The sequence below is a fragment of the Narcine bancroftii genome, chromosome 1 (genome assembly GCF_036971445.1).
Source record: "Narcine bancroftii isolate sNarBan1 chromosome 1, sNarBan1.hap1, whole genome shotgun sequence".
Taxonomy (NCBI): domain Eukaryota; kingdom Metazoa; phylum Chordata; class Chondrichthyes; order Torpediniformes; family Narcinidae; genus Narcine; species Narcine bancroftii.
The window spans coordinates 63,349,304-63,410,251 of record NC_091469.1 but is presented as its reverse complement, the minus strand read 5'-3'; the positions used below and the strand labels follow the sequence as shown (position 1 = coordinate 63,410,251).

The 60,948-nt window shown below is 42.3% G+C and overlaps 1 protein-coding gene and 2 long non-coding RNA genes across 10 annotated transcripts; 1 reads left to right on the top strand and 2 right to left on the bottom strand.

Annotated features, from left to right (window-relative positions):
- Positions 1-2,878: 2,878 nt before the first annotated feature.
- nfil3 (nuclear factor, interleukin 3 regulated) lies at positions 2,879-11,225 on the bottom strand. Of its 6 annotated transcripts, XM_069928295.1 has the most exons (4): positions 11,014-11,225; positions 10,120-10,875; positions 9,702-9,914; positions 2,879-4,900 (listed from the first exon to the last, which is right to left on the bottom strand). In XM_069928295.1, the coding sequence occupies exon 4, from the start codon at positions 4,675-4,677 to the stop codon at positions 3,169-3,171; it is 1,509 nt and encodes a 502-aa protein (XP_069784396.1). In that variant the 5' UTR covers positions 4,678-4,900; positions 9,702-9,914; positions 10,120-10,875; positions 11,014-11,225; the 3' UTR covers positions 2,879-3,168. The 6 variants fall into 6 exon arrangements, with proteins under 6 accessions (XP_069784396.1, XP_069784382.1, XP_069784406.1 ...); XM_069928281.1 differs by lacking the exon at positions 9,702-9,914; XM_069928305.1 differs by lacking the exon at positions 9,702-9,914 and having other exon boundaries at positions 10,669-10,875.
- LOC138758848 (uncharacterized) lies at positions 8,985-21,950 on the top strand. Of its 3 annotated transcripts, none has more exons than XR_011354505.1 (3): positions 9,006-10,851; positions 12,183-15,697; positions 20,163-21,950. It is a non-coding gene; the product is annotated as an uncharacterized lncRNA (long non-coding RNA). The 3 variants fall into 3 exon arrangements; XR_011354504.1 differs by having other exon boundaries at positions 9,638-12,419; positions 15,471-15,697; XR_011354503.1 differs by having other exon boundaries at positions 8,985-15,697.
- A 14,789-nt stretch (positions 21,951-36,739) lies between these two features.
- Positions 36,740-55,959, bottom strand: LOC138737146 (uncharacterized). Its single transcript, XR_011340792.1, has 6 exons — positions 55,892-55,959; positions 54,026-54,092; positions 43,732-43,831; positions 41,866-41,931; positions 41,039-41,274; positions 36,740-38,359 (listed from the first exon to the last, which is right to left on the bottom strand). It is a non-coding gene; the product is annotated as an uncharacterized lncRNA (long non-coding RNA).
- Positions 55,960-60,948: the final 4,989 nt, after the last annotated feature.

Sequence of the window (60,948 nt, the reverse complement as noted above, 5' to 3'; positions counted from 1 at the left end):
AGACTATATTCATTTAAGTAATATCTTCCATTCTATTTTTTTTCCCCCGAATATACTGTTTTGCTAAATATTTTGGCAAAAGTTAACCTGAGCAATGTGCATCCAATACATTCCTATAAGAACATTTAAAGTCATTTTTTTTTTTGGAAAGATTACTTTGATTTGGAATCCATTTGAAAATGTCCTTACAATTTAAAGCTGCAATGAGGCAATGGAGTATTCTTCATTTGTCAGCTGCTATTAATTTTTCTCCTGAGAGACAAACAATGGAAATATCAAGGCTTAATAGCAAGACGTACCTTTGTGTAGTTTTGAACAGGGTGAGTTGTCTACCATCCTGAGAAAGGACACTATTTAAATATTCTATTTAGATTCTGACCACGATTTAAGGTCCTCAACCATATTTTGTAGGCATTCTCTGCTATACGGTCTGGTATCTGCAGCAGCTGTTGTGTAATCTTGAAGTAACATATGAAAAATGGGACCAGGAACTTTAACTTTTCAAGCTGCTGTTCCCTCCCAAAATTCTCATGCCAACTCATTGCCCACCATCATCCCCACTTAGGCATGGGAACCCAGCAATTTCTTGTTATCCCTAAACCAGCAGATTGCAGTAAGTTCCTTGCAACTTAAACATAGTATGATGACATTCAGCACACTTCAGAAATATGAACTGTTGTTTCTTCATGCAGTAAAATCCCTGGTATCCAGAATTCAAGCAACTGGTAACCTCAAGCAACCAGAAAAAAAAGAAAATAAGTAAGAATAAAATGGTTTATATATCCTTGCAAGTGAAGTTTGTTCAGTGTAAGTACAGTATGGTATTTTGTCTTTTAAACTGTTTATTCTTAATGTAGGTGTATTAGTTCTTTGGCTTGGCTTCGCGGACGAAGATTTATGGAGGGGGTAAATGTCCACGTCAGCTGCAGGCTCGTTGGTGGCTGACAAGTCCGATGCGGGACAGGCAGACATGGTTGCAGCGGAAAATTGGTTGGTTGGGGTTGGGTGTTGGGTTTTTCCTCCTTTGCCTTTTGTCAGTGAGGTCGGCTCTGCGGTCTTCTTCAAAGGAGGTTGCTGCCCGCCAAACTGTGAGGCGCCAAGATGCACGGTTTGAAGCGATATCAGCCCACTGGCGGTGGTCAATGTGGCAGGCACCAAGAGATTTCTTTAGGCAGTCCTTGTACGTTTTCTTTGGTGCACCTCTGTCACGGTGGCCAGTGGAGAGCTTGGGTATTAGTTAGGTATTGTAAGAGTAAGTCTCAAACAACTGGAAAATACACTTATCTGGCATCTAACTGATCCCACAAGTGCTGGATATGAGGGATTTTACTGTACTGTGCTTTGGTACCACCTTAATATTATTTCTTTAAAATTCACTGCACAATTGACTAACCTAAATTTTCTTCAGCAAAATAAATGGGGTGTAATCAAAAAGCCAATTTCCATTTGTTAAAAGAGTAACAATATAGATATGTCCTTATCTGTTGGCTACATATCTCATCACCTATAGATCAGACACCCACTTTAGCAAATTTACTCACAAATATGAAATATGCTTTTATTACACCTTCATCTCATTAGCTTTGAATCCAGGCATTAATGGAAAAATATTTTTCCTTCCATAATTTAAGCAATGTGGAACCACAGATTCCTGGTGAAATTGGTGCGCAAGTAACTCCACTGATAGTCCAACAAAATTAGATAAAACACCGGAATAAAAAGCGTATGCAAAAGCAAATCCAATTATTATACATCAGTGCACATAGTGGCTAACACACTAGACTAGTAGTCTGAAATCAAGATTACGCAAGTGGAATACAAACCACCTGTTGGTCGATTTTACCCACAAATCCGAAATTAAACAGATTAACTCAATGTGGTAACAATACTGCACAATATTGTAAAACTGCTATTGAAAAGGGCCAGTTAACTTGAACATTTCTTTATGGTCTTGCTTTGCTCAGTTACAGTGGTAAAGAATCAGGATATCCCACATTTTTTAATAAAGCTTCACTACATAAGTATCAATAAAAGTGATTACTTGTGAATTTTTAAAGATGACATTTTTCTCCCAAGACTGGTTCCTGATTTAATGTAATAATAATCGTGGGAGCTTGTTTGACAAGTGTCCATAGGTCAAGTGTTCATTACTCAGGTAGGGCATGCACAAGTTTGAATCCCACATTGGCTAACTTAAGAATTTTAAATTCAAGGGATAAAGGTAGTAACAGTGTTGGCGACCACAGGAATCCCAAAATCTAATGTGACTGTTGCCCCGCTGTATTGTGGTTACCTTTTGAAATGGCCACTCGGTTCAGAGGCAACAGGAACAGACAATCCATACCAACACCCGCAGGAAAAAGGAATCTCAGGGTTGTATGTGATGTCATGTATGCACTCTGACAATAAATCTGAAATTTGAACCAACTGCAATGCCCACATCTTGAAAATAAATGGAGCTTTATTTGTCATCCGAACAGTATTCTATATTTAAAACTAGCCTGAGAATGCTCAATGCTGATACTAGGTGTCAAAAACTCTATTCCCAAATATTGAATTAAAGAGAAAGCAAGTTTAACATTTTTAAAAGACAAAAATGCTTTTAAATTCAATATAAAACCTTCTGAAATTTGTGCTTTCAAGTGAATAGCACTTTATGAATAAAGTGTTAGGTACTGTGAGTTTAATTCAACAATCTTCAATTTTAATTTCATATATATACTGACTAAAATATTCTTTATCCAGGGAATTATTTTAAACTTGGTGAACAACCAAGGGTTGGATGTAACACAATCTTCCTATTTTCAAACTGAAATACAATCTATAAACATATGTTTTTGACAGTTTTCCTTATTCAACAAAAATCAGGCAAGTCTCATTATTCATCAACTGTTTAATTGTCGTACCTGATATTTTGCTTTGTGATGTTTGATAAAACAAAAAAAGTAAACAATTCATCTACAGCATTGTATCAGGTATTTGAATATACAGAAGTGAATGCTTTTATCATATATTTATCACAAAATCCACAAAAGACAAATTTCATAATGTATAATTCAGAACATAAGCATTTACAAGAAATTACAAGTTAACTACAGTGAAATGACAACAGTTCCAGTGAAAATTTAGCATTTTATAAAATGTACTACTCGACTTCAATTGGGAATCTTAGTTGGCACATGTTTTCTCAGTAGTGTTTCTGCTAGAATCTGAAGCAGTAACCTGCTGCTTTTCTATGAGTTTTTTCAATGATGCCACTTCTGCACTCAAATCTGCAATTCCTTGTTTTAAGTACAAGTTCTGAGATTCTAAATGTACCCTTTGATGAATGCCATTGCAAGCAGTGTCCTTCCCCACATTAGCCAACTTGTTTGTTTGTGCAATTGGGCTACATGGCTGAACATTCTTATATGTCCCTTCCAATTTCTCTTCAATTTCTTTTTGACGCCAAAGTTCTCGTTTCTGAGACCAATCATTGATGTTTGCTACTTGAATGGACAAAGGAGCAAGAGAAGAGGTAACTGAATTTGATGAATTGCATTTGAACATTGTTGCCCTATCTAATGAATAAGATCCTTCACTGGAAATATTGCTAGCAGATAGTTGTTTTTCGGCCGACTCATAATATGCTTCCACATTCTCGACTTTAATCTGTATTGCTCTAGTCTTGATGCGAAGCTTGTGAGGCAGTGCAGAAGAATTTGATTCAGGGACTTTAACTGTGGCATTACTCGCAATTTTTGGTTCTACAGGAGAGGGAATTGGGCCTTTTGGTACTCGCTGTTCATCTTCTCCATCCTCTTCAGAGGTATTTTTACCTTGGATGCCTTCATCAACTTCTGATGTTCCTGGAGAATTACTTGATGATCTAGTAATCTGTAAAGAAGGTGGCAAATGGGAATAATTTCCATTGAAGGTGCTCCCAATATAGTTCCTGTACACAGATGCAACATATGAACCATTATCTTCACTGGGTTCTCTTAAGCAGGTCCTTGAATCTAGTTTGAATTCCAAGGGCTCTTGTTTTATAACCTTGAAAGTATTTGTTGGGCTTTTGCATGCAACTGGGAGAAGAGGACTTTCCCTGGCATTTAAAGATGCTTCAGAAGCATCCGACAATGAACTTGGTGGTGAGTGTTTAATGACAGAAATACATCCATTTGCAAGAAAATTGCGTTCATGGTCAGGTGGGAAAGAAGCTAAATTTATGTTGGAGGGTTTACAGTCTTGAAAACCTGGCCCTGAATTTCCAAGATTCTGAACTTCCTGGGCATAAAATGCTGCTGTGATTAATCCAAACTTTAATTTCAAAGCTAAAAGTTCTGACTTCAGTCTCACATTTTCCTCACCTAATGCCATCAATTTGTTCTCCAAAACCATGTCGTTCAAACGTCGCTTCTCACGCGACCTTTTGGCTGCTTCATTATTTTTTCTTCTCTTTTCCCAGTATAGGGCATCTTTCTTCTCATCAGGTATGAATTCTCGCTTTCTGCGACAGGCTGATGATTTTTGTTTGAGAGACCCGATGCTCAAATCATCACTCAGCAAACTATCATCTGCAGAAAAAGTCTCTGTTATGTTCTCTAATGCAGGAGTCAACACCACCATTTGTTCTCCAGAAATGCAAGATCCAACCAATGCTGTATTTTTCTGGAGTGCTGGTCTTTGTGCTTCCATTTTGTCAACTTTGTCCTTGCAATACGGAAGAGAAAGGTTCTTTAACGATCTTCTATTTTGCTTCCATTCGTAGGCTTCTATTTCTAAGCATTCACTATTTGTAATACAAAGAAGTCTGCCACCTTAATCTTACCCAGATCTTCATCACCAATTAGATTTCAAACAAACATTATTTTTGGACTTGGTATGAGTCTGTCAATTGCACTGTGATTTTATTGATAACCTGGAAGAAAGAAAATTAAACAAATTAGTAATTCTGAAACAAATGCAATGTTAAACCATTGTTTAGAATTTCCTTCTCTTTTGGCAGCCTTAAACTCTCAAAATTATATTAGTCTGCCTCCAGACTTCAATGGAATGAAGCCTTCATGAACTGGATGAATTACAGTTGTTTGATATCAATGGCCCCTAAGAATTGTCAGCATCATAAATGGTGGGATTCATGCCACAGAGATTGTTGGATCTTTGTAAGCAGCTTTCTTCAATGTTCAGCAAAAAGTGCTATTGCTTTGCCATTGTTCACGTTATCAAGAGAAATGTGAACCAAAATGTCCCAATACGTTTAAGTTCATATCACATGTGCATATTTTCTAAACAGCAGACTGAACAATCAAAATGGGTGTTTAGGGAATGCATGATTCATTACGAGTGGTTGTGTTCAGGTAACAATAGTTTGTTTTTAAATCTGCGGGTGCTTGTAAATTTCTTAAATACAGCGCTAAAATAAATTTTCTCAAACCAATGTACATTATTCAGCCAATTTTTTGTGCTATGTGGCACTCTCTATTTTAGTCAGCTATCAAACCAAACATTATTGTTGGTGCTTCTTTTTAGGGGTAATTATCCATCAATTCTAAAGACATCAAGGATTTGGGGAAAATCCATTTGCTATACCCAGAGATCGGAAGTACATAGCAAAAACAGGCAGGGTCAAAAGACAGATGAGATAAGAATACAAGGACATTAAAAGAGATTGGTGATTGCATAAAAAGGAGATAAAACCTGTTGTCGTATTACATCATGTATTGCAGTCAGTTTGGCTGATAAGACTAATTTGTATATTTTATTCGTTGGTTTCAAGAAAGATTTATATGCTGAAAATAATCACATTCTCAGTAAATATTATTTTTGTCAGTCACAACTTGGAAAATTACTCAGTGTGTAATTTACCACTGTTAAATCCCATGAGTAATTACTAGTGGAAATGATTACTAGAAATTCTTAGAATAACCAGTCTTCATGCAGCAAAAAAAACCTGACCAAGTTCAGTATCAGGTGAAAACTTCTGATATTTTACTACTGAACCATTTACTTATTAACAGAATATGTTTATAATTGATGACAGTGTAATAGAGGAAGTATTGTACAGCTTCACTGACCCAAAAGTAGGAAGTTCACTGCTTTTGTTTTAAAATATATTCTAACTAATCTTTCTCTATGAATGTAAAACAATAATACCTGCATCACTGATGAATGAAACAATAATTAACCTATGAGATACATTGCCTTTATTAATTATGATTGTACCCTGAAAATCAACTTCTGTGAAGCTTAACTTAAAAAGTTTTCTTTCTTTTCCCAAGTTAAAAAAAATTAAAGATTGAATGTTCTCTGAATCATTTATTCATTCTGTGAGTGTGCTACTGTCACTAATACAATCCTCATGAATCTGAGTTGAGAACAGGTGTGAAACAACATAAAATCACCTACCTCCATCTCCCATTAAACCTCATATAAATATGGTATTCTTATTTATCTGTATGCGTCTTTTCCAATTTCTGTCAGTTTTCCAAAATTGAAACATTTTACAATATCTAACCAATTATATGAACTGTAACCAATTCCACTACTGAAACATCCAACACAGGACTAAACTTTTCTATATACTGTAAACATGAAAATATGTACATGCTAGGATCTAGTGCAACATATAAAAGTGCTTGAGAAACTCAGCAGGTCACGCAGCATCCACAGAAAATAAAAGGCAGTCGACACATCGGACCTGAGCCCTTCTTCAGGAGAACTGAAAATCAGACAGAAGCCTGAATAAAAAAAGGTGGAGAAGTGGGAAGAACACAAGTAAGAAGTAATGAGTGAATATAGGTAGGAGAGTAGAAGGGAAAGAAGCTGAGAAGTGATGGGGTAGAAGGCAGAGGGCTAAGAAAGGTAGCAATGGAGACAGAGGGATGAGGAGAAAAATAGACGGGAAGGGGGAGTTTAACAAAAATTGGAAGTTGATATTGATGCTGTCTGGTTGGAGACTGACAAGACAGAATACAATATGTGGTTCCACCAATTTATAAATGTTGGATATTAATCTTCTTTCTAGCAGAACATTGTGAAGAAGGTTAGTTCCCGAAAAAACAAGTTAAATTTTTTTTTTAATGGCCATCATATTTCATTACACTCTTTGCAACTTTTCAGAATCTTTTTAAAGATTAATTTAATAGGACCCAAGGACTTCCAATAGTTTCAAATTTTATTCCATTTTCAAAATCTATCATTATTGGATTGATGATTGGATACTGACTAAGCATTAATTCCTGTTCTAATAATTTAACCTACTATTCAGATGTATGTAAAAGTACATTATCTCCAAGAATATCAATAATGGAGTGTCAACTGATACAATCCTATTTAATTATTTGTAATCGCTATATAGTGAATTATCTTACATATTAATTTGGGGATCAGATTAGCTTGGGGGAGGGTGAGTTACTAGGATTTTTTTGTAGTTATTTTAGTTTTTATAAATAGATTCTCAACATATACTTCTAATATTCTATTATGTAACTATGTTATAATGTTCTTATATTTTGACATTATATATGCTGAATTTAAAAAAAAATTTAAAAAGTAAAAAAAATAATGGATAGCTCCATAATCTTTCATTTTATTTTGGATATCAAATGGTCACAGCCCCACAATCACTTTTATTTTCATAGAATGACTGACACCACTTATATAGTATATTATATTGCTCTTATATAGTATATTATATTGCTCCAATTTTTCCAATGACTGGTTAATACCCAATAGCTGTAAATATTGGGTTTTATTAGCTTTTTTTGCTAAAGATACACAAGTATATTGAATATCCACTTACATTTAACACAATCCACTAAATTACACACAACATTCTAATAACTTACTGGATTAATGATTTGCGATCTGACTGTATGCCACAATACTGGTGAGAAATATCAGAGGTCTGCATTGTTAACAAATCTTAGTCAGGACATTAGTAGAAGTGCTATAACTGGTTTAAATTCCACATGATGATGGTAACAGCACAAGAGAAAGGAGCAGTAACACCCCACAAAGAAGCTCCTTGAACTTCCTCCACCATTCAAAAAAATTATGGTTGATCTTTTATATCCATCAACACCCTTTTAGCCCTATCCAACATCCCTTAATTCCTCCAGTGTACAGATTTCCATCAGTCTGAATCAGTGAGCCTTCACACCCCTCTGGGATAGAAAATTCCTATTGTCCACCACCCTTTGAGTGGGGAAAAAAAAAGTCTTATTTCAGTCTTAAATGGCTTATATCTTATTTGAGACAGTCATCCCCAATTCCAGATTCCTCTGCAATGAAACATTCTTGCTTTCACAGTAAAACTATCCCACTGAGCTCTCTGAATATATTTCACATTTCAGCAAGGTCATTCTTCTAAACTCTAAATGCAGCCATTCTCAGTGGGGGCCCAACAATCCATGGGGCCACAGCACCTTTACACAATAGCCTTGCTTTCTTTTCACTTCATGTAACAAAATGGGGGTGGAGGAAATTTTTTTAACGAAAACTAGAGAAGTCGATATTAATGCCATCCTGAATCTTCATTGTACTCCCTCCAATGTAAAATAATACAATATCGTTACTCAACATTCCATGTAATACCACAAGGAACCTTGGTTGCACAAGGCTCTCTACCGTTGTTAAAGCATCTTCACTCTTGTACTCAAATGGACATTCAGGTCGTTGGGCAGTGAGAAATTCTGTGTTAACCAGGCTCTAGGCTCAAGATAAAAACAGGGGGAAAGTAATCGAAGTCTAATAGCAGGATTTAGTGAGGATTGGTTCACTGACAAATGATGGAGTAAACAATAGAACTCTTCAACCTCACGTGGATTAAAACTGGTGTCCCGCAAGCTGAACATTTGGAATTGGGACATTTATGCAAGCTCCCCGCGTGCCCAGGGTTTCGATGACGGGTTGTACTTTTAACTTTTCTTCCCCATTTCTTCGCACTGATCATGTTGGAGCACCGCAAAAAGTTTCTATTTCACCCTCTCAATCTTAGCATCCTCAGAGCGCCCCCTCGAGGACAAACCCGCCGAAGACATCCTCCACTCCAGTGCCGTTGATGACCAGGCGACCCAACGAGGAAAAGAAAGCCATGACACCAATGACCTCGTTCGCCGGCCGCACACAATTGCCTCCTGCTGTCAGGTCAACAAGAAAAGCGACACACATTTCAAACGTTATAATGGACCTAATGTAACCAAGTCGCAGAACAAGTGCAAACAAAACAGCCTGACGAGGACGATCCATTTGCATGGGGAACATTCCATGTGATTGTTTTGAAAGATTGAAGGGAACAGATTCAACTGTTGGTGAAATTAATAGTTGATAAACATCTAGTGTGCATTGCTCAAAATAATCCGACCTTTCCAATTCTCCAGTTCAGCGATCCCTCTAAAGTCCTTAACAACTCTCTAGTTTTGGATGGACAAACACTGCCATTGGAAATCAGGGCAGCCCGACTGAATGAACCGAGCCCTGGAGATTATTCATTTATCGCAGTGGGAAACTTCTGCTAAAGTAAGAGTTGCACCACGAAACGAGAGGTTTTCATGTTATTTATGGCCAGTGTCCCAACGCTAAACACCCCCCGCCCCTCCCCCCGCTTTCTCTTTCGTTCTTTCAACGCCTCGATTACGATAAAGGTGTCTATTGCTGAACTGATGTTCGGGAACGATGTGTCAATCCAGAAGCGATTGCCTCACAATATAATAATGTACCTCTGTGTGTGTGTTTCTTTCCCTCTCATTGGATTGCGACTGTGAGAGAGTCAGAATACGTGACCAAAGCAGCATCCGAGTTGATCCTGCGGCTGATTCATCCTCATTCAGCTCTTCGACTTGCTCTTCACTCCAATCCACCCCGAACAAAGGAATGCAGCCGCTGCCCTTCACGTGTTCCCAACACCAACGCCTACAACATACTCCTTTGTACTGGGGTGTTGGGGGGGGCGAGGAGAGAAGAGAAAAAAGAAGACGCTGCGGCAGATGACTACCAACTTTTCTTTTCAAGAATAAACCAAGATTTCGCCCGTGCTTTCTGAGCAGAGAACGGAGAAAGCGACTTCGTTCCGTTTAAATTGTTATCTTGGAGCCATCAATCCCTGGACACCCTCAACAACCCCTTTCTCAGACATACCTGCTTTGTAACAGTTGCACGGTTTGCACCGTCTCTTTCGACTTTCAGTTTCCCGCACTCCCGATTAGATGGAACTACATTGTATTACAGGCTCGCTTCAAAAGGGCCAGAGGAGCCAGTCGTCACCATATACGTTCCAGATGAGCGATCGGTTCACCAATGCGAAGGTTATGGAAACATTCCGATTTTTATAATCAAACGGCAGCCCTGGCCGCCTCCACTGGAAAGGTTATACAGATCGGCCTAGTCGTTTTAAATAAAAAAGGTTCCTTTTTGTAACAAAAAGGAAGGACCAAACAGTACCGCACCTAATTTCCTAATAGCCGGGTTACAAAAGCGTCCATTCAGCTTCTTGATACTGCCAACGTTTTATAATGGCTATATTATGCAATCTTTCCAAGAACAAGCCCTACAAGTACAAGGCGCAGGATGTGCTCGACAGGCGAACAATCTATTAATAATCGAGTCATAGTGTCAGAGAATATCGACACAAGAAAGGGAAATTCATCAAATCAGGGTTAGTTGCTCCGCACATCGCCCAGCGCCAACCTGTTTGTTCGGAAATGCATCCATGTACGTAAGATCTCTGGCAAGGGCATCCTAACTCCGGGCTGGACGGATGATTTTAGAACAAGATCTTTTGTGTGTATTGGGACCCCTCTCTGTGCTTTCAAGTCGAACATCTCGACCCTCGTTACCAGGACGAGCAGCGCTCCTGTGGTTACATAATAGGTTGGTGGAGTCAGCGTCTCCTCTCTGGATAAATATTAATGAGAGAATTTATATATAGAAGCTGTTCGTCACTTCCCTGGAGCTCTGCGCCTTTAGGCGGAGATTGAATTCGTTTTAATACACGTTACCCCCTAAAAGGCAAGACACAAAACTCTTCCTTACCTCGGGAAGCACCATCAGATGCGATCAGTAAAAATTCCGAAGCAATGCTCGCTGAGATCAGTGAAAGTCCTCCCGGTTTACTCTTTTCTCCACTTCCCATTGAAACCTCGCCTTGCCCCGTTCACATCGAGCGGCGCGTCTGCAGCTGATGGGGGGCCCGAGATGTGTGTTAGTAGGTCAGCCGCCGAGCAACCAAGCCAGAGTTGGGGGGGGGGGGGTGGAAAGGAAGCGCTTGATTGGCAGGGTGCTCGACCGCACAGCGAAAGGGAACACCCGAGGGAACGGCCAATACGGCCGGAACCAAGACACAAAGAGGGCGGGTGCTGAGATTGTGCCGGGTTAAATTGAAAAACAGTATCACAGGCTGTTGCATAACTGGAGAGAAATCGAGCGACGGACGTAGACGCGGCGGCGGCGGCGGCGGGGGGGGGGGTGTTGATCTCAGTGAACTGCTATTGAAGCCACATCCAGTGGAGCGGCTGCCAGCTCGCCTTTAAGGTGGTCCGATTCACCGAGAGATGGCTGCAAGGAGCAAGTCAGGATTTGTAGTTGTTCGGGGAATTTTAGTTTAGAAATATTAAAAGCAGACTTTGAAATTAACCAGTGAAATCCCCCACCCAGAATGTTGAAAGAACCGCCACTGATTTACCAGTGTATTAAAAAACTGATATAAGTAGTGAGACGTTGAAGGAATATGTGAGAGATAATGGATTATAGGAAGTAAAGTTAGTATGAATAAAATAAAGAATAATAGACTAGACTAGAGGAAGTTAAGTAAGTGCTGAATAGGATAAGAGTGTGAGGAAGGGTTACGCAAGTACAATCGAATAAGGGTCTTATAGTGATAGAAAGAATTAGCAGGTTCTGGGGGTTCAGAGGTGTGAATAAGGGCAAAGGCAGATTCATGAATAAGGACAATGACATGATGGGACCCAGACAGGATACCCATGGTCTTTCAGGTTTGCTCGTAGGCAGACAGAATTACCAAATGCCAAACCAATCCAGGAGGCAGAAGAATGTTAGGGGAGGGAGGGTACCTCTACACTGAAATGAACTGTATAAAAGTTGGGTGAGCCCCAGTATGTGTGTGTATTCCCAGGGTAAGGGGAAGTACCCAACTTTGCATTGTTGTACAATAAATGTTCTTTGTTCTCAATTTTTGTCTCGAGCGAAATCTGTGAAAGGTACTTCTGTTTCTCACAAATGGGGGCTCGTCCGGGATCCCACTCCCTCCACTGACAGAGTGGTCGACGACGGGGGTAGGTGCACCCCGGCTGATTCAGCTGGACTCCCGGACGAAGGGTGACTGGTCAGTGGATGAAGCGAGTGATATCCGAGAGGAGGCATTGAGAACAAAAGACGGGAGTACATTAAGGAAGCACGCTAGGAATAGCTACTGGATCCCGGTAAGAGGAATTTATTTACCTGCTAGTATGGGAAGAGTAATTAGCAAGGGAAACAGTCCTGGAGAAGGGCGGGGGGGATCAGATACCTAAACATAGTCTGTTAGGATTAATGTTATCTGATTGGGGTGCGGGGAAAACCTGTGGGAAAGATAAACAGACCATGGTCAGGTATTGCTATCAGGAATGGGTTAAGAATCCGATAAAAGGGAGTTCGGTATATTGGCCAAAGTTCGGATCCGACGAGGACTGGATGTGTCAGGCATTGAACATCTGGCTCTACCAAAATCAAGGAGGTGATACCGAGAGCAGAGAATATGCAGCCTGTTGGCTCAGTGGATCGTTTAATCAAATGATTTTGAGCGAAAAGGATTGTAAGAACAAGAAGGATGAGGAACCTTCTGCCCCTGAAATACAAGGATGGGATGTGTTACATTCCCTTCCTCCACCTTATGCTCCCCCTGTGCCGGCTCCTATCTCCCCCCTCTCACCTACACTTTACCCTTCTTTACCTTCCCCTCCTCCTCCACAGTTAGAGAAAAAAAAGAAAGTAGGGGTGGTGTGATGACCCGCTAACAGAGTACAAGATTACCGCCTCACTTGACACGAGAGGGAGGAGACTTTGATTATGAGGGTCGTTCAGAACATCATAGAGGGGGGGATAAGCCAGAAATTAACTGGATGAGACCTTTATGAGAGGTTCCCTTGGGAGGGGACGTGGGGTGTCTCGGATTCGTAAATGTGCCTCTGACCAGTACGGAGGTGCGCAACTTTAAGAAGGATATGACCTCTGATAGAAGACCCTCAGGGATGTGCAGAACAATTAGATCAATTTTTGGGACCTAATATATATACTTGGGATGAATTAATGTCTATCTTTAAGACTCTGTTTACTTTGGATGAGCGTGGAATGATTCGCCAGTCAGGGATTAGAGTCTGGGATAGGGAACACCAAGGGGGACCAGAGGCGATACCTGTAGAAGCTAAATTTCCCCAGGCAAACCCAAATTGGGATAAGACAACTAATGATGGTCGCACGCGAATGGATGAGTACAGGGTTAATCTAATTAAAGGAATGAAGGAGTCGGTTCCAAAAGGATAGAACTTTAAGAAGGCATTTGAGGTTCCCCAAGGTCCCGAGGAAAACCCCTCCACATTTCTGAATAGATTACATGCAGCCATACAGCAATATGGGGGGTTGGATATAGTATCCCCAGCAGGTGAACAGTTGGTATTGATGGGCTTTGTTACTAATTCAGCCCCAGATATCAGGAAGAAATTACAAAAGACAGAGAATTGGTATGAATAGAGAATAACACAGCTTTTACAGATCGCACAAAGGGCATACGTCCGGAGGTCTGAAGGTAAACAGAAAGGAAAGGCTAAGATTTGGATGCAGGCAGTCAAGGAAGTTGTGGAGGGACAGCAGGGAAATGTTAGGAGCTGTGTCCCAGCTCCTGGACGTTGGGAGGAGCGCCAGGAGTGGGGAAGTAGAGACCAGAGCAAAGGCAGAGGTAGAGGAGAATTCCGGGGACGACGACCATCCTCGGGACCCCGTGGAGACCCTGGTAACCCTAACCCTAACCCTAAACCATGAACTAAAGACATTGATAATACACCCTCCACCTAGCGTGCAGTCTCGCGTCCTTCTGGTCTGAAAGTTACGCTATGCCGGGAAAAAGTGCTGTAATGTTATTTTTATTATTTGCTGTGTTGTTTTTCTGCTGGTTCCCAATTTTTGGGAAACCACCCAATTGTACACAATGTATTAAGTCCTCCTGGAATAGGGGCAGCAGAGATGATAATTACTTTGAAGAATGGACAGGTTTACCTTTAGAATGCAGACAGGGCACAGGTATAGAGTGTATTCATAGTGGGGTACTTTATTTAGTATGGTTTAATTTAGGATCCCAACATGGACCAGGGAAACAGACCTGCCCTAGGGGAGTGGATAGGATTGGCGTCCTGCCTCTACAGATATTAAACAGATGAGTGCTAAAAATATGGTACAAAGAAGATGGTGGGAAAATGTTAGACAGAACATTAGTCAGGCTATACCTGGAATAGGGATGAAGGGGGTATATATGCTAATGCTCGCAGACAAGCTGCTACTCACAGGTTAGGTAACAATAAATGCTCCCCCCCCCCCCCCCCCCCCCAACTTGGCATCTTGTAAATCATCCTTTGGGTCACGAATGCATTCAGAAGGCTAAAGGGAAGGCTAAAGGCAATCACTATAAGGGCGATTCGAGTTGTAAACAGTTCAGTCTGCTCCAGACTACCACAGCTGTTTGGCATTTAAACCGTTTAACCAGACTCCAGGCAGTTTTGAAGATTCTCACCAAACAGACAGCGATGGCCTTGGATTTATTGGCTGAAGAACAACGACAGATACGAGCTACAGCTTATCAAAACCGCCTGGCTCTCGATTACTTGTTAGCTGCTGAGGGCAGCGTTTGTGGAAGATCGATTGATGACAACGGTCACAATGGTCAGGCGGTTGAACTTTTTACTGGTGACTGGAGGTGGATACTCACAGCCCTTAGAGCAGTTGGACTTGTGAGAGATGAGTAAAACTAATATGAAAATATGAAAGATGAAGAAAACTAGTATGGATATATGTGTAATGAATAAAGCCAGTATGAATAGGATAAGGATAGATAATAGAATGTAGGAAGTAAAGTTAGTCTGAATAAGATAAGGAAGGGTCTTCTAGCCTTAGACAGAATTAGCAAGTTCTGCATATAAGAAGTTAGTAAGCCCTGAGAGTCAGGAAGGTGTGAATAAGGACAATGACATGATGGGACACCGACAGGATACCCCCTGGTCCTCCAAGTTCACAGAAACAGCACGTAGGCAGACAGGAATGCCTAATGCCAAACTCATCCAGGAGGCAGAAGAATGTTAGGGGAGGGAGGGTACCTCTACACTGAAATGAACTGTATAAAAGTTGGGTGAGCCCCAGTATGTGTGTGTATTCCCAGGGTAAGGGGAAAGCACCCAACTTTGCATTGTTGTATAATAAATGTTCTTTTTCTCAATTTTTGTCGCGAGCAAATTCTGTGAAGGTACTTCAAATTCTGTGAAGGTCCGGGATCCCACTCCCTCAACTGACAGAGTGCCTGACGATGAGGGTAGGTGCACCCCAGCTGATTCAGCTGGACTCACGGACGGCGGGTGACTGGTCAGTGGATGAAGCGAGTGATATCCGAGAAGAGGCACTGAGAACAAATGACGGGAGGACGTTAAGGAAGCGCGCTAGGAATAGCTACTGGATCCCGGTAAGAGGAATTTTACTTACCTGTTAGTATGGGAGGTGTGAGTAGCAAGGGAAATAGTCCTAAGGAAGGATGGGACAATCAGATAACTAAGCAAAGTCCGTTAGGATTAATACTATCTGATTGGGGTGCGGGGAAAACCCGAGGGAAAGACAAACAGATCATGGTCAGGTATTGCTGTATGGAATGGGTTAAAAAAAACCCGATAAAAGGGAATTCGGTATATTGGCCAAAGTTCGGATTCGATGAGGACTGGATGTGTCAGGCATTGAACATCTCGCTCTATCAAAATCAAAGAGATAATATTGAGAACAGAGAATATGCAGCCTTGCCTGCTGGCTCAGTGGATCGGTTGATCGACTGGTTTTGAATGAAAAGGAATGTAAGGACAAGAAGGATGAGGAACCTTTTGTCCCTGAAACACAAGGATGGGATGTGTTACATTCCCTTCCTCCACCTTATGCTCCTCCTATGCCGGCTCCTATCTTTCCCCTCTCTCCTATGCTCTACCCTTCTTCACCTTCCCCTCCTCCCCCACAGCTAAAGAAAGGAGAAGAAAGTAGGGGTGGTATGATGACCTGTTCACAAAGTACTAGATTACCACCTCAATTGACAAGAGAGGGAGGAGTCTTTGATTCAAAACAGTGTGAGACCCTCCAGGAGGGAAGGGCAGAACCCTTTGATTCATTTCCCGGAGAGCAGGAATCTAGACATTATAAAGGAGAGCATAAGCCAGAAATTAACTGGATGACACCTTTACGGTAAGTTCCCATGGGAGGGGGGTCTCAGTTTTGTAAATGTGCCCCTGACTAGTACAGAGGTGCGTAATTTTAAGAGAGAATGCCCAATAAACAGAAAGGAAAGGCTAAGATTTTGATGCAGGCAGACAAGGAAGTTGTGGAGGGACAGCAAGGAAAGAGTAGGGGCTGTGTGCCAGCTCCTGGACATTGGGAGGAGCGCCGGGTGTGGGAGAGTAGAGACCAGAACAGGGGCAAGGGTAGAGGGGAATTCTGAGAACGACGACCGTTCCCGGGACCTCGTGGTAATCCCGGTAGGAATTGGGAAACAGGAGCATTAGTTTGCTACCATTGTAAAAGGAGGGACATTTTAAGAGAGAATGCCCAATGCGAGCCAGGGAGACGCGATCTTACGCACTGATGTGTTGAAATTTAGGGGTTAATTAATCATAGAAAATATGTAGAATATATGCTTATGTACTATTCAGTTTGTATACATGAATCCAGTACTATGTAACAATTTAATATTTACCTCATGGTGAAGGGAAAGAGTAATGTAAGTAAGGGGCAGCCACAGTATGTAGCAAAGTTGGCTGATTACAGTAGGTTTAGAATTGTGTGCTCCCAAAATTACAAAAGATATGTATGAAACAATTTAATAGGAATGTTAAGGCAAAAGGAGGTGTTGATGAGCACAAACAAAAAGAATCTGACAGAGAGTCAGAAACAAAGAATGAATCAGTAAGAAGCAAGACAGGAGGTGTTGAGTAGAACAGAAGAATATGGCCAGATGAGAACAAAGAAATAATTAGAAATATCTGGGGTATGAATTGATTTCTGATCAAAACAACTGGATATTCTGACATTGAGGATTCAGATGGGAGCTCTACACCCCAGATAACTGCAGAGCAGGAAATTACTTGTGATAAATCTTATGCAAGGAATCTAGCAAAGAAAGCCAACTTTTGTTCTGTATGATAATGAAATCTAGCAAAGGAAGCCAACTTTTGTTCTGTATGATAAGGTTGAGCTATATAAACTGTAGAGACTGGACAGTCGAGGTCAGTCTTGGGGAATAGCTCACCGTGCAGGTGACCTATGAACTAATGACTGAAGCAGAGCTCTGTTAAGCTTTATTCTTATGCTGTGTAATAAACTGATTCTCCTATCACTCCATTTAATGAACACGCTGGACTCAGACGACACGTAGACTAAATTAAGGGTAGGGAAAAGCCAGAGTCCGACAGATGGAAGCAGATTATGAATAGGGGGGGTCACGGTTCTCAGTCAATACACACCGTGGGGCTGCACGGAGTACCATTGGTAAATTTAAACATAGGACCCCACAGTGACAAGATTACCTTTTTAGTAGATTCTGGGGCAGCCCGGTCTAGTATTTTACAACCACCCGAGGGTGTTAAGATAGAGGGGACAGTCATGATTTCGGGAGTAGGAGGAAGAGATTTTATGGTCCCTGTATTAAGGGATGTAATAATACAAATGGGAGAAAAGATAATAACAGAGGATATTTTACTAGTTCCCCAAGCTGGAGTTTGTTTGTTAGGATGAGATTTACAGGACCAATTGTCTATCAGCACCAGACCACAGGAATCGGGTATCGGGGTTCAATTGTATGTATTAAGTGAGGAAGATTGGGAACTAATAAATCCTGGAGTATGGGCAGAAAGAGGCAATAGAGGAGTGTTAGATATTCCTCCCCTGCAAGATACTTTAAAAGATCCTGAGCAAATAATTAGACGAAAACAGTACCCAATTCCTATGGCTGACCGAAAGGGGCTGCAACCAGTAATTGACCAGTTGGTGAAAGATGGTATACTCTGACCTTGTATGTCACCTTTTAATACCCCAATTTTACCTGTCCAAAAACCAGACGGTACCTATCGATTAGTGCAGGACTTGAGGGGAGTGAACAAAATTATTCTCACCCGTCACCTGGTTGTACCTAATCCCTATACAATAATGGGTAAAATCGATCCCCATAGTAAATGGTTTAGTGTGATTGACCTCAAAGATGCTTTCTGGACCTGTCCATTAGCAACAGAGAGCAGAGATATGTTTGCCTTTGAATGGGAAAATCCTTTTACTGGACGCAAGAATCAATACCGGTGGATGGTCCTTCCCCAGGGCTTTACAGAATCACCAAATTTATTCGGCCAGGTCTTAGAACAAATACTAGATAAGGCCCCTCGGAGAGAGAATTGCCAGTTGATACAATATGTTGATGATTTGTTAATCACAGGAAAAACATACGAATTAGTTAAACAGTATACTGTTGAACTTTTGAATTTTCTGGAGAATAAGGGTCTCAGGGTGAGCGAATCCAAATTACAATTTGTTCAATCAGAAGTTAAATACTTAGGTCATCTGGTGAGTCAGGGGACTAGGAAAATAAGTCCAGAGAGGACACGTGGTATACTACAGATCCCACCTCCCAAGAATGCCCAAGAACTTAGGAAATTCCTTGGTTTAGTGGCATACTGTAGAATCTGGATTGAAAATTATTTAGCCTGGTCAGATTTCTCTATGATAAACTCACAATTCTAGGGGGTGAAGCTGTTGTCTGGACAGAGGAAGAGATTAAAGATTTTAACTTGGTGAAACAGCGCCTTATTAGTGCCCCAGTGTTGGCTTTACCCGACCTAAATAAGCCATTTGACCTATATACCAATGCGAAAGGAGGTGTGGCCACCGGAGTACTAACACAAGAGAGGGCAGGCTGTAGACAGCCAGTTGCTTTTCTGTCAAAAGTTTTAGACCCTGTTTGTCGTGGTTGGCCAGAATGTGTGCAAACCATCGCAGCCACTGCTATTTTAGTTGAGGAAGGATGAAAGATTATGTTTGGTGCCCCGATGATAGTTCACACCCTTCACACAGTCCGCAATATTCTCTTACAACGTGCTGGAAGGTGGCTTACAGACTCTAGAATTTTAAAATTATGAAGCGATCCTAATGGATAGGGATGATTTGACCCTGATTACAAATAAAGAACACAATCCAGCAGCTTTCTTGGTTTCTTCAAATTCTGACAATACCATAAATGAGTTAGAGCATGTACGTTTAGAGGTAATAGATTTACAGACCAAAATTAGAGAGGATTTAAGCGATGAGACTTTACAGGAGGGTGAAAGGTGGTTTATTGATGGATCTTCCCATTGCATTGATGGTACTCGCTATAGCGGGTATAGTGTAGTGGATGGGAAGGAAGGAGTAGTGATTGAAGTCGGTCGCCTTCCCGGTCATTGGTCAGCACAATCTTGTGAATTGTATGCTCTCTGTAGAGCTCTCCAGGGTCTAGAGAACAAGGTGGGCACGATCTACACAGACTCAAAGTACGCTTTTGGTGTAGTGCACACCTTTGGGAAGATCTGGAAAGAGTGGGGAATGATAACTGGAAAAGGACAAAAGTTGATCCATGAAAATTTAATTGTCCAATCTCTAGATGCTCTTACATTACCTGAGGAAATAGCTGTAGTTCACGTACGAAGCCATCAAAGTGGTGACAGTCCTGAAGCACAGGGGAACAGACAGGCAGATGCAGCTGCCAAACAGGCTGGGCTCACGGAGAAAATAGACATGCAGCTGTTACTGCCCACCCCTGGAGTATCCTATTCATTCTATTAAACCTAGTGATTGGGTATATGTAAAAGCATGGCAAGATCACCAACTAAAACCTGTCTGTGATGGCCCCTATTGTGTACTTTTGATTACAGACACTGCCGTACGAACGAAAGAAAAGGGATGGAGCCACATCCAATGAATTAAACGAGCTACTGAACCACAGACTAACAACATTGATAATCTACCCTCCACCAGGCGTGCAGTCCTTCATCCTTCTGATCTAAAAGTTACACTTCGCCGGGAAAAAGTGCTGTAATGTTGTTTTTACCATTTGTTGTTTTGTTTACTTGTTGGTTCCCAATTTTTGGGAAATCACCAAATTGCTCACAATGTATTAAGTCCTCCTGGAATAGGGGCAGCAGAGGTGACAATTATTTACCTTTAGAATATAGACAGGGCACAGATATAAAGTATAGTCATAGTGGGGTATGGGTTAATATAGGATCCCAACATGGACCAGGGGAACAGAACGGCTCTAGAGGAGTAGATTTGATTTGTATTTTGGCCTCTACAGGTATTAAAAAGAGGAGTTTTAAAGGGATAGCACAAAGAATATGGTGGGACAGTGACAGACAGAATGTTAATCAGGATTGTACATGTAGCAGAGATAGAGTGAATACATATGCTAATGTTCACAGACAGGCTGCAACTCACAGGTTCAGTGATACTTATGCTAATGTTCGCAGACAAGCTGCAACTCACAGGTTAAGTGACAAGAAACACCCCTCCCCAACTTGGTCTCCTGTAAATCATCCTTTGGGTCACACAGACATTCGGAATGTTAAGAACCACCACTGTAAGGGGAGTTCCAGTTGTAAACGACGTAAGCTACTCCAGAACACCACAGCTGCTTGGCATTTAAATCGTTTAATCAGACTCCAGCCTTGGAGATCATCACCGAACAGACAGTGATGGCCCTGAATCTATGGGCTGAAGAAAGACGACAGATATGAGCCACAGTTCAACAAAACTGCCTGGCTCTCGATTACTCGTTGGCTGCTGAAGGCAGCGTTTGTGAAAGACTGGTTAATGACAATGCTCACAACGGTCAGGCAGTTAAAGACACTTCTTCAGGAGTTCAAAAATCTTCCCATGCCCAGGTTCAGACTTGGCAACCTTGGTCCGGTGTGGGATGGACTAGACTTTTTATTGGTAACTGGAGTCTGATACTCACAGCCCTTATAGCAGCTGGATTCGCTATTCTGGCCACTATGGTGCTCCCTTGCCTAAAGACTTGTGTGCAGTATTTAATTCAACGGACCCCTCGTCAGAACACTATAACCCAAAGGATGTATGTTTCCCAAATTCTGTCTGTTGATGCCGAGACTGCAGTTCGTTTACTGACTCACTGGGAAAAAGACTAAGTTTACAAGTAATACATTACATTTGAGAATTCACGAAGCATAGCTGAAAGAAAAGTGAGGATTGTGAGAGATGAGTAAAACTAATATGAAAATATGAAAGATGAAGAAAACTAGTATGGATATATGTGTAATGAATAAAGCCAGTATGAATAGGATAAGGATAGATAATAGAATGTAGGAAGTAGAGTTAGTCTGAATAAGATAAGGGTCTTCTAGCCTTAGACAGAATTAGTAAGCCCTGAGAGTCAGGAAGGTGTGAATAAGGACAATGACATGATGGGACACCGACAGGATACCCCCTGGTCCTCCAAGTTCACAGAAACAGCACGTAGGGAGACAGGATTGCCTAATGCCAAACTCATCCAGGAGGCAGAAGAATGTTGGGGGGGGGAGGGTACCTCTACACTGAAATGAACTGTATAAAAGTTGGGTGAGCCCCAGTATGTGTGTGTATTCCCAGGGTAAGGGGAAGCATCCAACTTTGCACTGTTTACAATAAATGTTCCTTATTCTCAATTTTTGTCTCGAGCAATTTCTGTGAAGGTACTTCTGTTTCTCACAAATACAACCAGAATTTCCAGTGAATTTTAACCAATTTCACTGTAAACTAACTTCCCTGGAAAAGTTCAAGGAGCATTAGATGTATATGTGGTCAAGACTGACTGCAGAGGGAGAGAACAGGTTTATATTCCCACATGATGCACGTGCTCACCCTGACTCCTGATTTATTTTTTGTTTGTTTGTTCATTCACCACGTAAGGACTGATTTATTTTTCATCAATCCATCCAAGTGGTGGGAAAGCAATTCACACAAAGTATTCATGTCCTCCCGGGAAGGGCGTGGCGTGGCTGATTCTTTTGCATTCAATTTTAAATAGGTTCACGGCTGCCAGGCTATTGGCAATTTACGTTGCCCAGAGGAGTGAGTCCATGTCTGGCCAGAGTGTGAAAGTTTGCAACCGCTCTTACATTCTTTGGCAGCACATCTCAATTTCTAACTGTACTTCAGTTCAAAGGATTCACACCAGCCAAGACACACTATTGTCAGGAAAGTGGTATAGGTGCCACAGGAACCCAACAATGAGGTTCAGAAACGGGGGCAATCCCTCAACTATCAGACTCCTAAACAATGGACTCATTTAAGGACTCTTATTTTGCTCATTATATATTTATATATGCACAGATCTTACTTTTAGTGCAGTTTACAGTTGCCAGTAATTAGAAATTCTACTTGGACTGCAGAAAAGGAATCTCAGGGTTGTATGTGATGTCATGGATGGACTCTGAGAATAAACTTGAAGTTTGGCTTTAATCTTCTGGAGGTGGAATTACAGGAAACAAAGGAGCCTTCTCATGGATCTGTGCCTTTGCCGAGTCAACTTGAGGCTGCAGTGAACTGGAATTCACTGGTAGTGTTATGTGATGACGGCTGGCTCCGCCCCCATCGGCTCACGGATAACCCTGGTTTCTCGCCTAAACCCAGAACCCTTCTGAGAGACCCTACCCATAGTTATGCAATTGTTCTCCCTCCAGTCATGAGAGCTTTTAGTCGCGCTACAGTTTTATTAGTGTATTCCCTAAATGATGGAAGCACTACTCAAGCCAGGGGTGCTGCTGATCGACCCTTTGCCCCCGACACGGCTCAGGAGTTTACGTACTGGCTATAGTGCTTCCAAGCCTACCTGAATGCAACCAGAGATGTCTTCCACACCAATGAACTAAGGAAGTCCACACTCATTTCGAGGGTAGGAACGAAAGGGTATGCAGTCATCAGGGACTGCACACCATATGATGCTGCCATTGAAGCATTGAAGGCTTGGTACGTGAAGTCACAAAACGAGGTCCTAGCAAGGCATCGACTTGCTCTATGTTGCCAATGGCCAGGAGAGACCATCGATGACTACCTGCTGGATCTGTGGATGCTTGCCAAGAAGTGCAGGTATGAAGCAGCTACGGGATGGATTCGTGAAGAAGAACAGATCCGGGATACTCTAGTCACAGGGGTCTGCTCGAAATACATAAGGCAGTGACTTCTAGAGTTGGGTAAGAAGGACCTGGCTAGCCACGTTGAACTGGCTAATTCATTGGAACAGGCCAAGCTCGAGAATGATGAACTCGAAGCCAGCGAGCTCACTCACCCAGGTGACCCCTTCCAAGGACCAGCTGCTCCTGCTACCCCAGCACTAATGGCTGCCGCTTCATGTTCTACGGAGCACTCCCATGCTAGGGAGTGTTTTTTTTTTCCTGTGGCACGAGCCAGCATCCCCAATTTTTTTGCACGGCTAAAGACTCAGTGTGTTCCAGCTGTGGCAAGAAATGGCATTGGGTAAGGGTTTGCCATGCAAGGGGAAGCCCGGGTAAGTCCACAGCCTGCACCGCTGCTGGATCCAAATCCAGCCCCAAGCCGTCTGCCCCGAATTCACTCAAACACACTTGCTGCGCTACATGTCGACGAAGGGCAGCAGTGGCAGAAGAAATGGCACGAAAAGGCTCAGCGGCCATCTTGTTGTGACCCAAATTCAAACTCAGCACCATCATCAGAGGAGGAGGCAGGAGGGCGGCCATCTTGCTGCACTTTGAGGTTGACGCCATCTTATCCACGCAGGGCAACCCAGGACTGTGGGGGCCACTATGGAATTTCTGGGGTCCAAGCCTCAATGTTTCTTGACTGTGAAGGTAAACGGACATTCCACAAAATGCCTAATCAACACAGGCTCTACTGAAAGCTTCATAGACTCACAGACTTTGCAAGAGTACAAACTAAAGACGTATCCTTCAAATTATCGCATATTCCTTGCATCTCATTCACATTCTATGCATGTTCAGCAACATTGTATAGTACATCTGTCATTTGAAGGGGGTGAATTCTGTAAGATTTGCCTGCATGTATTTGATGAACTGTGTGCTCTGGTGTTGTTGGGTCTGGACTTCCTGTGTAACCTTAAAAACGTGTCCTTGGAGTATTCTGGTCCCATCCTCCTGTAATAGTTTGGAATGGAGGGCCCCTAAAATCAGAACCCACATGTAGGCTCTCCACACTGAATATCAACCAACCTCCTCTTCCCGAATCTGTCCTCGGACTGCAAACCTATTGCTACCAAAAGCAGGAGGTACAGCACAGCAGAACGAGATTTCATAAACTCTGAGACACAACGTCTGCCTGACTAAGGTATCATCGAACCTAGCGCTAGCCCATGGAGAGTGTAAGTGGTGGTGGTAAAAAGGGGAAAACATGTCTAGGCTAGTAATTGACTATAGCCAAACTATTAACTAGTACACACTCCTTGACACATACCCCCCTCCCTCGAATTTCAGACATGGTGAATGATATTGCATAGTATCGGGTCAATTCAACCATCGACCTGAAAGCTGCTTATCACCAGCTGCCAATCCGTTCTGAGGACCATCCATATACAGCACTTTAGGCTAACAGTCGTCTCAATCAATTCCAAAGGATACCTTTCAGTATCACTAATGGGGTTTCTGTCTTCCAGAGGCAGATGGACAGAATGGTGGATGAGTTTGGGTTGAAGGCTAACTTCCCCTACCTCGATAACGTCACCATCTGTGGCCATACCTTGGAAGACCATGAAGCAAACCTTCAGAGTTTTTGCCACGTGGCAAAACCCCTGAACCTCACTTATAACTCTGACAAATGCATGTTCAGGACTAAACGTCTGGCTATCCTTGACTATATGGTGGAGAATGGCATAATTGGCCCTAATCCTGATAGGATGCGTCCCCTTTTAGAGCTCCCCATCCCCAGGACCATGAAGGCTTTTAGGAGATACCTGGCATTTTTTCTCATATTATGCCCAGTGGATCCCTCAATATGCTGATAAGGTTTAACCTCTCTTAAAAGCCACTAATTTTTCCCTCTTGGCTGAAGCCCAAACGGCTTTTAACTACTTCTGGAATTGCATTATGAAAGCCGCTATGCACACAGTGGACGAGAATGCAACTTTCCAAGTAGAAAGTGATCCTTCGGACGTAGCTCTGGCTGCTACCCTCAGCCAGATGAGCAGGACGGTTGCATTTTTTATCAGACATTACAAGGCCACGAGCTCCAGAACTTTTCTGTGGCAAAGGAAGCTCAAGCCATTGTAGAAGCCATAAGGCACTGGAGACACCACCTGGCTGGTAGGAAATTTATGCTCCTCACTGACAAGCACTCAGTCATATTCATGTTTAATAATGTCAAGAGGGGAAAAAGTCAAAAATGACAAGGTTGCTAGCTGGAGGATCGAGCTCTCTGCCTATAATTATGACATTACCTATCGGCCAGGAGCCCTTAATGACCTTCCAGATGCTTTATCCAGAGGAAGCTGTGCCTCCGCACACACCAGCCAACTACGGTCTCTGCATAATGAGCTCTGCCATCCAGGGGTTTCCTGTATGACTCATTTTGTCAAGGCACACAATCTGCCTTACTCCATGGAAAATGTCAGGAAAATTACCAGGTTTTGCCAGGTCTGTGCAGAATGCAAGCAGCACTTCTACCACCCTGCAAAGGCGCACCTGACCAAGTAATCCTGGCCCTTTGAATGGCTCAGTGTCAATTTTAAGGGACCTCTCCCCTCCACAAATGGGAACAATTTCTTCCTCTCTATTATTGATACATACTTCCACTTCCTGTTTGCCATTCCAAGTCCAGACACATCCACTTCATCAGTCATAAAGGCCCTAGATTCCATTTTTGCCCTGTTTGGGTATCCCAGCTATATTCATAGCAACCGGGGCTCATCCATTGTAAATGACAAACTATGTCAGCACCCGCTGGTGAGGGACATCGCATCCAGCAGGGGAATGGGCAGGTTGAAAAGGAGAATGCCATGGTCTGGAAGGCTGTCAAACTGGCCCTGAAGTCAAAAGACCTTCCAGATTCACGCTGGCAGGAAGTCGTCCCTATGGTGCTCCATTTCATCCGGTCGCTACTATGTACTGCAACTAACACTACTCCTCACAAGCTCCTATTCAATTTTGAAATAATGTTGGAATCAGGAACTACACTCCCAACCTGGTCCAATCCTTCTCAAGAAACACACGAGGGAGGGGGAATGGTGAGATGGCGTAGAGACCAGATGTGTCATCCCTGCCTTCTTTGGTCAGACTTTTAAGTGCCCATTTTTTAAACCTTTATTTTTAATTTAAAAACTTTAATTTTCAGTTTGATATTTTGGTGAGCCATTATGGCTGCTAATGTAAAAAAAACTAAGTCTCAGTTACAAAAGAAAATACAGTTTTGAAGTGCAGAAGAATTGGGGCCTAAACAACTTGGAACAGCCTCGGATCCATTTTCAGCGATCCCCAAGCTTTAATGATCGCCAGTGGGGACAAAAACTAAGGGAACAGCTACTCACCAGTCTCAAGATGGCGCTGGTTCGACCCGTTCTGCGGAGGAAGAAGTGCACTCCCGAGAGGTCGGGCACGAGCCTGAAGGCTTGTTACAGCGAACACCCCAGTTGGAAGAGACGGGAACGCGGAGGAAGAGGATTGTGACAGCAGACACACAGTCTGCAGCGATTATGGGCTGTTAATTACGGAGAACTTCGTAATTTTATGAAAAAATGGTCTGCGGGGGGACAGCAGTGACAACCCCCTGAGGAAGTCGGGGGGTCATCGTTGGGTGTCTAAACTCGCAGCAAAATGACTAGAATGCTGCCTTTTGAAGAATAACAAGAAGAGGACTTACCTTACTCTACCACTGCACAGGAAGCGGAAGAAGAGCTGGAAGAGAGCGAGTTATCACTTATGGAATCGGATTCTACATTTCAAACTGCACTTCAGCCTGTTTACATGATGTTTGAAGGTATTGCTTCTTATTTGGATGTTATTACTGGTCAATTGAACCAGCTGGTTCAAATGAATACTAATATAATTTCAGACCTAACTGTTGTTAAGGCAGAAGTTAAAGAAAATCAGGAAAACTTTAAAAAATTTGAAGCTTCTTTTTCTGAATGTAAACAACAGGTACAATCCAATACAGAAACAATAGTAAAGGTGGAAAAATCAGTTAAAGATTTAGGAGAGTTAACAAAAAAAATAAAATCAAAGCAGAAGAAATAATGTGAAAATTGTGGGTTTGCCAGAAGGTAGAGAAGGTCAAGATTCTGTCAAATTTTTAAAAAATTGGATTCCCCAGATGTTGTGGGAAGAGTCTTTTCCTGACGGATTGGTATTGGAAAGAGCACATAGAACTTTAAGAAGACCACCCCTACCTGGTCAACCGCCAAGAGCTGTGTTAGTTTGTTGTTTGAATTGTTAGGAAACACACGAGGAAAAGCAAGACTGACCCCCCCCCCCCCCTATTGGAAAGGGTGAAGCTGCTCCACGCCAATCCCACGCACGCCTAGTGGAGTACCCAGATGACAAAGAGGACACTATCTCCGTCAGGGACCTGGCACCCACCGGAACAGAGGGTCCGTTACCTCAAGTGCTGTGCGAGCCACAGAACCCGTTCTTGCCACCCTCATTCAGGGCTTCGGGGGATCCGGTTCAGGAGGAAAGTGCATCCCCCTCCACCATTGAGCCAGAGACCCAGTCCACCTCTCCTCCCTCACAAGGGGACTAGGAAACTCAATATGTCCAAGGTCGCCCAGTGCTCCAGACCCCTGGACCGCTTAAATCTGTAAATTTGTAAATAACTGTATATTTTTTTATTTTTTTTTCTGAACCCATGTTCTCTGTCTTCATTAATGGACTCTAAATTCTACAGGGAGGGGTGAATGCAGTGAACTGGGATTCACTGTTAGTGTGTTGTGCTGATGGCTGGCCCCACCTCCCTGCTCCACCCCCATCTGCTCACATATAACCCTGGTTTCCCACCTAAACCCAGAACCTTTCCAAAAATTATTATGAGACCCTACCCTTAGTTATAATCTAATAAAAGCATTTGTTCTCCCTCCAGTCGTGTCAGCTTTTAAACCTGCTACAAAGGCATCAATCAAGATCAAGCAGAGATCTATATGGGAGTTCATTCAGCCCATTTACATGCCCAGTACCTGGCATACATAAATATGGTATATACATACTGTGGATGCTAAATCTGGAGTAAAACAAAACATCTGCAGGAAAAACTTAGAGCATCAAGTAGCATCAGTGGGAAACTCACACACACAGAGCCCCGCATAACGTTTGGGACAAAAACGTCTTTTTTTTTTGCGTTATTTGCCTCTGTGCTCCACAGTTTTACATTTGTATCAAACAATTCATCTATAATTAAAGTGCACATCACCAGATTTTATTCAAGGTTATTGTATACATTTTGGTTTGCCCGTCGAGAAATTACAGTACTTTTTACACATACTCCCTTCATTTCAGGGCTCACTAATATTTGGAACATTTGGCCTCACAGGAGTTTGTAAGCACTCAGGTAACTTTAATTGCTTCATTGATGCAGTTGTAAGAGAGCTAGGCTTGCTTCTAAGCTTTTGATCACCTTTGAAGTCTGTAGATGCCATTTTTCAATATGAGGAGCAGATGTGCCAATGAAAGACAAAGAAGCCACTATGAGGATGAAAAACATTAAGAGACATCATCCAAACCTTCAAATTACCTGTGGTAAACCACTGTTATGACATGATTGGCTGCTGCCAACTGGACACAGCTCACAAGATTGATCTTACATGCATGCCCTCTGCATGCTCCCCATTTCACTCTGCCTTGATCAGTCAATGAGGTTGATGGCTGTTCCAGTCTAGAGTTAATAAAAGCCTGTCAGTTTCATAACTTCAGTCTTTTGTGATTATTGATGGTGCATCAATTTTATTAACTATATATTTTCAAAAAGTTGGAGCAGTACCTGAAACCAGAGAAGCTCAACATAGATCCTCAATCATCAGATGCCCCAAACACATTCAAACTCTGGTTACACTGTTTTGAAGACTTCCTGCCAGCAGGCATGAGCATTATCACCACAGAGGCAAGCCTCCTCTTCTCGCGAGTCGGACACCTGGTATTCCAAATGATCAGTGACATCAACTCATATACGGAGGCCATGGGGATACTGAAGGCACAGGAGGGTAAATGAGGTCTATGCCAGGCATCTCCTGGCCACCAGAAAGCAGTGGCCCGGTGAGTCAAGCCCTCTGGAAGCTATGAAGAGTGTGCGTCTGCAAGGCTGTGATGACCACCTAGAATGCTGAGGACCTCATCTGGGATGCTTATGTTGCCAGCATCTGCTCTGGATACATAAGACAGAGACTCCTCGAACAAAAGGTACTTGATCTACAGAGGGCAGTTGAACAGACAGAGACACTGGAGGTGACCTCCAAAACTTGGATGATTACTTGGCTACTCCTTGGTCATTTTGGGCACCACCATCTTGGGATGAGGGATCATCCCATGCCATGAGCAACTGGCCACTGACACCATCCCAATCCTCTAGTGACCTGACCTTGGCTGCTGATGCAGGTAATCACCCTAAGTGTTATTTCTGCGGGCAGGATAAGCACCCAAGGAAATGCTGCCCTGCCAAGGAGTTGGTATGTGCTAGGAGCAGGAAAAGGTGACATTATGCCAAAGTCTGCCAGTCCAAACCATCCATGAAACCTAGCAGTGCCACGTGCAGATAATTGCCACTCAGGACAGCACGATCAGCGCCATCTCCTCTGTGAACCAGTGATGCCATGTGTGAGTCTTGGGGGGGGGGGGGGGCACTATTTTGGACCATGCAGCAAAAGCCATCTTCTCAAGCCTATGATACCATGAGGGAACGACAAGGGTGGCCATCTTGGGATCATGAGCACCCATCAGACTCAGACAACGATGCTCATACCACATGCGTCCATTGCTAGAGCTATTTCTTCCAAATATTAGCCTTTATCACATTGAACCAAGAGGGACCATATGAACTCACCAGGTCCATGATAGACATCCGGGTAAACAGACATGTAACAAACTGTTTATTTGATAGCGGGAGTATAGAATGTTTTATACCACTAATCGCCCATCCTTCAAGGTATATCCTGCCAAACACAAGGTATAATTTGCTTCCAAATCCCACAAGGCAGCCATCCATGGGTCCTGTGTAGTGACCATGACCATCGAGGTATAGTTTATAAACATTTCAAGCTTCTCGTCATGCCACAACTCTGTTCCCCCTTGATACTGGGGCTGGATTTACAGTGCCACCTTCAGAAAGTTACATTGAAATTCGATGGGCCCCATCCCCTCACCATGTGCAATGAACAGTTCACAGGTGGGCACCTGTGTGTGATTTGTGGCCTCTCAACTCTCAAATTTGACTCCCCATCCCCAGCTGTTTTCCAATCTCACCCCTGACTGTAATCCAGTGGCCACCAGGAGCAGATGGTACTGTGCCACAGACAAGGCATTCATTAAGTCAGAGATTCAGCATTTGTTGGGCGAGGGCATCAGAGGCCAGAAGTAGCCCTTGGAGGGCCAAGGTAGTTGTGGTAAAGAACATGGAGAAGTATAGGATTGTCATAGAATGCAGCTCAATGATACCCCCCTTCCCCACATATCCATTATGGTCAACCAGATTTTGCAATATTGGGTATTCTCCATGATCAAACTGGTTGACATCACCAGCACCTGATCTGCCTGAAGGACTGCCAGAAACCACATTCCAGGCAGATGGTCACCTCTATCACTTCCTTCAGGTCCCTTTCGGTTTCACCAATGGGGTCATCGTTTTCCAGGAGATGGACCACATTTTCCCTTACCTTGAAAATGTGACCATCTGCAGCCATGACCTGCAAGATCATGATGCAAATCTCCATAAATTCCTCCAGGCAACAAAAATCCTGAACTTTACCTGTAACAAGGACAAATGTGTTTTCCAGATAGCATGACTAGCCATCCTTGGTTGCGTGGTTGAGAATGGCGTCATTGGCCTGATCCCGTTATTAGAGCTACCTCTCCCAAATACTCTCAAAGCACTGAAGAGATCCCTCAGGATCTTCTCATATTACACTCAACGGGTTCTCAACTATGCAAACAAGGTTTGACCATTGGTCAAAGCCACCATGTTTCCCTTGCCAGTAGAGGCCCAAGCTGTATTTGACTGAATCAAGGACAACATCGCCAAGGCAACCATGCATGCTATAGATGAGTCCACGTTATTCCAAATTTCCAAGTAGAGAATGATTTGTCTGATTTTGCCCTGGCTGCCATACTCAACCAAGCAGACAGACCCGTCGCCTTTTTCTCACACACCTTCCAAGGCCCTAAAATTCACCACTCCTCAGTTGGAAGGAGGCCCAGGCCATCATTGAGGCAGCACACCAATGGAGGCACCATCTCGCAGGAAAACGATTCACCCTCCTCACGGATCAGTGAGCAGTCACATTCATATATAACAATAAGCAGAGGGGCAAAATCAAGAATGATATGATCCTCAGGTGGAGAATCAAATTGTCCAGTTATAACTATGAGATCCTCTACCAGCCCAGCAAACTTAACAAGCCCCCTGACATTCTATCCCATGGGACTTGTGCCAGTGTTCAAATGGACAGACTGCAGATTCTCCATAATAACTTTTGTCACACCCTGGAGTGGCTAGGTTTTTCCATTTTATTAAAGCTCGGAACCTACCATACTCCATTGAGGAAGACAAGACAATGACTAAAAACTACCAGGTATGTGCCGAATACAAACCGGAATTCTACCAACCAGAAAGGGCGCACCTGATCAAAGCTATTCGCCCCTTTGAGCACTAAGCATTGATTTCAAGGGGACCCTCCCCTCTTTCAACCAAAATGGCTACTTCCTTACAATCATTGATGAATATTCACATTTCCCTTTCACTATCCTCTGCCCGACATAACCACGGCTACAGTTATCAAGGGACTCCATGCCATTTTTACGCTCTTGGGTACTTCAGCTTGTTGGAACCAAGGGGTTGTAATCATAGAAAATATGCCTATGTACTATTCATTATGTATTCATTAATCCAGTACTATGTAACAATTTAAGTAATCATAGAAAATATGCCTATGTACTATTCATTATGTATTCATTAATCCAGTACTATATAACAATTTACTATTTACTTCAATTATACTGTTTAAGGGAAATAGGAATGCAATTAGGTAACAGCCACAGTATGTAGCAAAGTTGTCTGTCTCCAAACACAAAAGAGAGAAAATGTATGAACCAGTCTAGGAGGAATGCTAAGACATGAGGAGGTGTTGAGTAGAACAGAAGACTATGGCCAGACGAGAACAAAGAGTACCATGACAGAGAATGTCGGAGACAAAGAAAATGTATAAACCAATTCAATAGGAAGGTTAAGGCATAAGGAGTTGTTGAGTAGAACAGAAGGCTATGGCCAGATGAGTACAAAGAAATAATTAGAAATATATGGGGTATGAATTGATTTCTGATCAAGCCAACAGGATGTCCTGGCCTTGAGGATTAAGATGGGAGGTCTACACCCTAGATAACTGCAGAGCAGGAAATTGCTTGAGATAAATCATAAGGTTCTAGCAAAGAAAGCCAACTTTTGTTCAGTGTAATAATGTTGATCTATATAAACAGAAGAGACTGGACAGTAGGAGTCAGTCTTGGGGAATAGCTCACTGAGCAGGTGACCTATGAACTAACGATTGAACCTGAACTCTGTTAAGCTTTATTCTTGTGCTGTGTAATAAACTAATTGTTGAACCGAATACCTTCTCCTATCACTTAATTCACAAGCACGCTGGACTCAGACGACACATAGACTAAATTGAGGATAGGGTAAAGCCAGAGTCCGACAATTTGGTGACCCCGACGTGATGAAGAAGGAGAAGTGACGGAAGACAAAGAGACGAAACAACGGTCGATTGTGGTGTGGTGATAACAACAAGTGGCCACTCAACAAAAGGAGGTAAGCAGACACCTGTTTAAACAAAGTTCTGCTATTGGCAATGATAAAATTGTGTGTTGTCACTACTCTGCAAAAGTCCTAGTAGAAGCCAAGGAATAAAGCTTAAAAATCCGGGGGTTAGAGTCCCCTGGAGAAACCGGGGGTTAGTGTCCCCTGGAGAAACCGGAGGTTAGAGTCCCCTGGAGAACATGGGGGTTAGAGTCCCCTGGAAAAACGGGGGTTAGAGTTCCCTGGAAAAATTGGGGGTAAGAGGCCCCCTAGAGGAATAGGGGTTAGAGTCCCCTAGTAGAGTCATAGATATAAAAGTTAAAGGTCTTGGCCATTTATTTAACATATTGTATAAGAGTTATTTGTTTTAGTATTGCGTAAGAGTTATTTGGTTGAGTATTGTGTTAAGTTTTTCTTTTGTGGTTACGAGAAAGCGTTAAGGTTCACAGTAGGTTGAAGGGCGGCAAAATTCTACCAGGTGAGAGACTCATTGAATTACGAGGTCCGAAGGAAAAAATATAGGAACGAAAGATGGAAGGAGAATTAGGGGAATGTCAGGAGTCTGGGGGATGTATATGGATTCCTCCATCTGTGAACTAATGACTGAACCTGAGCTCTGTTAAGCTTTATTCTTGTGCTGTGTAATAAACTGATTGTTGAACTGAATACCTTCTTCTATCACTTCATTCAACGAGCACGCTGGACTCAGACGACACATAGACTAAATTGAGGGTAGGGTAAAGCCAGAGTTCGACAAGCTTCATTCACAGCGACTGGGATCCCCATTCATGTGCTGTGGAAGTACCTGCTGACTAGGGGCATCACCAGGAGCAGCACCACCAGTTACAATCCTAGAGGGAATGGGCAAGTGGAAAGGGAGAATGCCATAGTCTGGAAAACCATCCTGCTGGCACTGAGGTCATGGGGCCTCCATGTCTCCAAGTGGAAAGAAGTCCTCCTAAATGCATTCCACTCTATTTGGTCACTTTTATGTACGACCACAAAAGTGGTCAAGACCAGATGTTTGCTTTCCCTAGGAAGTCTACTTCTGTGACTATTCTACCCTCCTGGCTTACGTCCCCAGGACCGATCCTACTTTGAAAGCACTCCAGGCAGTCTAAGGCTGATCCACTGGTTGAGAGGGTCCACCTTCTCCACACTAACCCCCAGTATTCCTACTTTGTCTCCACTAATGGGCGCTAGGACATGGTCTCGATCCAGGATCTGGCACCATTGGACACCCCTCCAACTACCACTGAACACCAACAGACACCCCTCCCACTCCACCACCACCACTACTCCCTTAGTATCCCTGAGCCTGCAGCTGACCCCTCTCCACCCTGTCTACTGTTGTCACCCATGATGCACCAGCACCACACTCCCTTATCCCTTCACTGTTCCCCCCTCCCCCGCGACGAACTGTAACTAGTGATGACAGGCCAACCCCACAAGCTGCTCAGGGAGCTACGGCAATGCCCCAAACATTACCACGTCATTCGCTGTGGCAAAGGAGACCCCCTGACAGACTTAATCTGTCAAATGTATATATGTATATATTTTTTCATTTTCTTTTCTTCTCACCCCGCAGGATTCTTCTTAAAAAGGATGGGTGACTGTGGTAAACCACTGTTACACTATGATTGGCTGCTGTCAGCTGGACACACCTCCCTAGACTGATCCTACCCATAGCCTTTTGCATGCTCCCCATTCCACTCTGCCTTGATCAGTCAATAAGGATGATGGCTGTTCCAGGCTATAGTTAATAAAAGCTTGTTAGTTTCACAACTTCAGTCTTTTGTGATCATTGATGGTGCATCATTACCAACAGTTTGGAACATCATTAAGAAGAAAGACCATACTGGTGAGCTCAGTAATCGCAAAGGGACTGGTATTCCACAGAAGCCCTCCATTGTTGATGACAAAAGAGTTCTCATTATAATGAAGAAAAATCCCCTAATGTATGTCCAACAGATCATAAACACTTTTCAGGAGGCAGGTGTGATATATCAATTTTTACCATCTCGAATGCAAGCTGCTACCAGGGCCCCTGGAGATGGCATTCAGTGGTACAGCAACATGGTAAGATGCAGAATGTGTTGCTTCTGTGTTTCAGCCTTGTTGGTGGGTTCTGCTGTGTTTAAAATCTTATTTTGTGCTGATTCCAGGATATCCCTCTGGCCTGAGAGCCACTGGATTCCCAGGAAGTGGACCATCTAGTTGGGACCCTGTATTTTCTCCCAATTGATTGCCCAGCAATGAGTGCACGGCAGAGAGTTGAGGGAGCCCAGTGCCATGGGTCTCTGGATCAGAATGTCATCAATGTCAGGGGGAAGGGCAAGTAACCTGTGGCAGATGGTGGGACTATGGAGATATCCCTGAGGTAGGCAATAAAAAGAGTATTGCGTGCCACCCCATGTGAAGGCAAACTGATCCTGGGAGTTGGGGCTTAAGGGGATAGAGAAAAATCCGTTGGTGAGGTCAATCACTGCACACCAGGGTTTGTTGTCCCTGCCTGCGATATCCTCATCTAACATGATGACATCGGGAAGGGCTGAATGAGGGGGTGCAAATTTTTTAATTTGCAGTAATCTATCGTCATGTGCCACATGCTGGGTTTTTTTTTGCTGATGGGCCAGGCTGTAGTAGGGGGACATGACGAGTCTGATCACCCCCTCATTGAGGAGGGCATGAAATTGGTGCATGCAGACCACTGGGGGAGGGGGCGAGAATGATATGGGGGGGGTCTATTTGGCAGCCTGATGACAATGGTTGCCCAGGCAACCCCAAATGTAAATTATCCCTTGCTGGTATGCAGTGACTGTCCCTTGAGCACATTCATACTGAGAACGCACTCGGGGTGGCTGATATCGGGACAGGACAGGGAGGTTAATCGCTGATGGAGAGGCAGAGAATGAACTGTCTGGCAAAGAGGATGGTGCTGCCAAGCCCCTCTGTACTAACTTTGTCCCTATCCACCCCTCGAGATTTCCGGGAATAATTGTGTTTTCTGCCCAGGTGTTGACCAGTGCCATCCAGAGCTGAGTGCTTCCCTTAACCCAGTGAACAGTCACTGGGTAAATGATCTCGGATCACCCATGTGGGACAGGACAACTGAACAGATCCACTGGGGTCCTTGGCCTTCATCCTATGGAGCAGGAAAAGAATTGTTCCAAGCAGCGGCGTGGTTGTCTGGCATGACTGTGTGCTTTTGTTGGCAATTTCCTGTTGCACCAGTGAGATAATCTCTGCTCTGAGGGCAGCAGGGGCCACCTCAGCTGAGGGAGGGTCAAAAGGGTGCATGTGGGGGGTGCGGTAGGCAGCGCAGTAAGAGGCAGTGTACGTGGCACATGGTGGGGGGGGGGGGGGGTTCGGTAGGCTTTTTCCCACAGTACTCCTGCCACAACACAAATGTGTGAGAAACTGAAGTACCTTCACAGATTTCGCTCGAGACAAAAATTGAGAACAAAGAACATTTATTGTACAACAGTGCAAAGTTGGGTGCTTCCCCTTACCCTGGGAATACACACACATACTGGGGCTCACCCAACTTTTATACAGTTCATTTCAGTGTAGAGGTACCCTCCCCCCCTAACATTCTTCTGCCTCCTGGATTGGTTTGGCATTTGGTAATTCTGTCTGCCTACGTGCAGTTTCTGTAAACTTGAAAGACCATGGGTATCCTGTCTGGGTCCCATCATGTCATTGTCCTGATTCATGAATCTGCCTTTGTCCTTATTCACAAATCTCAACCCCCAGGACTAATTCTATATGCAGAACTTGCTAATTCTTTCTATCACTATAAGACCCCTATTCTATTGTACTTGTGTAACCCTTCCTCACACTCTTATTGGAATTCGTCCCTACTCAGCACTTACTTAACTTCCTCTAATCTAGTCTAGCAATTCCTTATTTCACTCTAGCTTTACTTCCTATATTCTATTATCTCTCACAATCCACACTTTTTCTTTAGCTACGCTTGGTCTCTTTCCCAGTGAGTCAGCAAATGAACTGCAATCTCAGCATCATCAGATGGAATTTGGGAAACATATCCTTTGGGTTGTAGTGATCTGACGAAGGGTCCGTTGAATTAAACACTGCACACAAGTCATTAGGCAGGGAAGTATCATGATGGCTAAAGTAACGAGTCCAACTGCTATAAGTTACCAGTAAAAAGTTCAACCGCCTGACCACTGTGACCGTTGTCATCAATCGATCTTCAACAAACGCCGCCCTCAGCAGCCAACAAGTAATTGAGAGCCAAGCGGTTTTGATAAGCTGTAGCTCGTATCTGTCGTTGTTCTTCAGCCAATAAATCCAAGGCCGTCGCTGTCTATTTGGTGATAATCTCCAAAACTGCCTGGAGTCTGATTAAACGGTTTAAATGCCAAACAGCTGTGGTACTCTGTAGCAGCTTGAGCCGTTTACAACTGGAATCCCCCTTATAGTGATGGCCTTTAGCCTTCCGAATGTATTCGTGACCCAAAGGATGATTTACAAGATGCCAAGTTGGGGGGTGTTTATTGTTACCTAACCTGTGAGTAGCAGCTTGTCTGCGAGCATTAGCATATATACCCCCTTCATCCCTACTCCAGGTATAGCCCTGACTAATGTTCTGCCTATCATTTTCCCACCATCTTCTTTGTACCATATTTTTAGCACTCATCTTTTTAATATCTGAAGAGGATGGGACGCAAACCCAATCCACTCCCCTAGGGCAGTTCTGTTTCCCTGGTCCATGTTGGGATCCTAAATTAAACCATACTAAATAAGGTACCCCACTATGAATACACTCTATACCTGTGCCCTGTCTGCATTCTAAAGGTAAACTTGTCCATTCCTCAAAGTAATTATCACCTCTACTGCCCCTATTCCAGGAGGACTTAATACATTGTGTACAATTGGGTGGTTTCCAAAAAATTGGGAACCAGCAGAAAAACAATACAGCAAATAATAAAAATAACATTACAGCACTCTTTCAGACCAGAAGGATGCGAGACTGCACGACAGTTGGAGGGTATATTATCAACGTCTTTAGTTCGTGGATTAGCTTGTTTAATGCGTTGTATGTGAGTCCACCCCTTTTCCTTTGTTCGCACTGCAGTGTCTGTAATCAGAAGTGCACAATAAGGGCCGACCCATATCGGTTTTAGTTTATGGTCTTGCCATGCTTTTACATATACCCAATCACCAGGTTTAACAGAATGAATAGGATTGTCCAGGGGTGGATTTTGAGCTAATAAGCTCTTCTGTCATAAGTCATACAGAGAAGTAGAAAGTCCCTGTAAATATTTAGATATGTACTGGTCATTAGCCTCAGGGATAGGGGTATCAGTGTGGAATCCCATGTAAGGAAGACCAAACATCATTTCATATGGTGAGACGGCAAGGTCCTTACGAGGAGCTGTGCAAGTCCTAATTAAAGCCCAGGAGAGGCCAGTTTCCTCATGAAGTCGAGTGAGTTGATTTTTCAGGGTCTGATTCATCCGTTCAACACGGCCTGAACGCTGGGGGTGCCATGGGTACCTCATTAGAACTGCCAATCTATTCCCAGGATTTTACACACACCCTGGAGTACCTGAGAGGTAAAATGTGTACTTCGATCTGAGTCAATGGTTTGAATAATGCCATAACGCGGAATAACAGACTCTAATAATATCCGGATAATGGTGCTAGCACGATCATTAGGAGTCGGGAAAGTCTCAACCCATCGAGTAAAATGATCCACCATCATCAGGAGGTATTTATAAACACCTATCTTAGGTAATTCCATGAAGTCAATCTGTATTCGTTGAAACGGGCGTACGGCTATATTGCGACCGCCAGGCATTACCTGGCGTATGACTTTCTTATTCACTCGCTGACAGATTTGGCACCCCCGAGTACTTTGCTTGACTATGGTATATATTTCTGAGCAATTAAAGGACCGTACAAAAGCATCAACAAGTGCCTGTGTTCCCCAATGTGTCTGCTGGTGGAGCTGATCAATAATCTGACGAGCCAAGGCTTTGTTCAGTACTTGGCGTCCCTCTGCCATCCACCACAACCCATCGGCAGTTTGACGCATTCCCTAGTCTTTCATATAAACCTCCCCGTGAAAAATGGGAGTCTTTTTAACTCATGTGGGGTGGGGAGTAACAGCTGTATGTCTATTTTTTCTGTGAGTGCAGCCTGTTCGGCAGCTTCATCTGCCCGTCTGTTCCCCTGTGCTTCAGGACTGTCAATAATTTGATGGCCCCGTACATGAACTACAGCTATCTCCTCAGGTAACATAAGAGCATCTAAAGATTGAACAATTAAGTTTTCATGGATCAACTTTTGTCCTTTCCCAGTCATCAATCCCCGCTCTTTCCAAATCTTTCCAAAGGTGTGCACTTCACCTTTGTGCGATCTGTAAAAGCTGTGTTATTCCCTGTTCATGCCAATTCTGTCTTTTGTAATTTCTTCCTGATATCTGGTGCTGAATTAGTAACAAAGCCCGTCAATACCAACTGTTCACCTGCTGGGGATTCTATATCCAACCCCCCATATTGCTATATGGCTGCACGCAATCTATTCAGAAATGCAGAGGGGGTCTCCTCAGGACCTTGGGGAACCTCAAATGCCTTCTTAAAGTTCTGTCCTTTTGGAACAGACTCCTTCATTCCTTTTACTAGATTAACCCTGTACTCATCCATTCGCGTGCGACCATCATTAGTAGTCTTATCCCAATTTGGGTTTACCAGGGGAAATTTAGCTTCTCCAGGTATTGCCTCTGGTACTCCTTGGTATTCCCTATCCCAGACTCTAATCCCTGCCTGGCGAATTATTCCACGCTCATCCAAAGTAAATACAGTCTTAAAGATAGACATTAATTCATCCCAGGTATATATATTAGGTCCCGAAAATTGATCTAATTGTTCTGCACATCCCTGAGGGTCTTCTATCAGAGAGGTAATTTCCTCTTAAAATTGCGCACCTCCGTACTGGTCAGAGGCACATTTACGAACCGGGGATTCCCCACATCCCCTCCCAAGGGAACCTCTTGTAAAGGTCTCATCGAGTTAATTTCTGGCTTATCCCCTCCTCTATGATGTTTAGGTTCCTGCCCTCCGGGAGACAAATCTAAAGGTTCTGCCCTTCCCTCCTGAAGGGTCTCACACTGTTCTGAACGACCCTCAAATCAAAGTCTCCTCCCTCTCGTGTCAATTGAGGCGGTAATCTTGACCTCTGTGAGCGGGTCATCATATCAACCCTACTTTCTTTTTCTTTCTCTAACTGTGGAGGAGGAGGGGAAGGTAAAAAAGGGTAAAGCATAGGTGAGAGGGAGAAGATAGGAGCTGGCACAGGGGGAACATAAGGTGGAGGAAGGGAATGTAACACATCCCATCCTTGTATTTCATGGGCAGAAGGTTCCTCATCCTTCTTGTTCTTACATTCCTTTTCGCTCAAAATCATTTGATCAAACGATCCACTGGGCCAACAGGCTGCATATTCTCTGCTCTCGGTATTACCTCCTTGATTTTGGTAGAGCCAGATGTTCAATGCCTGACACATCCAGTCCTCGTCAGATCCGAACTTTGGCCAATATACCGAACTCCCTTTTATCAGATTCTTAACTCATTCCTGATAGCAATAGCTGACCATGGTCTGTTTATCTTTCCCACGGGTTTTCCCCACACCCCAATCAGATAACATTAATCCTAACGGACTATGTTTAGGTATCTGATCTTCCTGCCCTTCTTTAGGATTGTTTCCCTTGCTACTTACTCCTCCCATACTAGCAGGTAAATAAAATTCCTCTTACCGTTATCCAGTAGCTATTCCTAGCGCGCTTCCTTAACGTTCTCCCGTTGTTTGTTCTCAATGCCTCTTCTCGGATATCATTCGCTTTGTCCACTGACCAGTCACCCGTCGTCCGGGAGTCCAGCTGAATCAGCTGGGGTGCACCTACCCCCATCGTCGGGCACTCTGTCAGTCGAGGGAGTGGGATCCCGGACGAGCCCCCATTTGTGAGAAACAGAAGTACCTTCATAGAATTTGCTCGAGACAAAAATTGAGAACAAAGAACATTTATTATACAACAATGCAAAGTTGGGTGCTTCCCCTTACCCTGGGAATACACACACATACTGGGGCTCACCCAACTTTTATACAGTTCATTTCAGTGTAGAGATACCCTCCCTCCCTAACATTCTTCTGCCTCCTGGATTGGTTTGGCATTTGGTAATTCTGTCTGCCTACGTGCAGTTTCGTAAACTTGAAAGACCATGGGGTATCCTGTCAGGGTCCCATCATGTCATTGTTCTTATTCATGAATCTGCCTTTGTCCTTATTCACACATCTCATCCCCCAGGACTTACTAATTCTATATGCAGAACTTGCTAATTCTTTCTATCACTATAAGACCCTTATTCTCACACTCTTATCGGAATTCATCCATACTCAGCACTTACTTAACTTCCTCTAATCTAGTCTAGTGTTCCTTATTTCATTCATACTAGCTTTACTTACTATATTCTATTATCTCTCAGAAATGTGGCAGGAAAGATGCCAAGTATTGGGAACGGTCTATGCCAACATGTGTTAGGGCATAATCTATGTCCCTGCGGGACAAGGAGAATGCGCTCTCACCATTCTGCCCATCACTGTGCCTTGTTTCCATGCGGCGAACCTGTGCGGATACCTCCTGGGTGGGTACTGTTGGAATATAGGCGTCAATTAATCATAGAAAATATGTAGAATATATGCTTATGTACTATTCATTTTGTATACATGAATCCAGTACTATGTAACAATTTAATATTTACCTCATGGTGAAGGGAAAGAGTAATGTAAGTAAGGGGCAGCTACAGTACATAGCAAAGTTGGCTGATTACAGTAGGTTTAGAATTGTGTGCTCCCAAAATTACAAAAGAGAGGATATGTATGAAACAATTTAGTAGGAATGTTAAGGCAAAAGGAGGTGTTGATTAGCACAGGAGACGATGGTCAGACAAGAACAAAGAGAATCCTGACAGAGACTGTCAGAAACAAAGAGAATGGAAACTAACTCAGTAAGAAGGCTAAGACAGAAGGAGGTGTTGAGTAGAACAGAAGAATATGGCCAGATGAGAACAAAGAAATAATTAGAAATATCTGGGGTATGAATTGATTTCTGATCAAAACAACAGGATATTCTGACCTTGAGGATTAAGATGGGAGCTCTACACCCCAGATATCTGCAGAGCAGGAAATTACTTGTGATAAATCTTATGCAAGAAATCTAGCAAAGGAAGCCAACTTTTGTTCTGTATGATAAGGTTGAGCTATATAAACTGTAGAGACTGGACAGTAGAGGTCAGTCTTGGGGAATAGCTCACTGTGCAGGTGACCTATGAACTAACGACCGAACCAGAGCTCTGTTAAGCTTTATTCTTGTGCTGTGTAATAAACTGATTGTTGAACCGAATACCTTCTATCACTTCATTTAGCGAACATGCTGGAGTCAGACGACACATAGACTAAATTAAGGTTAGGGTAAAGCCAGAGTCCGACAGTACTCCTTGTTCCAAATGTTCCAGCCCCTCCAGAAGGGCAATAGCTTCCCTGATGGGTTTGCCTGTTGCCAGTTCCATCAGGAGCAAAACCACCCTTCCGAGATCAGGATGGACAGTGGTAACTAAGTGCACCGCCAAGACGGAGGTTACCCTGTCATCCTCAGGGAGATTGCACCAGGGAGCCCCGCTGTAGATGCCAGTAATAAGGGCTCATTCTCTAATTACTTTTGTGCCCTCATTGACTGTGTGAACTGCATTTGGCACATCAGGTCCCAGTCTAAAGTTTTGGGGAAACTGGGCCGCAATGTAGTCATCACCCAATCCCACAGAGTGGTCCCGTTGTCAATCCCTTCATGCTGTACCCATAGGGAGTTATTGACCATCTAATGCACGGTCAAACTGCCTAGAGTGGTGACCTACTGATGACCTCCATTCTCAGCAATCTCTCTATTGTGGAAGGCCGATGGGTGGATCAGCATGGTAGTTCTGGGACAGGGTGGTTACCAGCCAGGTTTGCAAGAAGCGGAGGAAGGGGATGCACATAATTGGACTCAGCCTCCTCAAAGTCATCATTGTCTAGCCACACATCCCCATCTCCTGACCATGCATCACTGTCTTAGCCGCGCAAGATGATGGTTCTGATTTTTGCAGGATCGTCCTGCCAGCCGGATTGGCATGGTGCCTGAAGCTGCTGTGCTTTGACAGGCAGCTTCAGTATTTTTAACCTCCAAGCTGCTGATACACGCCCTGACAGCGTACGGTACCTCCTGCCGGTCCCTGCAATGGAGCTTTAGAAATTGCATACAGAGCATTGATGCTTTTTTTTTAAAAGGGAATTGAAATTGAAATCAAGAACATGCAATTTTGGATTGCTACAAGATTCAATGATCCATGATCAAATTGTGTTTAGAATTATTGACAAAAAAGTAAGAGAGAGGTTGCTACGAGAGATGGAGCTTACCTTAGCTGGAGCTGTGAAGATATGCCACGCCAGTACGCGAACAAGTTCAGTGAGAGTGCAAAGGCTGGTGAAAACGAAGGTACAGCTGTAGCCACAGCGTCTGGATGACACATAAACAGAGAATGAAACATAGGAAAGAACAAAAAGATGGAGAAACATTCAATTGTAAACGATGTGGCACTCAGCATGCACCAAAACAAGGCCCAGCCTATGGAAAAGTCTGTAACAAGTGCAAACGACAGAATCACTGTGCAAAGCAGAGTTTTTCCAAAGGGAAACAAAATAGGAGTGAAAGCGTGCACACTATAGCAGAAACTTCCCTCAGTGATAAATTCTTCATGGGCATGGTTATGCAGGAAAGTTTCAAACCAACAGACACTGAACAGCCCAGCATGAACTGAGTTGAGCAGGACAAGTGGACGGTGCCACTGTATTCAAATGGAGCAGATATTCATTTCAAGCTAGACACAGGCAAAAGCTGATTTGGTCTGTGAACGAGACATCAGGGCAATGAAGATAAAGTCACACATCCATCCAAGTTTTGTTCAGCTCAATGCCTACAATGGACATGAAAGGCACATGTAAACTCAAAGTGAAAGTTAAAAATAAAAAGCACCACCTCATGTTTGTAGTAGTCCCAGATGGTCATGACTCACTGTTTAGTGACAAAGCATGTGAAAACTTAGACCAGAAAAGTTATTGACCAGTTTTATTCATTTTATAAAAAATTATATACTTCTGAGGGGAAACAAGACAGTGGTTCTATTGATTCTTATTTATCTAAGTTAACATTACCAGCATTAGAAGAGGAGGATGTTATGGATTTGGAAGCTCCGCTTACAGAATTAGAAATTAAAGCGGCTATGTTGAAAATGCCCAATGGGAAGTCACCAGGTGACGACGGGTTTTCGGTGGAATTTTATAAAACTTTTTATGAAGATTTATCTTCGGTGTTTGAGGAGGTATTACAACAAGTGACTGAACAGCGTGAGTTACCAGAATCTTGCTCTAGTGCTTTAAAAACTGTAATCCCGAAAAAAGATAGAGTCCCGTTGAAAGTGTCTTTGTATAGACCTATTTCTTTATTGAATATTGATTATAAAATTATAGCAAAAGTGTTAGCAAATCGACTTGCTAAATATTTACCTAAATTGATACATGTTGATCAAACAGGTTTTATTAAAAATAGAAATACTTCAGATAATATTCTTTGATTGATTAGTTTGATCAATGCATATTGACAGCAACCCAACCATACATTGGTGGTTGAGCTTGAAGCGGAAAAAGCCTTTGATGGGGTTGAATAGTTTAAATTTGGCCCTTTTTTTATTGGTTGGGTTAAAGCTTTATATACGAACCTGACTGCTAGGGTGGTGACAAATGGTCAAGTTTCATCATCGTTTAAATTGACGCTTTCAACTCGACAAGGTTGTCCATTGTCACTAGCTTTGTTTGCATTGGCTATTGAACCATTAACTCAAACAATAAGGCAGAACGAACAGATAAGAGGGATGAGAGTTATGAATGAAGAGTATGAGATTAATTTATTTGCAGATAATGTTTTGATATATTTAGACCTAGTCAAGAGAATGTACTACATTAACAGCACCAATGCACAATACAGTGTAGAGGAAATACTGGATTAATTTCCAGACATCTTCAAGGGGTTTGGTGTTCTTCCATTCACCTGTAAGATATAGTTAAAGGAGGATGCACACCCAGTACAGCATGCCCCAAGGCAGGTTCCAATGTCACTGAAAGACAAACTCAAGCAGGGACTTGACCAAATGATGTCACTAGGGGCTTTAAAGAAAATGGAGGATCCCACAGAATAGGAGAATTCAATGGTGTGTGTCAAAAAGAACAGTGGCCTGTGTGGTGGTACACCACCAGCCTACTGCAGGGGGAAACCTCTGTACCTGTAGAAGTGTAAGGGGACAAGACAACACCTGGCCGGCTGTCAATCAGTCGGACTGAATGGATCAAGCCCCACCCGGTCGGGTGTCAATCACCCTCTGGGATATAAGCCTGCGCCGGCCTCCCGAGGCCTCACTCAGAGTTGCTGCAGCCACAGCCAGCCTGGCTCTGTGGAAGTCTTTGTGGATTAAAGACTGTTGTACACACTTTACCTTGTGTGCATCTGATTCTGTCTAATAGCGCACCACAACCTCTGTGTGTGCATGGACCCAAAAGACTTAAATGCCAATATAAAGAGGGAACATTATCAGATTCCAACCAGGGATGAAATTACAAGTGAGATGGCCAGTGCAAAGTTTTTTAACAAAGTGGATGCATCCCATGGCTATTGGCAATTAAAATTGCGTGAAGATATCACAAAATACTCTACATTTAATCCACTGTTTGGCCAATTTTGTTTTTGTTGCTTTTTGCAATTTTCTCAGTTCTGGAAGTGTTCCACAGGACAATGGAACACACCATAGAAGGCATAAATGAGGCATGTGTGTACACGATGACATGATACTAGGGAAATTGATGCAGGAGCAACACAATGAGAGGCTCATCAAAGTGCTACAACATATCCAGAAGTATGGATTAAAGTTAAGCAGAGCAAAATGTTAGTTTTGTGTGGAGGAAATCATCTTTCTTGGAGATAAGCTGTCAGAGGCAGGTGTGGAGCCAGATAAGAGCAAGGTGAAAGCAATTCTAGAGATGCCTAGACCCACAGACAAAAAGGATATATTGAGAGTGCTGGATTGATAAATTTCATTGATAAATTCATACCAAACCTATCTTCCAAAACAAGGTACCTGACAAATGTGAATTCAAGTGGATGGCCAACCACATGGAAGAAGGGGAGTGACTGAAAATGATTCTAACTACAGAACCGGTGCTTTTAACATTCTTTGAACCATCCAATAGGATGAAAATATCTACAGATATTTCAAAAGATGGAATAGGTGCCGTATTACTTCAGGTTGTGGAAAAAGATTGGATGCCAGTTGTACACACATCAAAGATGATGACCACATCCAAATATCAATATGTGCAGATAGAGAAAGAGTGTCTAGGCCTGGTCTATGGATGAGAAATTCCACAGCTATGTGTATGGTCTACCAACATTTGTGGCAGAGAGAGGCCAAAAGCCATTAGTAATTAAGAAAAAACCTCAGTGAGATGTCATTGCGAATCCAAAGACTGATGATAAAGCTACAACATTATGAATTTGAATTGGCAGATACACAACTAACATCTATTGTGTTAGTTGCTGCGCTGTCCAGGGCAACAATTCAGAGTGAAGCACATAATGAGAGTTCCACAGAGACAGATGTAAATCTCCACATGAATCTGATCACTGAATCTCTTCCCGTATTTGACATGAAATCCAAGCAGATCGCAGATGAAGTTTTTCAGAAGGTCATCAAGAATTTGAATGATAGTTGGCCTAGAGGTGAATGTCAATAATACTACAACATCAGAGTTGATCTGAGTGATGTCAATGAGCTTCTTCTTCTTTGGCTTGGCTTCGCAGACGAAGATTTATGGAGGGGTAAATGTTCACGTCAGCTGCAGGCTCGTTTGTGGCTAACAAGTCCGATGCGGGACAGGCAGACACGGTTGCAGCGGTTGCAGGGGAAAATTGGTTGATTGGGGTTGGGTGTTGGGTTTTTCCTCCTTTGTCTTTTGTCAGTGAGGCGGGCTCTGCGGTCTTCTTCAAAGGAGGTTGCTGCCCGCCGAACTGTGAGGCGCCAAGATGCATGGTTTGAGGCGATATCAGCCTTCTGGCAGTGGTCAATGTGGCAGGCACCAAGAGATTTCTTTAGGCAGTCCTTGCACCTCTTCTTTGGTACACCTCTGTCACGGTGGCCAGTGGAGAGCTCGCCATATAACATGATCTTGGGAAGGCGATGGTCCTCCATTCTGGAGATGTGACCTACCCAGCGCAGTTGGATCTTCAGCAGCGTGGATTCGATGCTGTCGGCCTCTGCCATCTCGAGTACTTCGATGTTAGGGATGAAGTCGCTCCAATGAATGTTGAGGATGGAGCGGAGACAACACTGGTGGAAGCATTCTAGGAGCCGTAGGTGAATCATTGAGACAAAAGATACTGAAAAAGATGAATGAAGGGAAGCTTGGAATTTCAAAAAAATGCAAGAGGAGGGTCAGAACTGCCGTTTATTGGCCAGGGGTAAATGCTGACATTGATAGAATGGTCTCAAGCTGTGAGCCTTGTCTGAAACATCATGCAAAACATCCAAAGGAACCCATGGCCATAACTGATTTAACAGAGGAGACATGGCAAAAAGTTGGGACTCACCTGTTCCACCTGGATGGAAAGAATGACCTGCTGGTTATTGACTATCTATCAAGCTATCCTGGTTCCCAACATGTCTGCTGCCTGTGTGATCAGATACATGAAATCGATCTTTGCAAGACATGGAATTCCTCAAATTGTCTACAGTGACAATGGACCGTGCTACAGTTTAGAGAATTCCAGAACTGAACAGTATGATTTTAGACATTTGTCTTCAAGTCCTCTGCATCCCCAGTCAAAGGGTAAAGCAGAGAAAGGAGTTCAAATGGTTAAACAACTGCTCAAGAAAGCACAAAGGGTGGCTCAGATCCTTATTTAGCTCTGTTGAGTTATCAAACCTCATCACACGAACATGGCATGTCACCTGTTGAGCTCCTGATGGGACATAGACTACACACCACACTTCTCTACTCTGCAGACCCAAACAAGAACAGAGATATCAATTGGAAACAAAAGCATCTGCAAAGGAGATAAAAAGAAAACTATGACAAGTCAGCAGGAAGCTTAGGGCCACTGGCACCACATGATACAGTGAGACTTGGAGATTCCAACACCTGGGACAAGGAGGTCACTGTTCTGGTGAAAGTAAATCCAAGATCCTCCACTGTCAGAACAGGAGATGGTCAAATACTGAGGAGGAATTGAAAATGCAAGTGACATTGCAAGAGCATACAAATGCAGAAGATCCATCCTGCAGAGTCAGAGAGAAACACTGCCAGTGCTAGGCAGTAGTGGACCAGCGGAGCCGACACATGCACCTGTGTTGAGAAGATCCACATGTTTATCAAAGCACCTGAAAGGCTGAATCTTTAAAAGAAATAGAATGCACACTTAAATTGTTTGTGATGCTGATGTTTGTGTTTATGTTTGTATCTAACTTTAAATTGAAATGAATACTGTATGACTGTGTAATGTTGCTAGATTGAACATCTTAGAGAAAGGGGGCATGGAGTTTGGAAGTTGGTGATCCTCCTGACCATAAGAGGATGTGTCCCATGAGGTCGTGAGTTGATAATAAAATATAAGTAATACAAAAGAACCCAAGTTTCTTTATCTCAATAGAAGAAACACCACCCACGACATGCTCTGTTCTCAGTGCTGCCTTCAGGGAAGAGATGTAGGTGTCACAGGACCTGTACCGCCAGGCTCAGGAACAGATTCTACCACTCCACCATAAACAACAAACTCACACAGAGACTCATTTAAGGACTCCTACTTTGCACATTATTTATTATTTAGTTTTTTTGCATTAAACAGTTTGTCTACATTTCTCTCTTTGTCTACATTTCTCTCTTTTGTATACGTGCCTTTTCTTGAGTACAGTTTTTTTGCACCACCGATAAGTAGAGATTACCACCGATAAAAAATCTCAGGTTGTATGTCATGTCACCTAAATCTGACAATACATTTAAACTTTAGAGCTAACTTGTCAAACTTTGGAACTATATTCATCAATATTCCAACAGTCGCAGTCACCATTGCACTTAACCACTTGTCTCAAATTTCTCCCAGTCCTTGATCAGGAGTAGATGAAGGATCTAACAATTAACACAAAAATACACAAAGCATGTGGTAAATAACTTGTTTGTCACGCTCTGTAAATAATTGCATCAAGTTTATTTGCAAGGCGAGGGCTTAGTCACTGACTGTATAATGCAGGCACTCCTAGATGGGCCAAAAGTATAAGTCACTTGAACATATAGCTTGCATGAAATGACAAAAATAAATTAATTCACAGATGCACTATATTCCTGAGCAGCTGTTGTCATGTCTTCATCATACAACTCTTCAAATCCCTTGATCTTTCAGCATATTGAAGCAGACTTACCAATTAGTTGGGACAAAAGTACTAAATCTTTTTAAGAAATGGCTGTTAAAGGTTCAATAACCCCAAAATAGTGCAACCAAAACAATTATGGTTCAATTTATTTCACAGTGTATTGTGTCAATGGGACAGGCAATGGCATTCTGAAGATATATTTCTGGTGCTTTGATAACTCTTTTGGGCAGGACAGTGACTATTGCAGCACCATCAACCTGGGTTCGAATCTGGCACTCTCTGTAAGCAGTTTGTACGTTCTCTCCGTGTCTATGTGGATTTTCTTCATGTGCACTGGTTTCCTCCCGTCCTTCAAAAATGTCTGGGGATGTAGGTAAATTGGAGTATTTTGGCGGCAAGGGCCTATTAATGAGCTGCGTGTCAAAATTTAAATTTAAAGGTGTGCTTCCTGTAAATTTGTACAAGTTTGTGCAGTGCTAAGGATTGAAAATATTGGAAGCAACAGCTACATTGAACATCTTCAGGCAATGGAGAGGAAAACAAGGAGCTGTTGATACAAATAGTAAAAGGCCAAATGTGCTGTTTACTTGATTGCCTGTCCTCATTAATGTATTTTTTAACCTTCTTAAATTGCACAGATTTCTAAATGACCTTCAACACTCAGGAGCCTTACAAACAACAAAGGAAATTTATAAATAGCAAATGAAAATAAAAATTTGTATTTGTGTGGTGCTGTTACCTGTACTACAGAAATTCATAACCACCATTACAGCACAAGAGGAACATCCCATGAGATTTTACAAAAGTACTCAAAAGTATGGTAAAATTCATTTTTGAAAGAGTATCTTAAAAAAAAGGAAGAAAGAGGAAGGGAAGTGGAATGGTTTTGGAAAAGAATTCCATGGCTTATGGGCTTGGAATCAAAAGCCAGGCTTACTAATGGTGAAACAATTTAGCTGAAGATGAAGCGATCAGATAGAGGGTTGATATATCTCAGGGCATTGTACAGCTGGAAATAACATAAATTGGGAGATCAAGGCTGTGAAAAGATTTGAAAACAAATATGAGAATTTTAAAATGGCTGAATTGAGAGGCAGTGAATGCAATCAAGCAAAAGGTTCTGCAGATTAAGGTTACAGGTGGTACAAGGACTGAGTCTAATCAGTAAATAGAAATTTAGAGGCTGTGAATGAGAGTTTCAGCTGGATCTAAACTAAGACAGGGCAGAGTATTGGCACTGATAATATTATGGAAGGAAAAATAGGTGGCCTCAGGGATCATGTGGATACATAGTCTGAGGTTCATTGCAGGTAGAGTTCCACAATCTTAAATGTCACGGTGAAAATTGCGATGCTTCTGAATGATGTTGCTGTAGATTGGGAGAAGGTGAAAGATAGGGAGATAATAGAAATATTAGTCCAGGCAAGGAAAGAAAAGTCATTGTGGGTGATCTTCTGGGTTTAACTGAAGTTGGAGTCACAGCTAGTTGGATGTCAGTGGATGGGCATTGGAGACTGGTCATTTGCATCAAAGGTTAAAGGGGAAGAGAAAGGTTTGATTACCATTGCTACAATCACATGGCATATCATCTATGACTCTTACGAACCATTTCAATACTTAAGGAGAGGCTATGTTGGAGAAATTTGGAAATGGAGTTCCAGGAGAAAAAATTGAGTATGAATTCAGAACTGATCAAAGAGGCTTTCAAAAGGAAATAAAGATTGGAATAGGAAAGTAGATTATGAGGATGTGGGGGCCAAGTGATTTTTTTGTGGAAATGCTTGATGGTGATTTTACCTGAGGAGAGAAAAATAGTAAAAATGCAATAAGAAATGTTTTTGATAACACCTAAATCAAATAGTTGCAAGATCCGAAAATGGTTTAAACAACCATTTATGAATGACAAAATAACATAAATATGTTACGGTACTTGAATGCATTACCTCTGATACCATGTATGTTTAATGTTCCTCTTGCTAATAATCTCATGCATTTCAAAACCTGTGGCTACAACAGAAGTGGATGAAAACTGTTCAGATCCTTGCGCTGACTGTTGGGAGGCTCAAACAAGTTCCTCCATTTTTGGACCCTGTGGATGCCATTTAATGATCGACTACACAGCACACATGTTCTCAAAAACCCTCTGCCTAAGGGATACAAGGCGGCATGCTTAATACTCTCAGGGACAAAATGGAAGGGCCAAGCAATAAGAAGCGGAAGTGCTCTAAACATCTCCCTTATTGTCACATGATGTCACCATCACCATTCTCATGGTTCTCTTACAATTTCTTAGATGACCAAGAATGGGTGAGCTCTTTGTTACAGATCAGCTCAAACATCATAGCAACATTTTAAAGCTTTATTTAAATTTAAATCAATTTAAATTTAATCGTTTGATTTCATTGCCATCACCTCCAAATTGTGATTAATATTTGAAAATGCCAACATTATAATAGATTGGCCTTACATAGATTTAGCGAATCAAATTATTTTCTTTTCATTATTTATTCATTGAGACTTTTGGTATGACCATCCAGATATCTTGCTTCTCTTCCAGTATTTAAATATACGTCTGCATTATTATGCAGACCTCTCTTTTAACATTAATAAGAGGAAATAAATAAATCATTATGAGGATAAAGTTGGAAAAGGGAAGAATATACTCATATATTTGTTGGATATTGGCAAAGAAACAAAGGGACCTGGAGTGAATGAAAATGTAAATATCATTCAAATAAAAAAGGAAGATATGCTTCATTTGCCTAGTAATTGAGAAGAAGACCTATGCCAAGCAGAAAGAGACCCTACATAATAACAAAGCTAACCTGCTTACATAACATTTTGTTATGTAGTAATTATTATCACGTCTCCAGAATGGAGGACCATCGCCTTCCCAAGATCGTGTTATATGGCGAGCTCTCCACTGGCCACCGTGACAGAGGTGCACCAAAGAAAAGGTACAAGGACTGCCTAAAGAAATCTCTTGGTGCCTGCCACATTGACCACCGCCAGTGGGCTGATAACGCCTCAAACCGTGCATCTTGGCGCCTCACAGTTTGGCGGGCAGCAACCTCCTCTGAAGAAGACCGCAGAGCCCACCTCACTGACAAAAGGCAAAGGAGGAAAAACCCAACACCCAACCCCAACCAACCAATTTTCCCCTGCAACCGCTGCAACCGTGTCTGCCTGTCCCGCATCGGACTTGTCAGCCACAAACGAGCCTGCAGCTGACGTGGACTTTTTACCCCCTCCATAAATCTTCGTCCGCGAAGCCAAGCCAAAGAAGAAGAAAAGAAGAAGAATTATTATACAATTGACTCATAGGTTGTGGATTTCAATCCTCCCAAAACAAAAGATCATGCGGGTTCATTCTTAAAAAAAATAGTTGTGTGATAAAATATTTATCATGACATAAATGAAATTGGATAATGGTTATACTTGTACAAATAAATAAATGGTCACTCATGACATTGTCTGCCAATTGTAATTTTCTTTGTGACAACTTGTACTTGAAGAAAGTAGACCACACTGTGCAAGTGTTATGATTCCTAGGCTTTACAATCAATAATGTGGGACTGCTGTATTCTTAATGTAGTTATTCAATTATAATTTGAAATATCACTGCAAAATATTTCTCGCAAGATTTGCAGCCTTTGTGCTAACTGTGCCATGGTTAAGTATTAATATCACTGAACTCTGATTTTTTTTGTTCCTGTCACAATTGATCTACTTTTTTTCCTGAAAGATGCCCTATTTCCAAATGTGAAATATCACAGAGTGCATAGAGCAGTGGGAGACTAATGATTTATGTAAATACAGCAACAGGAGGTCAAATGTCACCTTCCAAGACGTTAAAATGTCCTGATTCGCAATAAGTTAATGTTCAAATATGCATTGGGGGCACCAAAAATTAACCAAAATCTTGCTACTCTACATCTTCGTTTCTATTTCTGGTGTTTTTAAAATGACATTTAGAGATGTTTTTGTCTCTTACAAGCAAATTTGAAATTTGGAGTGCAGATTGGGACTTGGTTGATTTGGATCCCAGAATAATTTGTAGCAGTTTTACTATGCCATTTATAACAGTGATGTGCCTCAGGGGCTGCAGATTTGCAGACCACGTGACTCTTCAGTAATTAAATGCTTATCAATCACTTTTAAAATGTCAATATTTATATCTGACATACAAGTGGTTCTTGAAACATAATTGTGTTATCAACAAGTTCTTTGAATTGACTTACCTTCATCTGCTTGCTGGTCAGAAGGTCAAGAAAAAGAGGGTGTCAAATATAATTTTTCAATCTGTACCTGGTTACATAAGATTTGTAAAGAATTAGCCTTACTTTATTACCAAAGCAGATTTTCAAGTCTTTAGTGCAATTATATTACCCCAGAAATGTAACCTCATCAGCCTATCACATAGAATCTCTGAAGTGTACAGAATGGTCTAAGCACTTCGATTGATAGTGGCAGAAATGAACTAGTGCATATTGAAAATGGGCCACAAGATGATAAAATTCAGTGTCAGTCTTCAGTTGCATTTTCAGGGGTAGAACTCCTTTATTGTCATTTCTCCAGGTTTTTCAAAATTGCACAATAGTTAATGCATACCCCCCCCAAAACAAAAGTAGCTATAACCTGGATATTGCAACATTTACAAGACAGACTTCGAATCACAAAGCAGAACTGAATAATTCCAACACTACTCCTCTTTCCTGTTTGCTCATAAACATTATTGATCTATTCTGATAACAAAATAAGCTCACTGCAGTGATTTGGAAGGTGAGATCCAACACCCCAGAATGACTTCAATTGCCATTTTGCCTCCCCTTGCCACTATCATTTCAACAGTCCTTCCCATAAAAAAATCATAAAAGCTCATCAAACCAAATCAATGCTAAAAATACCACCAATGGGCTAATCACTCTTGGGCATCCCTTAATGGCTATCTTCTACAATACATTGCCTGCTACTTCACCACAGTGCTCTCCTTGTATTTGGAGTCAAAACAATAAAAGGCAAATATGAACAGCCCTGCAGCGCAAGGTGTCTCAGTTTGTGAAGACACTATCTCAGTCTGAGTGGAAGCACATTTGGGCTTGCTGGTGAGTGCATCATGTATTGTACACAGCATCTGCAGAATTTCATGTTTCACACATCCTGTAGAGTTGAACAATAGCTAGCTGATCAATTTTCTGGACTAACATGATACCCTTGAAGCTCTTGTTATCAATGGAATCTCAAATTACGTTGGCAGGGACAGAGCTTCCAACGCAGCACTAATGCACGGTATGGTGTCTCCCTATGTTGCAGTGAATGTCGTGACTTCTACCTCAGAAACTGTATTGTCGTGGGGTCCACAAGTGAAGCATGGACAGCCAGCTGTGCCACATTTGAAGAAGCAGGGTCTTGGGTTGTGTATGTAAATTCATAAACTAGGTTGGAGGTAGGATCCTCTATACATCTGGAGATCTCACGCAGGCTTTCAAACGCAACAAGCAATGTATCATACTTCACACACTGCTGGCCCATTGCCTCCATTAGCTCCTGTCACTGAAAACCGACAGTTTTAAAGTGTCAGCTCAAACAATGCACAGAAAGTCCCAAATTATGATGGTTATCATAAAGCATTGCTTTATCATAACTTTCTCATACAACAGCAATGAAGCAAGCTAGCTAGGGGTTTTCCCACATTACCATATTAATGTTTATCTTTTCTGAGTTTATTCAGAAAAATCATAATTATTTGACAACATGAAACCTATTAAAAACAATGCTCCACATTTTGAAACATCATTCACATTGGTAGATTTTCAAGATATATCTTGTCTGCTACCCTGAAGACAAACCCAGACCATAGCTAAAACTAGGTCAAGCAAAACAAAAAAGCAAACCATCCTATAAGTAATAGCAGTAAATTGCAGTCTGGGTCAGTTGCCAACACGAGGCAACTGTCATCCCATTTTCTGAATAATAAGATAAAATGAAGACAGCAAAGCTTTGGGTGAAACAATAACAATACCTGTACATTGTCAAATCTGTGGCTGATTTCAGAATCAAAAACCACCTGGGATATTTTCCATAGGCACACATGTACAAATACTTACTCAGGACAGCATACTCAAGTCAGTTTAGACAATTCAAGGGACAGGGATCTGCGATTACTGTACATTCCTGTGGTAACAGATAAGAGTGCTGGTTCAGAAATAGGAGTGCCAGCAGTCTGAATGGCATACCTGTGTCAGAGTGCAGCAATGTGGACTCTAAAGGAAATTATGTCTGAACTTGCAAGAGGTTTTAAATCAATATATTTATATCCAAATTGACTAAATTCCTAAGTGAGATTTTAGTCCAGTGTAAATTCTGGAAAGTCCCTGCATGATGCCATTTTTGGCAAATAGTTGAGGAAGAAAGTAGTTGAATAACTAGGAACTTTTCTGATAATACCAGATTTGGGACTCCTTCTTAAAATAAAGGAGAAAAATGATTTATTCAGGGTTATACATTGTGATTAAACTGGATATTAGATGAAGATTATTTTGATTGCTGCTGCTAAGGTTGTGCCAACAAAATGAATGATTATTCATTTGTGCTGTTACAGAAATGGAAAAACATTGCTCAATACATGCAAGACATCATAGTTCCTTAGACACTATTACCATGAATGGCTATTGTTTCAGCATGAATTTTTACTTCCCTGAATGGCAAGGTTTAATTGAAGACTGATCTCCAATTTGCATTAAAGTGAGACAGATTTCAGAATTGTGCTTATTGATTCATCCCTAATTAGAACAAAACAAAATTAAATCCAGGCCTCTGTCTCAAGTTGAAGCACACCCACAGAACAGGAAGACAGATAAAAACTGGCAAAACTAAAGGGGAAATTTAGGACTGACAACAGAGCCAAATTCTTACTGAATAATGTGATTAAAAGCTGGAATTCTGTTCCTAACAATGTTGCAATTTCCTCAATTCATTTTAGTGGCAGAAAGAGTAAAACAGGAAACTTGTGCCATCAGTTCAAGTTTAAGGCTTCTGTCAGGAGGAGAAATCCATTTGAGTTAGCTATTCCTACCTGCCCCTCAGAGAAGTTAGTGTCTTTTCCAAAAATGGCACTAAAATGACAAAGGAGATTGTATTTATCTCCTGGTAGGGACTTGGGTCAAGGGTTGCTCAAGGGTCAGGCTAGAATTGCTGTTCAAACTCACCCATCGCTTTCTTTATCAGGGCATATGTACTGATCACTGTGATTGGTGGTTCCATGATACAGAGAATCATAGGACTCTGAGGTGTTTGCTTATCCTATGGGGGATTCACTAAAGCTCATTTTCCACTGGCATCCCAGTTAATTGGCTGTGCAGTGTCCCGGGATAGGAAGACCATTTATACTGGGCTACCCTTAACTGGGTCACTGACTGCTTTTCCACTGAACACAACTCATTCTTGGGAATTGGAGTATTCTACCTTCAAATGGAAATGGGTGACTTTCTGCTGTCCTTTTTCCACTAGTTTTATCAGCAAACACCCAGCATATGAGTAAGGGTTGAGGCGGTTGATCCCCGGCGTGAAATGCCGTCATTTGACGTCGGCATTAGAAGAGTATTCCTTTTCCACTGGGTCCTCTCCCAGTAAATTCCCAGTTAATTCCTGGGACAAGGTGCCAGTGGAAATGTGGCTTAAGATGCCAGAATAGTTCATTAATAGTTCATAGACCAATGCACCAATAATGAATTTGGTGCACTCACATTGCTACTGTGAGCTTTATGTCAATTAATTCTGCTGTAAGTGGTGGAATGCAACGCTTCACCTACTACTCATTCACTTGTTCAGTCACTTTCTACCCTTTCGGCAGTAGAGTCTGGAGTACCTACTTTGCCATTAATCACCTCAATAACCACAGAACCAAGATCTCTGCAACCTCAGTCTGAGTACATTATATAAATCACTCTTGTATTTGTGAACTCCCAAACTCTGAGCTTGTCTTTGCTCTTTCCTGCAATGTAATATTCAATGGGATGATCTAACATAACATAACATAACATAACATAACAATTACAGCACGGAAACAGGCCATTAGGCCCTTCTAGTCCGCACCGAACCAAACACCCCTCTCTAGTCCCACCTCCCTGCACAATGCCCATAACCCTCCATCTTCTTCTCATCCATATACCTGTCCAACCTTTTCTTAAAGAATACAATCGACTCCGCCGCCACTATTTCTCCCGGAAGCTCATTCCACACGGCTACCACTCTCTGAGTAAAGAAGTTCCCCCTCATGTTACCTCTAAACCTCTGCCCCTTAATTCTTAACTCATGTCCTCTTGTTTTAATCTTTCCTCCTCTTAACGGAAATAGTCTATCCACATCCACTCTGTCTATCCCTTTCATAATCTTAAATACTTCTATCAAATCCCCTCTCAACCTTCTACGCTCCAAGAATAAAGACCTAATCTGTCCAATCTCTCCCTATACTCTAGATTCTTAAACCCAGGTAACATTCTGGTAAACCTTCTCTGCACTCTCTCCACTCTGTTTATATCCTTCCTATAATTAGGCGACCAGAACTGCACACAGAACTCCAAATTAGGCCGCACCAACGTCTTATACAATATCAACATCACCTCCCAACTCCTATATTCCATGCAATGATTGATAAAGGCCAGCATACTAAAAGCCTTCTTCACCACCCTATTCACGTGAGTTTCTACCTTCAGGGAACGATGTACCGTTACTCCTAAATCTTTCTGCTCTTCTGTATTCATCAATGCTCTCCCATTTACCACGTATGTCCTGTTCTGATTCTTCTTACCAAAATGAAGCACCTCACACTTATCAGCATTAAATTCCATCTGCCATTTTTCAGCCCACTTTTCTAAGCAGCCCAAATCCCTCTGCAATCCTTGAAAACCTTCTTCATTATCCACTATTCCACCTATCTTAGTATCGTCTGCATATTTACTAATCCAATTCACCACCCCATCATCTAGATCATTAATGTATATATCGAACAACAATGGGCCCAATACAGATCCTTGAGGCACACCACTGGTCACCGGCCTCCAACCTGACAGACAATTATCCACTACCACTCTCTGGCCTCTCCCTTTCAGCCAATGTTCAATCCATTTGACTATCTCAAAATTTATACCTAAAGACTGCACCTTCCTAACTAACCTTCCATGTGGTACCTTATCGAAGGCCTTACTGAAGTCCATATAGACAACATCCACTGCGCTACCCTCATCCACATTCCTAGTCACCTCTTCAAAAAATTCAATCAGATTGGTCAAACATGACCTTCCTCCCACAAATCCATGTTGAGTGCTCCTGATCAGACCCTGTCTATCCAGATGTTTATAAGTACTATCTCTAAGAATTTTCTCCATTAATTTACCTACCACAGACGTCAAACTTACAGGCCGATAGTTGCCAGGCTTCCTCCTTGAACCCTTTTTAAATAACGGAACCACATGCGCAATGCGCCAATCCTCCGGCACTATCCACATATCTAATGACATTTGGAAAATTACTGCCAGAGCCTCTGCTATTTCCTCCTTCACTTCTCTCAATGTCCTGGGGAAGATCCCGTCTGGTCCCGGAGACTTATCCACCTTTATATTCTTCAAAAGCCCTAAAACTACATCTTTTGTAATCTCTATATTCCCCATATTTACCAATTTGCTTTTTTTTATCTCACATCTCCCAATATCCTTCTCCTTAGTGAATACCGAAGAAAAGAAACTGTTCAATATCTCCCCCATTTCTCTAGGCTCCACACACAGTTTTCCGCTCTGATTTTCTAAGGGACCAATTTTGTCTCTAGCTTTCCTCTTACCATTAACATATTTGTAGAACTCTTTTGGATTAGTTTTCACCCTGCTTGCCATAGTTTCCTCGTACCTTCTTTTAGCTTTCCTAATTCCTCTCTTAAGATTCCTCTTACATTCAATGTATCTTTCAAACATCTCCTTAACTCCATGCTTCTTATATCTAATGTACGCCTCCCTTTTTCTTCGAACCAAGTTTCCAATATTCCTTGAAAACCACGGCTCTCTCAAACCTTTTGCCCCTCCTTTTAACCTAACACTAAATTCCAGAAAGCCAATGTCTTTCACCAACCTGCCCCACTGTAGAGCTTTGCTCAATCAAGTTCCATTATGAGCCCCAACCTAATGTGGATCACCTTACATCTCCTGGATCACCTCTCAGGAAGTGCAGACATCCACGATGAAATCCTCTATAGCAGGGGTGTCAAATTCAAATTCACAGAGGGCCAAAATTAAAAACTTGGACTAAGTCGTGGGCCAAACTAAATATTTATAGAAAATTTTCAACAACATCTGCATGTTTTCTCTTCTTTCAACATATGTAATGTTAAACTTTTTCTTATTAAAATAAATGTTTAATAATAGTTTTGGTTAAACTCTTTCCAGAAGAAGCATTAACAAATGAGAAATAAAATATTTAATGAATAATATTTCTCTATAGCCTTTAAGCTCCTTTTAAATGTATTTTTTTTTCACAAGCCAACAAGTCAAAAAAATAACAACTTGCTTCAATGACAAACAGGTTTGTCTTTTAAAATGATGAACATATAGTCTGCCTCCCACCTGTCTTGAAAGGTCCTGTTTTCTGTCTTTGGTTTGGCCATTTTTTGTAAGGGGTTTATTACATGTGAGTTGGGCGACAGGTCACAGATGCTAATGAAAGTAAAGAGAGGAGATGGGGTGATTAGCGGGCTGACGGGCCGGCGCCAACGCATTTGCAAAGCATTCTGGGATTTGTAGTATTAGCTGTGCATGCGCTATACTGGCGCGGCGGCCAGCGGGCCAGCTCTAATACATATTTGATATGATCTTGCGGGCCAAATATAATTATATCACGGGCCAAATTTGGCCCGGGGGCCTGAGTTTGACATGTGTGCTCTATAGGCTCCAATCACCAGTGATAAATTCAGCATTGACCTCAAGGACTTATCCCCAACTTCCCATACATTTCAAGAACATGAACAACAGCAGGCATTTTAAAGCATTGGGGAAACATCACCACTGCTGCCTTTGCAAAACCCTCCAACTTCATGAGCAGAATAGCTGAAAGAATGCTACTATTTTCGCTGAGGCTACCATCCTTAACATTCAAGGTTGGAAGGGAGTAAAACATGAAA

What these genes read in the sequence shown, in the direction of transcription:
- nfil3 (XM_069928295.1), bottom strand. Translation starts at nt 4,677, where the DNA reads ATGGAAGCACAAAGACCAGCACTCCAGAAAAATACAGCATTGGTTGGA.